We start from the raw sequence: 72,089 nt of genomic DNA on the forward strand, positions 1-72,089 counted from the left end.
TCTCAGTTCTGTCACTTGAAAAACAGAATAGTATTTTTTTCTATCTAAACCATTAGTTTTAGATCTTTTATTGTACAATAGATTACAAAGGACAGAACAAGGTTAACAAGGAAACCAGTGTGATTTTGTATATGGAACACCAGAGCCTAAAGTCAAGATCTATATTGCTTCTGCCGATAAATAGCTGTTGAAACTGTTTCCCCCCTCGTAATTAGTCATAAGGTGAAACTAAAAGAATATTTTTATTTGTTGTAAGTAGAAAAATAGTTTTATGTTCTTTGTTCTTAAAGAGTTGAAAATTTTCTCTCAATACCTCTTTTTCTTCAAATAAATTTTTGGTCTAACTTCTGTTTGAATTCTCAATGTCAATATTCTTGTCAGAAACAAAGGTTCAGAGGGCTTTTCCACTCTTGTTCTAGAAAGAGGTATCTAAATTGAAAAAGGTCCAGAGAAGGCTAACTTAAGTTCATTATGGGAATTGATTTCTTTATAATAAAAATAGTATTAAGCCTTTTCAGTATGGAAAGATGAAGGCTAAGCATGTATTGACAGGTTATAAAATCATTAAATTATGTATGATGAACATGATACACATGAAGTTTCTAACTAGAAAGTACTCCTTTGAGATTAGGAAGAGGTAATTTTAGGGTGCTTGATGTATCTCTAATCTCTGAGGATATGATTGGTGGGGTTGAGGGAAGAGGGAAAACAGAAAGTCCTTTGGAGCTCCTGTCAAAGATCAAATACTGAGATAGATGCAACACTTAAATTTCCAATGGTCAACATAAACCAGATATAACAGATATAACAACATAAACCATAAATCAGATCTGTAATACTAAAGAATGAAGAGAGGCTTAAGCTGGAATCTGAATTGTCAATTGGAATCAAGCTAGTATTAGTACCTTTCTTTTTGACCCTGATATTTGTTAGAATAGTAGCCTGAATGCACATTCAGTGGTTACAGCACTTTTTGGTGGGAGTATTCTTAAGAGCTAAAGATTGCAAGTACTTTTAAAATTACTTATTTTTTCAGTTAACAAAAATTTGCCCAACAAGCCTCCCAGCTTCAGTGAGAACAAAAGAAAAAGAAAACTACTATTGCAAACTTTAATAGTCAAGAAAAATAGTTTTTCATTGGCCATGTCATAAAAAATGCCTAATTCTTCACTCTTGAGCTCTTTACTTCTTTTTCATTAGACCTTTTTAATTGTGGTAGGTCAATCCACTGATTAGACTTCCTAATTCTTTGAAACCCTTATGTCTCTTTTTTTTTAGGTTTTTTTGCAAGGCAATGGGGTTAAGTAGCTTGGTCAAGGCCACACAGCTAGGTAATTATTAAGTGTCTGAGGTCAAATTTGAACTCAGGTCCTCCTGATTCCAGGGCTGGTGCTCTATCCACTGCGCCACCTAGCTACACCTAAACCCATATGTCTTTACCATATAATTGTCATAACTTCATACAAGTCTGTTTCTCTGAAACTGTCTTCATTATTTCTTTTTTTAATTTATTTTTATTCTCATTTTGTACAAATGTTTTTTTACATTAATAAAATATTCTTGTTTACAAGTAAACAAAATACCCCTCCTCCCCCATGAATATAGATAGATTTGCTTGGGTGAAAAAAGTAAAGGGGAGAGAAAAAAAATTAAAATTAAAAAAATAGTAATAATTGTAGGTATGGCCAGGTGGCGCAATGGACAAAGCAACAGCCCTGGAGCCACGAGCACCCGAGCCCATATCCAGCATCATAAACCCAACCATCACCCAGCCTTGTGACATGCAAGCCACCTGATCCCCACTGCCCTGCAAAAACCAAAAAGAAGAAAAAAAAAGACCCAAAATAAAATAAAATAGTAATGATAGTAGGGGTGGCTGGGTGGCAGAAAGAGCACTAGCCCTTGAGCCAGGAGCACCTGGGTCCAAATCCAGCCCCAGACACCCAAAGATAACCCTGCTATGTGGCCCCAGGCAGGACATCCAGCCCCACTTGCCCTGCACCCTCCCCCAAATAATAATAACAAAAAATGTGCTTGAGTCTTTGTTCCAACACCAACAACTCTGTCATGGGTGGATCTAATTCTTTATGATAAGTCCATCACAGAAGTTACTTCCATATTTTTCCACCGTTGCCATTGCTAATCATAACTCCCTCCTTTCTTATTTCTCCACTACCATGTACTCTATTTTCTCTCTCCTTTGACTATGACTCTGCTGTAGGGTCATTGACTGGCTCAGCAGACAGATCCCTAGTCCTGGGGCCAAGAAGCCCTGAGCCCCCATACCACCCCTTAGGCCCAGAATCCACCTGGCCCTATGATCCTGGGCAGGCCTTCCAATCCCAGCCCCTTGCAAGAAGTAAGAAAGAAAATGTGTTATATCTGGCCACTCTCCCCCCATGGTCCATCCTCTCCTCCTTTATTCACATCCCCACCCCTTCCCCCTGCTTCCCCCTCCTTCTTACTCCAGATGTCTATACCCCATTGAATATATATGCTGTTTCCTCTCCTAACCATCTCTGATGAGAGCAAAGGTTCCCTCATTCCCCCTTGCCTCTCCCCTTCCATATCATTGCAATAGCTCATTGTAATAAAAAAAATCTTATGTGAAATATCTTGGACTATTCCCCCCTCTCCTTTTTCTTTCTCCCATTCCATTTCCATTTTTTTCTATTGACTCCATTTTTACACCATATTTTATCTTCAAATTCAGCTTTCTCCTGTGTTTCAACTATAAAAGCTCTCTCTACCTGCTCTATTAACTGAGAAGGTTCATATGAGTATTATCAGTGTCATTTTTCTATGCAGGAATACATGCAGTTCATCCTCATTAAAGCCCTCATATTTCCCCCCTCTCCTCCAATCTCCATGCTTCACCTGAGTCCTGTATCTGAAGATCAAACCTTCTGTTCAGCTCTGGCCATTCCAAAAGGAACATTTGAAATTCCCCTGGTTCATTGAAAGTCCATCTTTTTCCCTGGAAGAGGACATTCAGCCTTGCTGGGTAGTTCATTCTTGGCTGCATTCTAAGCTCTTTTGCCTTCTGGTATATTGCATTCCAAGCCCTACGAGCTTCCAATGTAGTTGCTGCTAAGTCCTGTGTGATTCTGACTTCAGCTCCACGATATTTGAACTGTGTCCTTCTGGCTGCTTGTAATATTTTCTCTTTGACTTGGGAGTTCTGGAACTTGGCTATAATATTCCTAGGGGTTGGTTTTTTTTGGGATCTCTTTCGGGGGGGGGGGGATCGGTGGATTCTCTCCATTTCTATTTTGTCCTCTGCTTCTAGCATATCAGGGCAATTTTCCTGTAGCAATTCTTTGAAAATGATGTCAAGGCTCTTTTTCTGATCATGACTTTCAGGTATTCCAATAATTTATAAATTATCTTTCCTAAGTCTGTTTTCCATATCAGTTGTTTTTTCAATGAGATATTTCACATTTTCTTCTAATTTTCCATTTTTTTGGTTTTGAAGTATTGATTCCTGATTTCTGGTAAATTCATCAATCTCCCTGAATTCTATTCTTTGTCTGAAGGATTTGTTCTCCTCAGAGAGTTTTCTTATCTCTTTTTCCATCTGGCCAATTTTGCTTTTTAAAGCATTCTTCTCCTCAATAACTTTTTGAACTGTTTTATCCATTTGACCTAAGCTGGTTTTTAGCATGCTATTTTCTTCAGCATTTTTTTGGATTTCCTTGACTAAGCTGCTGACTTCATTTTCATGTTTTTCCTGCATCTCTCTCCTTTCTTTTCCCAGTTTTTCTTCCAACTCCATCATTTGATTTTCAAAGTCTTTTTTGAGCTCTGTCATAGCCTGAGCCCAATTTCTGTTTTTCTTGGAGTCTTTAGATGCAGGAGCTTGTGCTTCCTCATCTTCAGACTGAGTATTTTGATCCTTCTTGGGCTCATTTGCAAAATATTTCTCAATAGTCTTCCTTTTGTTTCTCTGCTTGTTCATTTTCCCAGCCTGGTCCTGGTTTGGGGTGCTTCCTGAGCTTTTGGGATGCTCCTACAAGGGTCTCAGTGTGTGAGGCTCTGTCCTCCCTCCTGGTATGTAAATGACCATAAGCAACCCCCTCTGCCACGGGGCTGAGGTGGGGGGGGGCCCCTGCTGTTCTATGGGGGGGCCTAGACTGCGATCAGGATCTGAATGTGGTCAGAGCCCCAGAGTCCTCTTCCAGGGTCAGAGGACTGAGCTCACAGTTTCTCTTCACTCCCCTCTCTCAGCTCAATGGGCTCATGCCCTGGGGGCTCCTGCTTACTGGTTCTGACTGCTTCTGTTTCCAGCTCTGGGCTGCAGAAAGACCAAGCTGCTCCCTGTGTGTCCCGAGGGCTGGGCTCCACGTGCTCGCTCTAGCAGATGTTCCCTGCTGTTCCCCCACTTTGTGCCCAGTGCTCCTCAGCGTGCAGCTCAGGAGACGCCCCCCGCTGCTGTGAGCTGAGACTCCCAGTGCCCTGGGGCTGCCTCCGGGAGGCTGAAGTTCTTTGGCTCTCTTCATTATTTCTTAAAGTTTGATAATATTTCATCACTTTATATTCCATAACACCCCCTCTCTCATATTCCTATTCTTTGCCACTACAATAAGAGCTAAAATATTTTTGTATATCTTTAGGATATTGTTTTGCTAAAGACTAATCTCTCCTTTAATCTATATTCCCTCTAGTTTCCCCTTCTTCCTTCTCCCCATTCCCTACTTCCCCAATGATTGACATGTTTTTGTATCTAACTATTGTAAATGAATTTTCTCCTTCTCTGACCAGTTCAAATAAGGTTCAGTTTCAACTTCTAATTCTTCCTTTTTTTGTATTGTATCTACTTATGCTCCTTGATTATGTGAGATAATTTTTGCTTTTCTTTCCCTCTTTTCATTTTTCTAAGATCAAGACATAACAGAACCATTACTAGGTCTTTTCTAAATAGACTCCCTCCATGACCCATCATGATAGGATTCAGAGAGGATACATCTCCCCATATTTGAATGTAAATTGTTTAATCCTTTTATTTGTTCACATTTGCCTTGTTTCTCTCACTGCCTGTGTTTGATGTTCAAAATTGTAACACAGTTCTAGTCTTTTCACCAGGAATGCTTTGAATCCTCTATTTGACTAAAGTTCTAATTTTCCCCCGTATGTTTACATATGCTGCTGGTAAAATTTTAGTGGCAGGTCTATATATTTTGTCCTCTGGAATACTATATTCCAAACTCTCCACTAATTATGGTGGTGGTTACTAAATCATGTGTACTACTCCTCAGTACTTGAATTCTGACTTCTTACATATTTTTTTTGATGTAGAGATTCTGGATTTTGGCTACGATATTACTAGGAGTTTTAGTTTTGTGTCTCTTTCAAGAGTTGAGCAGTGGATTTTTTCTATTTTTACTTTGTCATCTAGTGCTAAGAGATTGTGGAAGTTTTAAGATGTCTAGGCTTTTTATCATGTTCTAGTATTGACCTTTAATTTTTTTACAAGGTCATTTATTTTTGCTATGAAATGCCTTACATTTTTTGAAAAGACTTTTGTCTTTTTTTTGATAATTTGTTTTTCATAGTCACTGGCTTCAGTTATTTGAGCAAGGTGTTGTAACTCATGCCAAACTAATCAATTTCTTTTACAATTCTTGCATGATTCTCATTTTCCCCCCCCTTTTCCCTCCTCTAGCACTTTTATTCACTGACTTCTGTAAGTTTTTGATCTGGATCTGGGTCTAAGCAGATTAGTAGTCTGCACTGGTTTATTATTCTGTATACTTCAATCTAGGCCAGAAGTTAGAACTAAGACCCTGCTCCAAGTCTCACTCCTTCCAAAGTTGCTCCCTCTCAGTATCTTGCCCAGGATCTTCCTTTTATGTCAGAATGCTGTTCCTGAACATATATTCCCTTCTCAAATCTGTCTGGGACTTGTGATCAGGAAATAAGTAGAGGGTGACACCACAGTTGTTTGCCTACTGTTCTTATTGCACTGCTCTTGTATATATTTGGTACTGTTCTAGTATGAATCTGGGACTTACTCTAGTCTTACTTCACAGCTTCCTCCTAGGAACTGGAATTCTCCAGACAGGGTGCTCCTGGCAAGCCACAGTTCCTAGTGTCCACAGATCTCTGTTCCTGTATTGGAAAACTGACTTTTTCTTGGATTTTCTCTTCAGGATTTTGTTCAAATGTGTTTTGAAGGGAGTACTTCCTTTTACCTCACTCCTCTTGTGAGATCCTTTTTATAACTCCTAAAAGGTTTTATCAGTCACTATAGACTTCTAGCTATTTCAGTGTTTAATGTAGAAGGCTAGCAATAGGATGTCTTAGCAATAGTAGGGTATTCAACATTCCTCTAAGAAAAAGGTAGATAGAAATGTGAAAATATGAGCTTTATGCCAATAAAACCAATGCAACCAAAATTAGAAGTAAAGCAGAAAACTGGGGGAAATTTTTTTGCGACAGTTATCTCTGATAAAGGCCTCATATCTCAAATATATAGACAACGGAATCAAAATTATAAAAATATAAGCCATTCCCTGATAAATGGTTAAAGGATAAAAATGGCCAGTTTTCAAAGAAATTAAAGTTATCTGTAGTTATATGAAAAAATGTTCAACTACTACTGATCAGAGAAATGCAAATTAAAATAACTTTGAGGCTATCACAGTAGATAGACCCCCCATAGTCCTAGAGAAAGGAGAACTTGATTTTAAATGAGCCTCAGACATTTGCTACTTACTGTGTGATCTTGGGCAAGTCACTTAACCCCACTGCCCCACAAATAATGGGAGGGGGGAAATATGAGGTTTGAATTTAATAGGCATTTGAATCTAATGCATATCAGTTGGTTAGATAACCTTCCATTTATACTCTGTAGATCTTCTATGTATAATTTTGCATGTTTTACAGTAATTGAATGTAAAGTATTTAAATAGATGTATCTTAAAGTCTTCTTTTTATATTTCATAATGTTAACATCTACAAAGTCCAGTAGCAAGAGAAAGAAAGAGAAACTCCATTTAAAGTTAACTGTAGATAATTGCTCATGGGTAGGCCCAGCCAATATAAGAAAAATGACCATTCTACTTAGTCTATTTATTCAGTGACATATAAATCAAACTATCTGGAAGAACAGAAGCTCAAATATATCAAGGGAATCAATGAAAAATTCAAAAAGAAGGTAATCTACTTGTATATAATCTCAGACTGTATTATAAAATATAATTATCAAAATAGTCTGATACTGGCTAAGAAATAAGAGTGGTAGATCCAAGTTTTTGGAACAGAAATTCATTATTTGACAAAAACGGCTGGGAAAACTGAAAAACACTATGGGAGAAACTAGGTATAGACCAACATCTCAAACCATATACCAAGATAAGCCCAAAATGGGTATAAAACTTACATATAAAGGATGACACCATAAATAAAGCATGGAATAATTTATCTGTCAGATTTATGGATAAGGGAAGAATTTAGGACTAAAGGAGATAGATACAGAGAGCATTACAAAATGCAAAATAGAAAATTTTGATAAAAAAATAAAAAATTTATGCAAACAAAATCAATACAAACCAAAATTAGAAGCAAAGCAGAAAACTGGGGGAATTTTTTTGCAACAGTTATCTCTGTTAAAGGCCTCATTTCTCAAATATATAGAGAATGGAGTCAAATTTATAAAAATATAAGTCATTCCCTAATTGATAAATGGTCAAAGGATATAAATAGAAATTAAAAGACATTAAAGCTATACATAGTCATATGAAAAAATAGTCTAAACCACTACTAATCAGAGAAATGCAAATGAAAATAACTGAAGTTACCTCACACCCATTAAAGGAAAATATTGGATATTGGAGGGGATGTGGGAATACTGAGATATTAATGCACTGTTGGTGCTGTGAACTATTCTGGAGAGCCATTTGGAATTATGCTCAAAGGGGCTATAAACCTACATATTCTTTGATCTAGCAATACATTGTTAGGACTATATCCCTAAGACATACAAAAACAAAAAAAAAAAAGGAAAAAAAAGACCTATTTGTACAAAAATATTTATAGAGGCTTTTTTTTTGGTGGTTTGAAATTAGAAATTAAGGGGATGCCTTGACCACCAACTGGGGACTGGCTAAACAAGTTGTAGTATATTATTGTAATGGGATTATTGTGCTATGACAAATGATATGCAGAATGATTTCAGAAAAATCTGGAAAGGTTTACATGAACTTATGCATAGTGATGTGAGCAGAACCAGAACACTGTTAATTGTACAAGCAATATTGTTTGATAAAGAACTGTGAATGACTTAGTTATTTTCAATATAGCAATCCAAGACAATCCCAGAGGACCAATGATGAAGCATTCTATCTGCCTCCAGAGAAAGAACTGATATTGATTTAATACAGAATGAAACATATAATTTTTATTTTCTTTCATTTTTCTGTTATTCTAGTCTTCGCATAAAATCACTAATATGGAAATATTTTACAAAATTGCATATATATACATACATATATATATTATATATAGCCTATTATCTGGAAGAGGAAGGTTAGAATTAAAATTTTTAAAAATTGATTCTAGATAAAGTTCTTCCAGTTCAATATTCTATGAATATTTATTAAAGCAGCTAATGTACTTATTACTACTTGAGGCAATTGGGAGAATATTAAAAAGGCAATGAGATTTCTGACCTCAAAGAATTAGCATGATACAAAATTACTACATATAAAACATTAAAGATAGGAGAGAAATGATTATTTTTCTCTTGTATTTAATAACTGTTGAATAAAGACCAAAATTATTTCCCTTTTCTACTTCTTCATCCAGTGATCAACTACTGTGGAAATCTTAGAGAAAGACCTACCCAAGATCTAAACAAAGACAGAAAAAGAATTCTAAGTTTTGGTGACCAGTTGGATTCATGTTCATTTTTACTCAGACAGACTGAGGAAAAGTGGATTCTCCCTTTTGTCTAATGGGTGAAATGGAAATTGTCTTTGATCAAGGTTTGGTTGCTCAGTGTCACATACCATAGGACCCTCACTGATTTTATATAGTTCAGCCCCTTGTTAGCCAATTAGATTACCTGTTTCAGGAACACTCACTCTTCCAAAGACATATAAACTCAAATTTCACTGCCATGATATAGCTTTGATCTAAGACTAGCTAATAATATTACCCAGAAATCATATCTTGTTAATTTTTTAAATATCACAGATATAAGAAACTAAGTCCTTGCTTCCTTGAGATAGCCCATGATTCCTATACCTCCAATGAGTATTTTTTCCTTTAGTAGCTCACTTACAAAAACCTTTTCTTCACAAACCTGTGCAGCATGTATGTAATGAAATTTCATGTCCATCATTTTATAAATGAACATGAGGTATAGCAAGGAAAGGCAATTTGCCTAGGGTCATAGAGCTAAGAAATATCAGTCAGGACTGGAACTTAAATCTTCTAATACAGGGACTATTTCCTCTTTCTCCCATGTAAGTAGTTTAATCTCCCTTGAAGCTGATGGAGAATTTCTTCTTTGTACAATGTATATGTACATGTACACACACACACACACACACACACACACACACACACACTCAAACTAACCTGAAGAATAGAGGTCAAATTCTAAGAAAACAAAAATCTAGATTATGAATGGTTTCCAATGAATGTTCCACTTATTTTAAGTGCTATTTAAAGCAAGAAAATTTCTGATACAAAAAAAAGAACCAGGATATTCCTAGGGAAAGTGTTATGTCAAATACTGTAAAACTCAGATATTTAACTGCTAATTCAAACTGTGGCATTTTAGTCAGACTACCAGCTATCTCAAATAACTTTAGAAATGCTTAGATGTTTCTGAGTGATAATTACTTAGCACCACCTAGTGGTAAAACTATATATTTCCCTTTTCCATCAGATTTTAATGTATTTGGAGTGTCAGACAACACAAAAAACAAGGGACCAGATTAAGGTGAAAAACTGTCAGAATTCTTTATTTTTAAGACCTTTTCTTTGCATATATATTTATAATATATATATAAATAAAATAATGAGTCAATTTATTTCCTGTCAGCAATGCAGTCATCTTATTGTAAAAATAAAAGATAGAAAATTAACATCATTCAACTAAACAGTATAAGCAGGAAAGGCTGCAAGTTTCTGTTTTATAGATAAACATCAGTAATCTAGCTTGGAATGTTTCTATGAATTCTATAAGTTATATAGGAAGAATTATTTTGATATTTCAAGATTCCATCAGCATTGGTACTCTTTCCACCAAAAACTGATTATAATTATCCCTTCCATATTACCCCCCCCCGCCCCCGTAATCTGGAAAATGTGCATGCATTGTTTTGACCCTCCCTTAATACCAGAAAAGTCTGAATTTTCCTTTAAAAATTTTATGGGGTGTTTACAGTATCTTATGTTAAGTATTTGGTCATAGGCTCTGGGTTGACTGCTACCTTTGAGTGTGAGCTGCAGTTTCTGCAAAACTCCTACCAAATTCCCATTTATAGTGATTTCTAATACTGACCTGTGATATATTGAAGCTGCAATGGGGAAAGTTGTGATGTGGAAGAGGTAACTGTATATTAATGGCCTTTCAGGCTATGCCTGAAAATTTCTCCATTCTGATGACTTCTCCAGATTTGCTTTTGTTCTCAGATGTTAGACCTAAAGTTTGTTAACTGTGAAATCTTTTTAACTTGGGAAGTGTTTGGACTCTTGAGTATGGTTTCTAAAAACAAAGGGACTGAAGGACTTCAGTGAAGAATGAGAGAAAATCTTGACATTACACATAATGTAAGATTTACTTGATTCAATAATTTAAAAGAAAACTCACTATGTTAAGAATGTTAAGAACTAATTTTGATACCTGTGATCCCTTCATTCTATGCATTCCATAATTGAGTAAAATGAATTTGAAAAGTAATATGCAGCTGAAAATATTGTTTTTGAAAATATAACTGTTTAAGGATAAGATAATTTCTCACTTCAAATGTTAGTTTACTACTTCTGCAATGATGGCTTTGGGTAGAAAATTTGTAAGTAATTTTTTAAAATGTCAAATTTACATATAAAAGCTTCATTCTGACCAAGTTTAAACAGCTGAATCTTATTAAATATAAAAATTTACAAAAGCTGGTGTTTACAAAAAAACTTAGTAATATGTTTTTTGGAGTAGACAAATATTTTGAAGTGGGAAATTCTAAATGATGCTAAAATAATTAAATCTAATTAAAAACAAATAAGCAAACTGGTTTCTTTTTTTTCCCTAACAGCTTACCTTTTGAAATATCCATGGAGGCAATGCAGTACTGAAAATATGCTATGAAATATAAATACACAGCTAGAAGCATGCTAAGAAATGGTCTATAATCCTCTTATCTTGGAATAATCTGCAACTAAACATAAAATTCAATGTTGTCTTAAAACACCGAATTAAAAACTGCTTTGAATCTTTAAATCAGTAAAATCTGAGCCCAGAAAAATCTTTACTTTTAATCTGAACCAAAAAATCCCCTGAAAATTCTATTTCTATAAGTTCAATGGATTTCAGAAAAAATAACAATTTGAACAAATTTAAATCGTTAGCCAATTTTTTACTCTCATTTTTCTATAGCAATAATCTTGCTATATCTATTTATCAAATACAACTAAAAAATTGCCTAGTAATGGATGCTTACTGTTTGTTCAATAGTTATTCATAAAGTACTCCATTAAAAGGTTGTCGTTTGCACATAATATTTGTTCTAGTAGATGTTGCATATGGATATTGACAACAGTTCCTTTTGAGGACCTATTTTTCTTAGGATTACTTTCTGAAAGGTGTAAACTGATGAATAAATAATAAGGAAAAGCAATTATTCAAGGGTTAATGCATTTAAAGAGACATTTCCTTCACAGTCTTTATTACTCTATTAAAGGTTTACTTCACCACATTAATCCACTGCTGAAGTATCTAATATCAATCAGCAGTTCAATTTTTTTCAATATACTCTATCCATAAAAAATGAAAGGAAGTTACCCAATGGATAGATTCTGGGGTCAGGAAGAACTAAGTTCAAATTTGGATTCAGACTCTTAGTAGCTGTGTGACTCTGGGCAAGTCACTTAACCCTGTTAGCTTCAGTTTCCTCATCTCGTAAAATGAACTGGAGAAGTAAATGGCTTCAATATCTTTCTCAAGAAAACCCTAATGAAGTCATGAAGAGTCAAACACAACTGAAAACAATGAACAATGATAAACACATATCTTGCTTGGGGTGAGACATAGTCAGGTGATAAAGTAGGAAGATGAAAAAATTATGTAAGGGAATACCCTAAAAGTTTTCAGAAACAGTATAATATTGTATAGTCTTTTTGTAAATACTTTTAGAAGTGACTAAAGAAAAACTTTTTTTTTTAGGTTTTTGCAAGGCAAATGGGGTTAAGTGGCTTGCCCAAGGCCACACAGCTAGGTAATAAGTGTCTGAGGTGGCATTTGAACTCAGGTACTCCTGACTCCAGGGCCTGTGCTCTATCCACTGTACCACCTAGCCGCCCCTAAAAACGGTTTTTTTTTCTAAAAACACATCAAGATTTTTAGAAAAGTCATTTTTTTTGTATTGGTGTGGATCTACTCAAGTATATCAGTCTAAAAGACTGCTGCCTTTTTCAATTTCAGGTTTCTTCATGAAGAAATATCTTATAATGACTAAAAGAAAAAAGCAAGTGGTTCTTTTGAACAAATACCTTCTAAGGAAGCTTTCTAAATTCTAAAATAGACCTTTCTAAATAACACAATTATGTATTAATCAACATTTAAATATATATTAAAACATCACACATGAACTTTAATAAAAGCCCAAAGTAGGTAGGCTGTCCTTAAATATTTGAGTATTCGTCAATTTGTAAGAAGATATGGCCTAACTGGAGGGAGCATGGTATGACAAAGAGCCCTTGACTTACAGCCAGAAGACAGGAGTAGTAAAGTGTTCCTAGTTCTTGACACTTACTGTGTAATCACAGGGAAGTCATTTGACTTTCCTGAGCCTTAGTTTTCTGATCTGTGAAAAGGGGGATATTACAACATTTATAACTCATGAAATAAGCAGTCACATAATGGATTACAAGCTAATCTTGGTACAAGTCCCCTTTCTGACTGACACATACTGACTGTCTCATCAATGACTAAATAGTAGTCAATTAGCCTTAGTGGAAAGAATTTCTCACAGGGAAGTTGCCTGTATCAATGAAATCAAAGAACCAAAACCAAAACTAATGCCAGAGTTATGAACAAAATACCTTCTAAACCTTAAAGCACTATATTTATTATATTTTATTCTGTAATATTGAGTTCTCTTAAAAAGTTTATACATCTCTTTACAAAAACTAAATATATGTATATAATAAGGGATGAACAGAGAAAAGTACTGTTGGTATTAAAAGAGTCTATTAAATAATCCTTTTCTGTTTCAGGATTACCTAGTCTTTTTTTTTTTGATTCATTCACAAGGATGACTCTCCATTCTTAGATAGGTGTGGGACCTGAGCAAACTCAGTGTGGGACCACACATAGCCTTTCAAGGATGGTAGAACCTGCCATGGCAAAGCTACCACTCCTGTGAGAAAGCTGAGGAGAACCTTAAAACAGCTATTTTCTTAGGTAAAGCACTGAGACACAGTAAAGATAAGACAAGAACAGGCATGTGTGAAAAATATATATACAAATGGCCTTCCATCTCCTTTGGCTATGTATTCTAATAACCATTATTATTGCAAACCATTTTGGTTCATAATAAAGTATCACATCTATCTGACCAGGTATTGGTTTAGAGAGGGTGAGGCAGATGAGCCTCAAAAGATAATAGCATTTTTTTCTTTAAATAGTCCTAAAACCATATTAAAATAGATTTTTTTCTTCAGATATGAAGTATTCTTTACATTTGTTGATCAAACATTTCACTAATCCTAATTTAATTCAAGACTTTGCAGTGTAATGAGATGACTAAGTGGCATCTATGCCCCTTAATGTATTAGATTCATTTAAAAAAAGTTTAATTCTGAAAAGCTCAGTTCTCAAAAACACTGTTGGTGCAATTAGTGTATAAACAAAATAACTTCATATAAATAGTAAAAAATCCTCTAAAGGTCTTAAAAATTCAGAATAGAGATATTTCTGTTGATTACATATTACATATTTTGGGTTCCTGTTCTCAAAGTCAATTTAAAGTCCTTGAGCAGGCAACTATTTTTCTGTGACCACAGAATCATTATTCTGTTAAACTCTATTGTCTCCTTTATTTTTTTCCATTCATTATAATTTCCACATTAATAAGGCATGATTTAGTGAAACAAAGAAACCTTTATTTCTTCTAAACATAACAAACACATTTCTCTTCAAACAACTACTATATTACTTTTAGCATTAATGGGTGGATTTAAAATACATGTCTGCAAACTCTGCTCCCCCCAACAAGACAATGTACACAAACTAGCAAATTATACAAAAAAGCTGTCAACTGTCCACAGGGAGTGCGTCCAGTCACATTTTTCAGTCAGTCAGCTGAGGGTTATGTCAATATTTAGTATCTGTTCTGTAGAAAGAACACAACACAAGTATGAAAATCATCACCTGAAAGGCAAACAGCTCATTTATTTAGTATTCCTATCATTACCTAAATGTAACTGTATTTTAATGGATCTGTTTATCTGCTTACCTGAAAACTAGATGGAACCCAAACAAGTGAAGCCAAAGTGAGAGGTCAGAAAGGTAATAAACAAGAGCAGGGTACTGAATTTCTGAAGGGAGAAGGCTGTGGATTACTACAGATTCAAAGTTCAGTAATATTTTAGATGGTCAGGTTCAAAAGAAAAATGGATTCTTTCATTGTATTTCAAAACAGACAGAAATCCTGAATGCCCAACAAAAGTTTTACGAACTCTTCATTCAATATGTATAAAGGAAAAATTTAAGAGCAGTTTCGTATTTCCAAGTGAAATGCTCTAAGAAAGTGTTAATTTCTGTTATTTAAGTGCGTAGTCTTAAATATAGACAAGACTTCCATTTTCCTGTAGCAGAGAGAAGTTGACTTTTGTGTTAGGTGTTCTCCTCCCCTTAAAATGATCAACTGCTTTAAAAAAATTAATAAACCAGATGCTGAATTAACATAGGATAATGCTGCTCTTATTTCCTTAGAGTAACTTACTTAATGCTAAAGATGTCCCATTAAAAATGAGCTTATTTATCTCTTATTTATTATTTATGTCTGCCCGTGCCTTCTTTAGATTAAGTAAGGAAATGAAAACACTTTAAGAGAATTGAGAAATGCTTTCATATAGTTTTATTGTACTTCTAATTGGGACAAAATCTTTCATGAGCCCAGAAAGGTTAAGATTTCCTTTGAGATGTCCATGATAAAGGACCCAGCAGTTAAAAGGTTATTTTTAAAAAATCACCTTTTGGCTGATGAAGCTAGGGTACATGCTGCAAAAACAAGAATAAATCCTCACCAAAGTTCTCCCATTCAAATAACTACAATTTCAATCAATCCTATAATGACTATGTCCTTGCCTTAGATGTGTGCAAAACTTCAGTAATGGGGAAAGTAAAAAGCTTGTTTTATGATAGCTCATCTTGAAGAATATAAAATACTTCTAAGGCAAGAAATGAATCTAACTTATTCTTAAGAGCAGAAAATAGCATCAAAACTTATAACTTTAGGCTGAGCTTGGCCACCACAAAAAGGCATGTTATTACATCTTTAGCAACAGTACATCTTAGTAACTGAGTCCTCTGATCACTTGTAACTCCTATCATTTTTACTAAATGGTTTCTGGATGAGAGATGGGAGTTTCAATTGACTCCGTTCTTTTCCATTAGAAACACAATAGGGGAGAAAAAATTGAGCCACAAACAAAATTTAAAAAAAAATTAATTTAAAGCTAAATCAAATTTTTTCTTTTTATAGAGATATTAAAAATATTTGCCTTTTTAAACTGTGAAGTCAGGTTTTTTATATTCTTATTTTTTTAAATGTCAATGGGTCTTAAGTAGAAACCAATTTTAAACATATTAAAATATTTATAACTAAAGGCAATACATTTTACATACCATTACAAAAATAATCTATTATAAAGTCATAACAAACTTAAAAAGAACTGTCCTTGAAATTTTGTTCTTAAAAATAACACTGGCATGGTATTTTGAGAATATTTTTGAAATTAAGGATTAACATCATTTAAACAATTCATTTTTGCCTAACATTTAAGATCTCAAAAGACAAAAATGTTAAAACATTGTTATACCATAGTGTCTCTAATTTCTGTCATTGAGCAAAATGTGAAAATGGCCCTCAAACAAAGGTGATAGGCCATAATTAGCAAAACAGATACTGCTCACTTTGTTAACTGTTCTCATTTTAAAAATAATTACTTGGCTCAAAACAGAATATATTTCAAATCTGGACCTAGCTAGAATAATTCTTGGAATCATGTTTTCCCTTATAATTGATTAAAAATAAAAGGTAGCTTAAAGCACCTAGTCTTAAATTGGTGACTTCGAATTGGATTCAAAGTACTTACTATAATGCTGTTATTGCACCAGCAAACACAGGACATGGCGAGGAATGGAGTAGTGATTTGTAAAATGTCTCCATGTGAGTTATGAGGACAGTGAGTTCTCAATCTACTCTATAGCTAAATAGTTGTAAAGTCCATTGTTTGGGTAAACAAACAAAAAAAAAGAGGCAAAGCTGTCAAAGATCTGTCTTAAAACCAAAAAGCTTTCACACATTCCGGAATGTTAGTGACACACCCATTCACACACAATGAGATTAAAAATTAATCTCCATTATTAATGGCCAAAAATAATAGTTCACTGTGAATAAAACTCAATTTTCCTTTTCTGATACATAGAATATTTAAAGACAAATAACTTTTGTAAGTTGTCAAGGGCAACTTCTGTCTTAAGTATTCATCTAAGAACTCTTTTATACCTATTAGAGTCAGTCAATTGCATTGCAGTTTTTTAATGTACACTTGGTTGCCTTTCACAGGAGCAGGCACATAGGAAGTTTTGAAAGATGAAGGTATAAAGCTAGGACCACATATACACCTATACTCTTTTTGGTACCAGTGTTAAATGAATTATTTCAAAATATTATTATCCAGTCTTATTTTTAGGTATCTTATTAATGAGAAACAAATTGCTTTAACAGTTCTATCTCATTTAATAAGCAAGGACACAAATTCTGTGTATTAAATTTTTTCAGAAACAAAGTTTATGTAAGCACAAAAGAAAAAGGTCAAGTTTTAATCGTAAGTTTTTTATTAAAAATACACACAAATAAAACAATATGCTTAGGTCTAATTTTCTAAATTGAATTTGTTTTTGAGTTACAGAAGGGCAAAAGGTATCAAGCCAGGATACTTTTTTAAAGTTTTTTTACAAAGTTTTTTTTTTTTTTTAAAGAAATGTACTGTCAAGATTATTAGCCAGGACTGTGGCTTTTTCAGCCAAATTTCAGCCTGAAGTGTTTTTTTAAATGCCAACTTCTAAATCCCTAAAAACAAAGTTCATAATTAAAAGTGCTAACACGTATCATTTTTGTTATACTATTTAGTCAGTATTTAGGCACAGAATACAAAGTACATACCTGTATGGTCAATACGTTCTTTGCCTTTTGTTAGATTCTTCTCTGGGTGAATCTGCCAACATAACTTTAAGTCTGACGCCATTCAAAATTTTCCCATGTAAAGTAGTTATGGCATCATTAGCACTTGTTCTATCTGCATACTTGGCATACCCCACATTTTTTCCTGATACAAGGTAGACTTCAATCAGATTCCCAAAACGACTGAAACAAAACAAGCTATTTTAAGTGAAACACATAAATAAAGCTGTTGCAAAAGGAGCCTACAATTACTCTAATTAGTTTAAATGAATGTTAAATACTTATGTTACATTTCAGCAACCTGATCTTTTGTATGGCTCCTTTCTAAACCTTTTATAAATCTTAATTCATTCTTGATGGCAGCTGAAAAGAAAAGAAAGGATTAACACCAAAAGCCCACACAATTAAATCACCAAGGTACCTCAAAAGTGCCCTTGAAAAATTTTCCTAAATATCAAAGGTCAAAACACAGAAATCATTAAAAAATGTCTTCTGTTAGCACCTAATTTAGCAAATCTCATAGAGTTAAGCATGATTTTGTTGGGTTTTCCCACTGAGACTGTAAGCTCCTTCCTTAAGGACAGGGGCGGTTTTACAAGCTTCTTTTGTGTCCTCCAAGTGCCCATCACTGCATTTAGCACAGGAAGTACTCAATAATCACCTGTCAAATTAATTATACATTATAATTATACAATTAATTATACATATAGAATTTAAAAAGTTACAAGAGAAAAAAAGTATAGGTTCACCCAAAGTACTAGTCAATTATTTCTACTCCTAGGGTTTTTAAAGACCACTCTATATACAACTGAGAAACAAAAGAAAAGTTAATTCTGTAAGGAAATGTGATGAAAGAAAATGATCAAAATATAGGAAGGGAATAGACAAAAAGGCAGATGGAAAGGTTTTTAGAAGAAATAGCTGTATTTGATATATTGTTATAAAAATGGGGAATTTTCAAGACTGTGAGCTTACTTAAAATTTTCGTGTTCAACCCTAATTTATTATAGATCATGACCCTGTGGAATTGAAGTCTTACCAGAATATATCTTCCAATATGTCCAAAGGTAAGGGATGAGGATTAAACACAATAAAAAGCCTTTCCTTCACAGCAGTTTCAGGCGGGGCTTTCTTTTTACATGATGGAAGCACAATATCTGTTTGAATTTGAGGCAACTGAGACCCAGAACTTCCTCCAAATTGCTGTTGAGAAGTGCATAATGAGAAAATGACAGTGAACTGGAAGTTTGTGATTTCAGTCAGAGAGGATTTTTAATAAAAAGAGATGCTGCTAAAGATTTACCCATATTTTGTGATGTCTCTACTGCTTTCAGTGTTGTTTGGGTTACAACTCTGCTAACTCTCTTTAAAAGGTAACAATGTAACGCAAGTCAAGTTGACCTGTAAAATAATTTTCTTCTACTTTCTTGATGTGCAAAGAAAGAAACAAAGAACAATGTTGCACAGTTACTTACCAAAGATGCCAGAAATTGTTGTTGCCCAGGGTTATTCCACACCATAGATGCAAGTTGTGCAGCGACCATCTGGGTTGCCATTTTTCTAAGGAGGCTGAAGATATAACAATTGATTCTTGTCAACTACTCATACTATTTAGTCACTCAACATTATTAAAGAAATTGTAATCATATGATTAGTTAGCAGTACCATTTATTTTACTATGAAATAGTTATACCTGAGATATTTATATATGTTAAATTTTTTCCCCTATTTTCTCTTGAATTTTCCCTTTCAAAATTCTGTCTCAGACTTATATTGAATACTACTTACTCTGTTCCATTGCTTCCATCATCAAGGAATGAGACACCTATCCGATTTCCAGGAGGGTACTGAAATCCATGCAGTTTGTATTTAGCATATATAGCTGATGCTACATTAAAATACTGAACCACTCCATGACCTTCAATAAAGTAGAAAATATACAGAAAACTTAAATAAAAAATTTGTTAAAAGATATAGTTGTTAAAAAGTTGTCCTTGCTGAACAGATCCATCATGTTATCTAGAATATCATAGATTAATATTTTTCATTTTATTGATACTTACAAAGGGAAAAGCCTAATTGGTTGCAAATGGCTTCATTCTGTCAGTTTGCTTGCATGAAGTTTACCATGACTTTTCACCAATAAGGTTTAGTATTCTTCCATAATTAAGGATAAAAACTAATTAGGAGGGGGCGCCTAGGTGGTGCAGTGGATAAAGCACCAGCCCTGGAGTCAGGAGTACCTGGGTTCAAATCCGACCTCAGACACTTAATAATTACCTAGCTCTGTGGCCTTGGGCAAGCCGCTTAACCCCATTTGCCTTGCAAAAACTAAAAAAAAACAGCAACTAATTAGGAATAACAAATTTGAAAGAGGCAGTTACCCTCTATTTTGATTGAAAGGGGAAGGAAAGAGCTGTTGGGGGGGGAAGGGTGGGTAGCAAAGTTTATGTTTAAATAAAGAAAAAATCAATGAAACATTTTAGAAAATACAAAGAAGAAAGCTCAGAAAGAGAACTAGACAAGTAACATGATTTTGTTACTATGTTAAATTTAATATACATTTAAAATTATATGGAAGAGCAGTTCACTTTTGCAAATGGTTTTTTGGAGGGAGGGAATGTAAGAATCAGAAATTGCAAATTATGCTTCCTAAGGATTGATCAAAAAAAGGGAGAATGATCAAGAGAGAGAGAGAGCAAGAGCAAGAGAGATGAAAATGTAATATTGGTTATAAAAATAATAAGTTAATAAAACTTAGCTGTGTAAAAACCCCGAATATCGCCACACACACTTTTAGTTTGCCTGTCAATTCAGCCACTTGTATGAAGCCTCACCTAGCCTCTCATCAACTTGAAGGAAAGAAAGTTTCTGATAGGGGTCAAGCAGCAGGTCTAGGGACAAAGGCAACTTTCTACTCTATGAAGCTGGATCTTGGTGGACAAGAAAAGCTCATCTCTAGGTTTGCAAGGATTTAACATGGATATATATGGTTATGGAACCCTCCTCTCTCTTGGGTCCTGCTTTCAAAATGGAGGGCTATGTTTCATATTTAGTATTTGAGAAGTTGAAAGTGTATAGTGCTAGTCCTTCACAAAAATTTTAAACATTTTTTGATACTGTTCTAGTTTTATTTGCTAAGGTCGCAGAACCCTTTCCTCACTTTGTCCTTATAACTTTCCTCACAGCCCACATGCTTTAAAATGGCCACCCAATACCACTGGCTCACTATTTCCCCTGTCTTCATACTAAATTTATACTTGAAGTTTGCTACATAAGGTTGCAGACAGAGTTCTGGACTTTGTGTCATGAAGACTTGAGCTCAAAATCTACTTGATACCTACTAATTGAGTCCAGACAAATCATTTAACATTTATCAGTTTGTTTTCTCATACAGAAAATGAGAGGGCTGGACCTAATAGTTCTCAAGTCCCTTCTCGATCTAAGTAATAGATATAATCTTATGAATCTAATGCATCATATAAGTATCTTATGGGTCCTCATAAAAAACCTTTGGGGTAACTGGTGCTATTCTTATCTCTATTTCACTAATGAGGAAATAGAACCTAAGAGCAGTTAAACAAGATGCCCAGGGTCCCATAACTCTTTAAGCATCTGAGACAGGATTTGAACTCTGGTTTTTCTGACTTAGAAATCCAGCACTGTACCCACCAAATCACCCAATCTTGATTATATAATGTCTATCATTCAACAGAACTAACAGAGGATAGGTATTAGGAATAAAGCAATATAATACACTCTAAGGTATATAGAACTCAAAGAACTTCAAGGTTCCAAGATAGAGATGCATTTCATAAGATTTTACTAGGTCAAATGATCTCCAGGATTATACTTTGGACAACTTGGATGTAGGAAGGATAACTACGTGGGTCCCATTTAGTTTTGGATATTTTTGTATCTTAGAAGTCGCAAAACAGTTTTTTGCACTGGTAAGCTACACTCTATCCCCTAAACCTTTCCCTAATATACTATGATATAGAAATCATAGCCACATCTCAAGGCCTAGCTGTTTCCTCCAAACATAAATGTGGCCTTTTAATTCTTGCTTTTAATTATACTTTTCATCAGTGTAGTTTTCAGCTCTCATTGTAACTGAGACATCTTTGAAACTGGAATGTGAATGGTAGCAATAAGGGCAGAGAAATAAGATATCTACTTGAACTTTCTGCTGACTCTACTGAAGAGTCAATCTTTCCACTATTTTAAAGAAACCATCAGTTTCCTTTAGCTTATAGTACAGGTTCTAGACTTTATGGTTTCTGTAGATTGGTTAAACCAATATTGTAAAAAAGAATCGGGAAAATCAGAGAGAAAAATCAGCTCCTGATTCTGCTAACTCATTTGTTTGTCTTCAAGCAAGTAACAAATATCTGTTTTTCAATTTCTTTATTAAGGAAAAAAAAAGACCAAATCTATCAAAGGTTTCTTTTAGCTCCAATGGTATCAAGCAAATTGGATTGGGATTTCTTCATGCCATCAGTCCAGGGAAATGTGTAGCTCTTCTTTTGAATCTAATCTTGGAAAAGCCCTCTCTGGCCCAACAGTATCCTGAATGAATCCTATCCAGTAAAAAGCATCTGCTTTTGGAAGTTTGGGTTGAAAGCAGAGCTGCTTCCTTCCATAAGCTATCAATTAAACTGTCTATATATGCTCATTCATTCTAGTTTGTTGAACATTTAGCATGGCTTTTTGTTCATGACAAGAATAAACTTAGAGGAAATATTAGTCCTGGTATAAGACAAGTTTACAAAAATAAATGAGAAGCTAAAGTAGTTATAAGTCACTTTGTCTAATGTTAGTAAATAACATTCCTAAAAAATTAACAATAAAATCAGGTTTTGGAGTTTATTCTAAGCATACTTAGAATTAGCTATTTTAAGGATAGTTATATTAAATTATTTTGTTAAAAATAACTATTTAAAATCATATTTTATCTGCATAAGATTAGGTTTTTGCATAATGATTTCTCTTCTTAAAGAGCACTCAATAGTTCACATTTTATAGTATTTTGTTTTACAAAGCATTTTTCTCACAATAACCATCTGAGGTTGATAGTGCATATATTTCCATTTTGCAGATGAAGAAACCAAAGTTCAGCAGGAAAAGAACTTCTTCATAATTGGCTAGTGACAGTGATGGAATTTGAATCTAGGTCTGCCTTCAAGTCCAATGCTCTTTTTACTATACCATATTTACTCATCTACATTTCAAATCAACAAACATTCATGGGCACTTATGTACCACACTATGCATTCACATTCCACTGGAGTGACACAATATGTGTACGAATAAGTAAATACAAAGTGATCTGAGTTAGGAGAAAGTATATCAAGTGGGGAAAGTAGGGGAATTCAGCGAAGAATCAATACCACCAGTAATGAGCCCTAAAGGAAAGTCAGAATTCCACCATGACTGTTTATTTTATAAAATACCACTGTGAGCAGTCACACTGAACTACATATTTATTTATGCTCTATTTTTCCATCTTGTCCACAAGCATATCATAAGATTTGCCAAATATCTTGTTCACATTCAGAAAAATGTCTGTACTATTCTGCTCTGTCAATCTAGTATCCTATAAAAAATGACACTGTTTAGTAAAAGAAAAGAAATTTTTGCTCCCCTAAGATGCTCATAAATTATCTTTCCTGGATGTCAGGAATATTGGCCTGGGGCTTACAAATTCCATTTTCTTCTAATTTTTGAAAATCAAGGCAAATGTCTTCTGGGAAGTTCCCCTTCTTACATAGTTTCTCAGAGGCAATAGCTAGCAGTGTAGTGCTCCCAGCTACAGGTCAAGGTAGCACAATGAAGTACAGTCTCAATTTGAAGGTTTAGGTTCAAGGTCAAAAATGCTTTTTCAGCAACTCATCCTCAAGTTCCACTCTTTTTATTTGCATTGCATACCTTACAACAGGATGTTATGAGAATCAAATAAGACAATACTCATAAAATGATTGATTATTACAAAATACATTAATATTATGGAACAATTTGTCCAGGTTGGAAGATTTGAGTTCAAAATTGCTGTATGCTCTAGTCTCTAGTCTTTCATTCTCTTTTATCTTATTTATCCTACTCTTTCTGGTATAAGGATCATATTTCTCACCCAAGGAAACTGTTCATGAAATGTATTGAATTGCTCACTTTTTATCTAGTGATGGTTGACATCACACAGCATATATCATCTTCCCTTTGTACTGAACATACCTTTTAAAAAAAATCCCTTCTTGTTCTTAACTTTTTCCCCCTTCTCAATTGGTTCACTTTAGCCTTTCTAATACTACTGTCAGAAGTATGTGCTTCTCTTTTGTTATTTTTATTTTTTGGCTATATACCTTTCTCCAGCTTCATCAGAGAGTCCCCTGTAAAACTAAAGTAGTTACTTTAAAGGCTTCTTCTTTTCTTTATCAGGCTCAGCCAGAATCATATTACCAGTTTTTTGTCTTTGTGAGTATTCTATCTCTTGAATAACTTTCCCTTTCACAATCTCTGGTAATGGCATAACATCCATCTTACTCTCTGTTTTGGAAGTCCAGATATAATGACCAACTGTGCTTGGCATTTATTTGTCTCCTCAGCTATGACAAATTCTAGAATGACATGATTGCTTTCACCTAGGTCATCCCCATTTTTATTTTATCAACCGAGTTAGTATTCAATTAGTAGTTACCATTCTCCTTTCTCTTTTTTTGAGAAGACTATGTTCATATATTAGAGGAAGAAACTCCTGTAATATTTTCTTTTCTATCATCTAGGAATAAATCACCATTTCAATGAAATTCAAATTGGAAAGGATGCCAATAATCACCTAGATCAAACATAGCTGAAAAAGAATCCCATCTACAACATACCTAACAAATGGTCATCTAGCCTTTACTTGAAGACCTCCAATGAGGAAACCTACCACCTCCTGAAGCAGCCTATTCCATTTTTGGATAGTTCTAATTGTTAAGAAGTTTTTCCTTACATTTAGCCTAAAACAGAAATTTTGATGTTCTGTTAAGATAGTTATAACAGAATTCTAAATATATTGCAATAACTGTTAATGAAAAGGCTATATTTCAGTGGTAAATTTTGTCAGAAACACAGGAGGTAAAGGGATTCATATGGGATAAAGCAGTAATGTAGCACAGTGGAAAAGAGCTGGACTTGATATGAGTTCAAATGTAACTGTTGATACATATTAGTATGGGAAAGCCACTTATTATCTCTGAGTGTTAGTTTCCTCATCTGTAAAGTGGGAACAGAACCATTTACAGTACCTGCTTATGGGACTGTTAAGAGAATCAAGTAAGACATATGTTAAGTACTCTGCAAACCATAATATAGTAATATTATTACTAGTTATTATCATTATTATTATTGTTGCTCTATTGTGATGAAGGGGAAAAAACATGATTTCCTTATTAAAAACATCAAATGTCAGAAAACTTAAATTAGAAATTGTGGGGGAAAGGGAAAAGAGAATGGAAATTGTGCTAAGGTTTAAATATGTGATCTAATTTGTAGTCAGTCAGAGCAGAGAAGGTTTCTATACCTACAAGCTTACTTTTCTTCTTTTATGGTAGGGATATTAGGCCCTGGAAAAAAAAATCAATGAAAAAGGAATACAAATTCAAACTCTAGCAATTCTTTGTACACCTCTAGCAGACTTAGATCAAAGATAGCTTGTATATGGAAAGAAGGTAGTGGTAGGCAGGGTAAACATGGGCCATGCCTATCTGATCTGTCACCATAAAAGCACAAGATCAGTGTTACCTCAGAACTGAAAGAATATTCAATATTCTTTTCCCCTTGTTTAAGGAAATCATTCTACAATCAGATAATCACTGGCAAATATCTAAAAGGCAAATGCCTGCTAAAGTAAAAATCCAGTATGATTTAATTCCAATCAGACTATAAAGAGAGATTCAAAAAGTCCAAAAAACTTCCAAGATCTCTTCCTGTTTTGATTCAGCAAGAGAATAAAGAGACTAGGGAGACAATAGGATCTGAAATAATCCACAAGAAGAAAAATGGGAGAAATAGGGAGAAGAAGCTGGCAAGGGTTAGAAGCTAGGAACTAAGACAAACTTTTCAGACACTACAATTTGGCCCAGGGTTCACCTGACTACCTTCAATTAGGAAGGAATATATAGAAATTAGGCATTAAGATATTTTTATTCCATAGTTACAAATAAAGCAAGTTCTGTTTAATAACATTTATGTAATTCTTTTTAAACTTACTATATGGAATAAGATTTATAATTCTTGGTTTTTTTTACTTTTTTTTTTAGCTTTTTGCAAGGCAAATGGGGTTAAGTGGCTTGCCCAAGGCCACACAGCTAGGTAATTATTAAGTGTCTGAGGCTGGATTTGAACTCAAGTACTCCTGACTCCAGGGCCAGTGCTCTATCCACTGCACCACCTAGCCACCCCTTATATAGTTCTTGTTTGCTAAGGATGACAACATAAAGAAGCTTCTTTTACAGGGAATTAAGATCAAAGATCAAAAATTACAAAATCAAGATCAAATAAGAGAAGTGAACATCTGAGAAACTCTCAATCCTGTCATGTGGTCATTGAAAAAAATTAATCATGAAAGGAACAATTATATAAAGTTATTTTTAAAAAGAATAAGAGCTCCATTTAGAAAGAAAATTAGAAGTTATTTTTACCATAGTTAGAGTAAGGATCTCGTTGAACTTCACAATATTCCAGGCCTGGGACTATATCAAAAATGCTGTAGAGCTGCTCTTGTGTGAAAGGAACTCGTGATACCACTGACAAACGTTTGGAGATGGTCTCCTGGCCTCGGATATCATTCTTTTCAAAAGAGGGAAGTTCTGGCTGCTCTTCTCCAACAAAATAACAAATTAAGTCATCAAATTTCTGTGTACTTATTAAATTAAAACATACTTAAAGTTTTAGGTACAAGTGATTAAAAGTGGAATGATAGACCTTTTAAATAAAGGTAGTGACTGCTCACATGGAATTTACATGAGCCTTAAAAGCCATTGAAAGAATTTAAAATATGAAAATATAAAAATGATTTCAATTGTTTGGAACACCTCTAGGTTTGTTCTCTTGTTTCAGTAAGAAGAGCAATAAAAGACAGAAAGTTCCTCACTACACAGAGAAATATAAGCAGAAATTATGTTTACTTTATTCAGTAAGACCTAAGTTTAGCTTAGAAAACCTCATATTCTGCCATGAATTTCAGTTGGGAAAATATATTCCTCAAACTTCTGGGGATTCAGAATTCTTACTCTCACTAGCCACTCTTCCACCTATCCTCCAATTAGCTTTTTCTGATTCAAATTCAAAGACAGTATATTCATGAAGCAAATGTTCAAGACAGTCAGATTTCCTCCATTATGTTGAGGGTATCAAGGAGCAGGTAAGTGTGGTTATGATGTTGCCCGAGCCAGCAAGGTAGAAGCAGAAGTCGTTAGCCCAAAAGCATAGCAGAAAAATGATTGTGTAGCAATCAAATAACTCATGTATGGTTAAGAGAATGACTTTATCATAGTTTGAAAATAAGTTCTATAATATAAAAATTACCTTAATCATCTATAAGAGCTGTTTCTAAAACTTTCCTTTTTAATAAATTTTTTAATAAAAATTTTAATAAATTTTAATAAATTTTTAAATAAAAATTGCAATTATTGGAGAATTAGAATACTGAATTTGTCCAACTACTGTGAAACCATGTCCAAAGAGTAACTAAACTGTGGAGTGGAAATTCTTATATATATATATATGGGAATAGACTCACAGACACAAAGATATTTTGCAACAGCATTTTTTGGGTTGTCATAGCAAGGATTTGTATTAGCTAATGCAGGCAGAAATAAAACAATTTATATGAACGACCACAGAAAATGTAAAGAAAATGTAAAGGAAAAACAACTTTAAAGATGATGCATGTCTCTTGATGCACTATAGGTACAGAATGAGACATACATTTTCAGATATGGTCAGCGTATTGCTGATGTGTTCTAACTATATTGGTTATATGGGAGGGTGATTTAGTGGATAATGATATCAAAAAAGAAAATAAGGAAATAGTAAAATAGTTTTAAAATACACTAAAGAAATAAATTTAGAACGGAACACAAAGAAGGCAATTTTGTCATTACTTTGTTAAATTTAAAGAATACTTAAAAATCATAGTTTCATATACAATTGCCTGTTTTGGTTCCTGTGGTTTGAAATGTTTGACAATCGCTAGGTTCATAATAAATTTTTAAAAAAACTTTACTTTTAACTTCTATTCACCACTCAGATTGAGAGATTATTTACACATTCAAAAATTCCAAAGAATTTATGATTTCATCATAATGTGGGTATTACATCCTAGGATGGAGATCACAACTACTTGCCCATCCTATACCATTTTTATTTGTTGAATAATTGTTCATAAAATTTTTTTAAAGGTGAGATCACACACATATTATCATAAAAAAAGAGTTCTACTTACCATAAGGAAACATATTTACTCTATGCTCATGTGACAATGCTTCCTGCCTCATACTACTATAATAATCTTGTTCAGAAGATTCAGATGCTTTGTTTTTAGGTTCAGCCAAGATTGCTCTAAAACCTGAAAGAGATAGCTCACACATTTTCAGTTTCACATAAATGGTATCTGTTCTGTGTGTGTGTGTGTGTGTGTGTGTGTGTGTGTGTGTGTGTGTGTGTGTGTGTGTTTTTCTCTTGTTGGTCTCAAGTTCTGATATTAGGGAACTCCTGACATGAAAATTCTCTTCACTGATGCAAACTGACAAATCATTGCCAACTTTATTTGTTGTAACAGTATTATTTGAGTTACCAGTAGCACTCAAAGGAAAGTGGGCATATATTAGAGTCAGGATCAAAATCAGATTTAACTGACCATAAGATTCCATCAACCATTAGCTTATGTTAATATCAGGAATAGAATTAAAGGTTATATACCTGCCACCTCTCACTACATTATCTAATTATTTAATAACTAGAAACAACTACCTCACATTTTCACAGAACTTTACTGTTTGTGTAGTAATTTTTCCTTACAAGACTCCTAATTTGTGCTTGATTATGCATACTTAGCTATGCTTTGGGTGGTGGTGGTGGTATTCTTTTACTTAAATGCTGAGCTAGTTTGGAACTAGACACTAGCAAATACAATTTACTTATGAACACTATGTTCAAAGACATAGGTCTTTAATACAAAGAAATAAAATAGCCTGATTCTTCCAAGTCCACAAAACCCTGACTTGTTTATCTATATAAATAAATACTTTGTAAAATGAGTAAATGCTTTTATCATCTTATCTATCACAATGGTTATTCTGACAGTTTTACTTTTAAAACACTGTTGTCAAACAAAAGTGTTATTAGATTGGCCTGAAAAAAGTCCATCTTGGGGCTCTACATATCTAAAACTCAATGGCTTAGATTAAGGTCAAATTAGAAATGAAACTAGAATTGAGAATTGTTTTTCAACATACATGATAGATCTTCAAAATAACTTTAAAAATCAAATACATTCTTACTTCGGTCACAATTTTCTATGGCCTGGGCAGCTTGTGATGGTTTTAAATATCTTACATAGCCCAAACCTTTACTTTCTCCAGTGGTTTTATTCTTAATAATGCTGCAATATTCAATGTCTCCATAGACCTAAAAGATAAAAAAAAAACAGTACATACAAAGTGCAAACTACAACTTTATCAACAATGGCTTAGGCCTTCGGAAAAATTAAGACTGAAATGTAATCATGCCAGTTGCTTGGTCAGATATGGAAATTAAAGAGTTCATAACTATATTATTATAGCCATGATGCACTAGGAAAGACTGGGAAATAATACAAATTATATTATTCTAACTATTAGTAATATTATTACCACTAATAACATGTTATATGAAGACTATAAAAAGATTTAGAATATTTCCTACAATATTTTTAACAACATCTATTCTGGAATATTAATATAATAAGCAAATTTTAGAAAATGATTTTATTAAAGACGCCTTCTGACTAAAAATATCAGTACCTTAAATTTATCCCTTAAATCTTCTTCTGTGTAAGATTTTGGTATCATAACAAAGATTCTTGTAAGTTCTTCATCTTCAACATCTCGGTGGCTCCCAGATGATCTTGCCTGGGCAATGAAAACCTAAGAGATAGATTGAATTAAATATTAAAAACTAGTCCATGGCCTTTTCTAAATCCCTAGTGCTTTTATGATTATTATTTCTTCTACTAAAGTTCTACAGTTCAAAATATATACTAAAGTAGTACATCATCCACCAGTGTACTAATTTGATGCTTCCTTATGGTGTGGAGGCAACCTTTCTTAAAGGTAAGACCACTAGAATGTATGTTCTGATGGATATTAAAAAGGACTGTTCTAGAAATACTATAAAGGCTATTTGCTTTTTTAGGACAATCTCAGTTTAATTCAGACTGACTGACTGATAAATAGTCTGGACACAGGGTGATGAATTTTGTATAGTAGACAGGGAAAACAGTAGACTTAAGAGTCAAGGAGACTTGGGTTCAAATTCTGCCTAAAACATCCTTCTAGATATATATGACCCTAAGCCAGTCACTTACCTTCTCTCACCCAGTTTCCTCATATATAAAATGAAAATAATATTTAAAATGATCTACTTGATAGGACTGCTGAGAGGATCAATTGAGATATCATATGTAAAACATTTTGCAAACCTTAAAGCATTATATAAACTATTAGTATTATCATATACGAAGTCAAAAAGGGATTATGCTTTTATATTAATGAAAGGAATATACATATCAGTGAAAACACAAATCTCTGAAGTACTGACATGATTTGATTAATGAGATGAAATTTAGTAGGTTCTCATAATCAATTAGAAACTAATAAAATCATCATTGGAAACAGCATTTATAGATTTTTATTTTCTGTTGCCACTCTTTCTAGGTATTTTCATCAACTAAATAAGTGACAGTCAGACACAATATATATATGCATATATACTCATCAGATTGTAGTGGTGTTCAGTAAGACAGCTAGTTTTAAAGTTTTATAAAATTTAAACTTATTATCAACAATGCTCTTAAGCTCCTAATTTTTAATTTGACAGATGTCTAGAACAACCAGTAATACCAATACATGCTAAGTTTTTTAATAGAATTCCATGTCTAATAATGCAAGATAAGCATAAGCAAATTACAACACTATTATCACAAATAAGTAATTAAAGAGAAGTAAAAAGATATCATCAAGGAAACATGTATGATCATCCTAGAAAATGCAGCTTAGTGTCTATTGTAGAAAGAGCACTGAACTTAAGTCTAGGTATTACCCTAGGTTTTAGCTTCTGTAATTGTAAAGAAGAAATTCAAAGGCACCTATGTGGTTTGGGTTGTTTGGGGAACAAATGAAAAATATATGCTACAAAGCACTATATGTTTCAAGTGAACAGAACTGCTGTTAATTGTAAACTCCAATGACATGGAAAGTTCTAATTTTCTTTGTACCTTCTTCAGAATTTAACATAGTACTTTGCACATAGTTTATGTCCAAGAAATACTTTACTGAGTTCCTGTTTTCCAAATATTAGTCCTAGGTTGATAATTTCATCTGGTGACCTAAGCACATCAAAAACTGGACCTCATGTCCAGCATCTCTTAACTCACTAGTCTCCTTGCTTCTCCTTAAGGACAAACTTAGAGAGGCTAGAGTGTTCCAGCTTCCTTCACAACTGGCTTTTATTTCTACTCTAAAGGTCTAACTTTTGTTTCCCCAAGTGACATAGAGATAATTCAGTCTGGAACTCTACAATCCATTGTTTGAACCTCTAATGGACTGATCCTAAATTTGTTTTTTCTACCCTAGAACTGACCTGCTTACTTCTACTCACCTAGTCCAATGGGATTTCAGGCTCCTGTTTTTGGGAGAGAGGAATAGGTATGTGAAGGACACCAAAGGTCAGGCTAGGGGTTCTTAAAGATTTTACATTTAATGCATTTAAAAGCATTATTTTGAGAAAGGGCAAATAGGTTTTACCAGAATGCCAAATGTTCTGATGGATATTAAAAAGGACTATTCTAGAAATACTATAAAAACTCTCTATTTGCTTTTTTAGGACAATCTTAGTTTAATTCAGACTGACTGATAGTCTGATACACATTTTTATTACTATATGTAAGATTCAAAATGAAAATGTCAAAAATAGAGGATCCTGTCAATGTTGGAAGGGATGTGGGAAATTTGGGACACTAATACATTGTTGGTGGAGCTGTGAACTCATCCAACCTTTCTGGAGAGCAATATGGAATTATGCCCAAAGGGCAACAAAAATGTGCATACCCTTTGATCCAGCAATGCCACTACTGGGTCTATACCCTGAAGAGATGAGGAACAAGGGTAAAAACATCACTTGTACAAAAATATTCATAGCAGCTCTGTTTGTGATGGCAAAGAATTGGAAATTAAATGAATGTCCTTCAATTGAGGAAATGGCTTAAAAACTCTGGTATATGTGTGTCATGGAACACTATTATTCTATTAGAAACCAGGAGGGATGGGAAGTCAGGGAAGCATGGAAGGATTTGCATGAACTGATGCTGAGTGAGATGAGCAGAATTAGAAAAACACTGTACACTCTAACAGCAACATGGGGGTGATGTTCAACCTTGATGGACTTGCTCGTTCCATCAGTGCAACAACCAGGGACAATTTTGGGCTAACTGATATGGAGAATATCATCTGTATCCAGATGAAGAATTGGGGAGGAGTTTGAACAAAGACCAAAAACTATTACCTTCAATTTAGAAAAAAAAACCTGTTATCTTATTATGTAATTTTGCTATCTCTTATACTTTATTATTTTTCTTCCTTAAGGATATGATTTCTCTCTCATCACATTCAACTGAGATCAATGTATACCATGGAAACAATGTAAAGACTAACAGAATGTTTTTCTGTGGGGGGTGGGAGGCAAGAATGGGGGGGGGACTGTATAACTTAAATGAAATCTTTCTTAAAAAAAATAAAGGGGCGGCTAAGTGGCATAGTGGATAAAGTGCCGGCCCTGGAGTCAGGAGTACCTGAGTTCAAATCCAGCCTCAGACACTTAATAATGCCACTTAACCCCATTGCCTTGCAAAAACTAAAAAAAAAAATAGAGGATCCTGGAGAGTAGGAAAAGAAAATATATTTAATTTGGAAAACTTTTGATTTAATACAAATATATTGTATATATAAATCTTTCCCATTTTAGATCACACACACACACATAAAAACATTTCAACATTTGTGTTTTTCTCTTTTATTAGAATGAATAATACCTCTAGATGCAAATTATTATCTTTCTTTGTATCTACAGCATTTAGCACAATGCTTGCTTGCTACTAGGTGTAGAAGTTTCTGCAAAATTGGTAAAGGTTGGATTTCAGCATTTTCAATTTTTCAAAAGGTGAATTTATGAGAAGAGCACTGGAAACTGGGAAAGTTTGGCCTGGACAAAGTCGCGGCTGTCAGAATTGATGAAACCAAAGTTAATACCGTATCTATCTGACGATAATTCGGAGCCATTCTGTTATAAAGTAAGCTTTCTATAGAGCTGCCATGTTTCCCTGACTGACTCCCCTTTTTTTTTCAGAGGAGTTAAGTAAACAACTCAAGATTCCAGAACCATGGAAATCAGGACGATCGCTTTGGAATTCTCCCTCCCCCCTCCAAAATAGGGGGGGAAGAGCTCAGGTACCAAGAAGTTGTCTAACCTTAGGGCTAAAAAAATGAATCATGATTTGACTGTTATTTCCATAATACACTATGTGTTAAATTTGCAATTTATGGAAAAAATTATAGCAGCAGGCCATCATTTCCATGCACAAAACTGTCAAGAGGCAGGGGACTGAGAAAGAGGGGTGTGTGTGTGTGTGTGTGTGTGTGTGTGTCACAATTAATTAGATTTACTCGTGAATGAGAGTGTCACCGAAGTGCTGCTGGGCTCGGGGCCCCCGGGGAGGCAGAGCCGGGCCCGGGTCACCTGCGGGAGCGCGGCGGGGCAGCCCCCCCAGCGGACCCCGGCCCGGCCGTGCCCCCTCCCCCTCCCCGCTCCCCGGGGCGCGCACCTTGATGGGCTTGGAGTCGCTGGGGCTGAGGCACTGGCCGTGCATCTCCTCCATGGCCCGGCAGGCCTGCGAGCTGCGGGCGAACTTGACGAAGGCGATGCCCTTGGACTCCTTGGTGTGCTTGTCGCGCACCACCCAGATGTCCTGGATCTCCCCGAAGGGCGCGAAGCGCTCCCGCAGCACCGACTCGGGCGTGTACTTGCTGATCACCAGGAAGATGCGGCTGTTGGGCGGCTCGTCCAGGCTGTCCACCCCGGGGCGGAAGCCGCCTCCGCTGCCGCAGCTGCCGGCCTCGTCCATGGCGCCCCACAGGCCCCCCGGGCACCAGTCCCTTTCGGGCTCCGTGGTCCCCGCCGTGGCCGTTGCTCTCCGCCCCGCCGGGTGGCCGCCGTCCTGGGCTCGCCTCGGCCCGGGGCCTCCGGAAAGACCAGGCTCCGGGGCCGGCCGTTGTGGCCGCAGCCGCGGCTCTCCGGAGCGGCTTCCGGGAGCGGCCCGGGCAGCGCCCCCTGGAGGCCGGGAGGAGGAGTGTGCGGACGGCGCGGGAGGAGCGGGGAGACCCTCGGGCTGGGGCGGCCTCTCCCCTCCCCTCCCCTCCCCTCCCCTCCCCTCCCCTCCCCTCCCCTCCCCTCCCCTCTCCTCCCCTCTCCTCTCCTCTGTTCAAATCCCACACTTAATAATTACCTACCTTTGTGGCCTTCCCAATCCACTTAACCCCATTTGCCTTTGAAAAAACCTAAAAAAACAAACCCTAAAGTATAGGTACTGAATAAACACTTATTTCCTTTCTTCTTTTTCATTATCTCTCTAGCTAATGTTTCAGTCCTAGTATACTCTTCAAATTCATGACCATTTACCACCTGGCTATACTCCTTGGCCTAATCACACTCTATAGAAACTCATCATTCTGCATGATCATATTAATAATTCTTGCCTTTGGGAGGCCCCTACCTACCTCTGATTGAATAGCATAGAGTTTACTCTTAAACAAGAATATTTTATTAATATATAAAAAAAACATTACTTGTACAAAAAGAGAATAAATAAATATTAAAAAAATAAAAGAAGAGCATAGAGGGTGGATGTTAAAGACTGCTTCTCAGATCCTTCATTTTAAGGAGGGGATCCATCTCCTAATTTCCTACCTATAGTTCGTGATGCCCTCACCCTGGGCACTCCTATTCAATTTCTTTTTATTTATTGTCTCCCCTCATTAGAGAATCTAGGGCAGGGATTCTCTTTTGCCATTCTTTGTAATCCCAACATTTACCACAGTGGTTGGCACATTATGAAAAGATCTTAATATAAAATTCAGTTTTAGGTATTGATCAACTTTTTTTCCCCTGGAGAAACCCCTTTTCCCTCAAGAATTCAAGAGTTTACTCCCCTCAAGGCACACCTTAACTCTGAATACAAAGAGAGGCCAGGTGGAAGGGGTTGTGGGGGAATGATCTCATTTAGACCAGAGTTAAATTTGGTTATCATTCAATTCATTTCCCTAAGAAAAGCCTTAGCTTTTGTTTTAACCCTTCTCCTAAAAGGAAAATCTCAAAAGCATTCCTTTTCTTTCTTAGAAAATTATTATTTCTTAAGGTTTCTAGTTGAACTTAAATTTTTAAAAATATACTAATATACCTCGATCCCCAGGAACTAGAATAGTGTCTCAAATTTAATACTTAAAAAATGATCACCTGATTGACAGTTTGAGCAGCCACAAATGAGTTCACATGAATGAGATCATGAATGTATTGAAGCATATCTATACATGAATAAACCAAACAAACTTTTGCTTATGGAGATTTCCATGCATCTGAAGAGTGATAGATTATTTAACTAACCACAGTAAGTATTTGTCATTATTAATGCAAGTCAATTCAATTACAGAGCAGACTTGTTCTGCCTTATATTGTCACTAAATAATTTCAGAATTCTCTCTCTCTCTCTCTCTCTCTCTCTCTATATATATATATATATATATATAATTGCTAGTTACCTGTTACCCTCTCTTCTTACCAGTCTCACACTAGAGAAGGCCAACTTCTGACATAGATAAATATTTATAGATAAATATGTAAAATTATACAATTCATAGTTCCATATATCATATTTTTGGGAAAATAAGGGGGAACCAGGTAGGTTCCTGCCTTATTTTGCCATTTTCCCACCCACAATTCTTTTTTTTTCTTTTTCTTTTTTTGCTAGGCAATGGGGCTAAGTGACTTGCCTAAGATCACACAGCTAAGTATTAAGTGTCTGAGGCTGGATTTGAACTCAGGTCCAACTGACTCTAGGAGTGGTGTTCTATCTGCTGTGTCACCTAGCTGCCCCAGAATCTTTATTTCTAATGAAGTCTGCAATATATAAACACCCACTGAATATATAAGGCTTTCAAAACATGTAACAAAACTGGGAGACTATTAAAAATGTGTAATGGCCCAGATGTGTCAATACTCTTGAGTGGGATAAAGTCTGAGATTTCTTCTGTAGAATAGTATAGATTTGAACTGTATCTCTTCTACCCCTCTTCAAATCCAGAATGTAAAGAGCAAACTGACTTTTGTTCCTTATCTACAGAGTCTTCTGGAAGGAGACTGATATCTCTGATTGGGTTATTTAAATTAGCTTAGGGGTTTAGATTGTAAAGGCCACATTCTTAACTAAAGAGAATGGGTCAGTGGGGGGGCGGGGGTTCTGTTAGGATAAAAATAATTCTTGGATCTTCTTCCTTTGCCTCAGTCTCTAATTGACTGGGCCAGTTCCTCAAGAAATGAATAAAGCTTTCTCTTCATACCTTGAGAGATCTCTGAAATTCAGTGAAGTGGCATTTGTCCCACACACTCTCAATTTGCTAAGGTCCTATCATCCATGTGAAAGTTATTGGACCTGCATTGGGAGCCTAGAGAACTAGAAAATGCATAAACATTCTGTATTGGTCTTCAGATTGTTAGGGGTCAAGCCCCCCCCCCCCCCCCCCCCCCATGGCCAGAACTGTTGGTATCTTTTAAATACCTTACTCTATACTTGGGTGATTATTGCTGCATTTGTCTCTGAAGATAAATTCTTCACTCATGGTCAATGAGATCATACAGTAATAGGGATGGATCCTTGAGCCTCCTTCCTTTCTACTTCTTCTCACCTCCGGGCTATGTAACCAATGAGCTCATCTTTTGATTTTTCATTTAATTTTTTTTTCTGTTCTAGGTTCAGGGAGTGGAATCCTGGACTTGGAGCTTGAGATATCTAGATCTAGGATTATAGGAACTCAGGACTGGTTACTGAGCAGCCCAGAAGTGATGCCCTGGGGAGCAAGGGTTGGAAACTCCAGTCCAGAACAAGCAGAACAGAAGACTTTGGGCTTGTTGTTTGGTGGGACTAATGCTATAGAAGAACTGAAGTAATTTAGGAACTGTGAGTCTAATTTCCCTTCCTCTAGATTGAGGTGGTATAGGAGGATTGTGCTACCAGGTGTTGGATTGGAATGTTTGTATGTTTGTTCTTGCTATATTTTTGAAATAAATATTCATTTGTAAAAGCTAATTCAATGTTGAGTGAATAAATGAAATTTGAGTGCTAGTAATTAGACCCCCTAAAACCCAGAGAACACAACTGATGGTTAAAGAGAAATCTCCTCAATCCCTTGGTGTCTGACTAGGAATGTTAAATGCTAAAATGTAGCCAATTTAAGAGAGTTAATCCAGAGCTAATGTATTGCATGTCAGTAATTAGAGACTAAGGACATTGTTCCACTAGCCCCCTCCAAGTTGTGTGTAGGACTAATGGAAAATAATTGAGAGGGAAGATTTTAGTTGAGACTTAAAGGAAAGCATAGAAAGAAGTGGGTGGAAATGAGGAGGAAGAGTGTTTCAATCTTGGGAGATAGACAAAGAGATGGAATGTCTTGTTTGCAGAATAGCAAAGAAGTTGATGCCAAATGGATCAAAGAATTCCATACTTGACAGGAGTAAGTAGTGAGAAGAGTGGAAGGAGGAGTGGAGGAGGCTAGCTATGAAGAGTTGTGAAAGAACTTAATGAAAGAAAATAGACACACAGAAGTCTTTCCCCTAATCCTTGATACAAATGCAAAGAAATACTGAAAAACTTGACAGGTATGCCAGTGACCTCTGCTGGAGAATGTGTGTAATTTTAAAAGGCTTTTATTTCTGCATTTTCTTTTTACATATCATTCACTAACATATTGAGAGGGTTTTAGATAGGCTGTGCATTAATTTTTTTTTGAGCTAAGTGAAAGACTGCTTTAAAAAAATCTGGAACTGCAATTCAACACAGAAAATGTATTAAGTGTTTTATTCAAGAGGATATTAAACTAATTTGAATGGGATATTTGGGGGTTTAAATATATAAGGAAAATCTGCAACAAAAGATTTGATCTCTAAGTTTTCCTCCAATTATAAAATACTAAGAAATCAAGTCTATTTCCATACCAAACAAAAAGTCTCAATTATACCAGAAACACCTATCAACAGAAATGTGTGGTCTGAGAGTTGAGTCAGTCACATATCAAGAGGAAGAGATAATTAATTGCTGCTCCAACTCATATCCATGTACAATTGCACAATATAAGCAGTGATGGATGAAAGTTAACTTGCATCTTTTATGAGAGAATTTGTATAAGTGGGAGATAGTCATTGAAAGCACAGGGAATAATCATAGAAAGGGAACCTGCTAACCATAAAAGGTATAGGCTATGCCATTGGAATGATAAAGATGATCCCTTTTTGAAGCATAAATTAGTCCTTTTTGTGATTTTTTAGAAAGGATACTATGAGAAAGGATGAAAATGCCTCAAGGTAACCTATAAAAGTCATTTCAGTGAGTCCAGTTGGCAAACTATAAATGGCTATTACCATTTATAAATAAGATCATCTTAATCATCACAGAATTAGACTTAAGAAACTCAATTCCTAATGAGACAAGTTGAAGATGAATGGATATCCTCAGAGATCTCATTTTCCATCCTGCTGCACTCATTTTAGACTTCTTTGAGTTTCCAATATGACCCATGTCCACCCACTTTTCAGAGGTGTGTGTGTGTGTGTGTGTGTGTGTGTGTGTGTGTGTGTGTGTTGTCTTCACTCATTAGATCATAAGTTCTTTGTGGGCAGGGTCTGTCTTTTTCTTATTAATTAATTATTTGCTTGGTTGGTTGGTTTTTACAAGGCAATGGGGCTAAGTGACTTGCCTAAGACCAAACAGCTAGCTAATTATAAAGTGTCTGAGGTTGGATTTGAATTGAGGTCCTCCTGACTCCAGGGCTGGTGCTATATCCACTGCACCACCTAGATGCCTCCTCTTTTTTATATTTTTTTATTTCTTCAGAGCTTAACTTGATAGGCATTTATAAATGTTTGTTGACAATTTACTATACATAAGGTAATATGGGAATAAATCTATATTCCAAAGAGATCAAACAAAGTGGAAAAGAATTCATATGTACCAAAATATTGATGGCATTCCTTTTTTGTGGTAGTAAAGAATTAGAAATAGTATGTAACCATTAACTGAGGAATGGCTAACCAGTATAGTTTATCAATGTGATACAACACTTTAACAAATGATGTTCTGTAAGAAGCATAAAGTGTTATAAGAAATGATGAAGGCAAGAGTTTCAAAAGAATGTGGGAAGATTTGTATGAACTGATACAAAGTGAAGTGAACAGAAGTAGGGAAACAATTTATACGATAACAACAATATTGATAAGATAATCAACTTTGAAAAATTTAAGTACTCTGATCAATACAATAAACAACTACAATTTCAAAGAATTCATTAAAAAAACAATGCTTCCCATGTTCAGAGAGAGAGAAAGGTAGACATTCAGACAAATACAGAGAGACTCAGATGGGCTCAGAGTGTAGATTGAAATACTTTCCCTTTCCTTTCCTTCTCTCCCCCACTTTTAGTTTTGTTTTGGGGGGGGGAAGAAAAGGAGAAAGGGAGAGAATTAAGAAAAAATAAAATTTATTTTTAAAAATAGGTACAAAGAGCAGGAGGAAGCTATCTGAAACCATGTGGAGCTGATAGAATGGAAACCTAGGCAGAGGCAATCATCACAAAGAAAGACAAGGATTCTGGGAGTGAAGATTCTGTAGAATGTCAGAATAGGGAAGCTAGGTGGCACATTGGATAGAGCTACTTCACAGGAGTTTGAAAGTACTTGAGCATGGGGAATTATATTTACTTTTCTTGAATTAAATATTTATTTTGTTTTTATAAGCAGTGTTAACTTGTGAATTTGCTGATTGAGATGTATATATTGAGGATGCAACTAAAAAGGGAACAAAGTGTGCTGGAGCCAGAAAGTCAATTGCTAAATTTTCAGTGTGAGCATATACACTTCAGAGGTTGGCAAATATACACTAGGGCTTGATTTATTGCTTTGTCGATTATCTAGACTTAAACAAGTGGTGGAGAAAATATTATCAATATCAACCATATTAGCAATGTATCAAGCATACATTTTCTCAGAAAGCAATTAAACATTTATCAGTATACATTTGGGGCAGATCCATGGAGAAGAGGGGGAAATAAATTGAACATTCAGATGTTTTGCCAAAAGTCACTGTCTTTGGCCGAGGTCTGAGTGCAAGGAAAAAGACAAAGAGAATTCACAAATTCTTCAATATAACATTACTACTCAGAACAGAGGAGGTTTATCCCTGGAAATGCCTCTTGAACATAAGTCAGTAGCAGCTTGAAGAACAAATAGAAGTGGTAGAACAACTCTGATCATCATATCCTACATACTCTTAACACCACTATACACATTCCTAGGTGAGAGCGCAGAGGCAATCAAATACTATAATATTATCTCCTTCTTAATAATCTAGATCAAAAATGCTGCTAACACAAAATTCCTTACTGATAGCACAAGAAAACCAGGATGCTATAGAAAAGAATTTAGAAAAAAAATGCCCTACACAAATATTGTGTCCCTATTAGGCTGCTATCAGTTATGGTTATCACTCTTAGTGCAGTTTTATGTTTTAATGGCTTAATAACTTAAAACTGCACTAAATATTTTGAGACATCTGGTATAGGAATAGAGTAATTTCTTTTGTCCAGGGTCGCATGATACATGAATGACAGAACTCAAACTGAAAAACAGATTGCTAGAGTTCTTGGTTCTAATCATACCTACTGTCAGTGACTTCATTTGGATCACATCTGGGGAAAAAAATTAAGAATAAAAGTAGAAAAATAATAAAATTGTATATTGATACTTACTGTATATATTGAGGATTACTGTAGTTAGTGATGCAAATAGGGCATATGGTTTTCAGTAAAGGAAAAGGTAACAAAATTTTCATTTGCTTTGGGTGTGAGTGTAGGTTAGCCCAGAACCATCTTTTCATTTCCTGAGAAATTAGTTGAGGAAGTAGTGATGCTGATGAAGACAGTAAAGACTCAGGTCAGAGTAGGGGCTGTTGAAAACCTAGAAAACTTTAGAGGAGCTTGAGAGAAGGAGATGGCAACAATAACTGTTAATCAATCAACCAAAGAACACATTAATTAATCATAGGCCTATGTTAGGCACTGAGGATACAAAGAGAAAGAAGATAAAATCTTCCCTGCTCTCAAAATTGATTACTGTGTGTGTGTGTGTGTGTGTGTGTGTGTGTGTGTGGGCACATTCCTGAGTTTAAATTTGGTATCAGATACTTACCACTTGTGTGACCCTAGGCAAATCATTTAATGCTGTTTGGTTCAGATTCTTTATCCGTAAAATAAACTTGAGAAGGAAATGATAAACTTCTCCAGTATCTTTGCCAAGAAAAACCCAAATGGGGTTGCAAAGAGTTGGACACAACTGAACAACAATACATATGTATGTGTATATGTGTTTAGAATAATTACAAAATAAGTGAAAAGTAGTTTTGGAGGGAGAATAGTGGTTTTGGGAAAGGTTTAAGTGGAAAGTAGTTTCAGTTGACTTTTAAAGGAAGTGAAGGATTCTATGATGATAATGATCATGTTTGTCCTTCATTTTCTTTTTTTAGAAAGATTTTGAGTTTTACAATTTTTCCTCCATTCTTGCTTCCCTACCCCTACCCTGCACAGAAGGCATTCTGTTAGTCTTTACATTGATTCCATTTTATACACTGATCTCAGTTGAATGTGATGACAGAGAAATCATATCCTTAAGGAAGAAAAATAAAGTATGTGATAGTAAAATTACATAATAAGACAACAGTTTTTTTTTTCTAATTTGAAAGTAATAGTCTTTGGTCTTGTTCAAAGTCCATAATTCTTTCTCTGGATACAGATGATATTTTCCATTGCAGACAGTCCAAAATTGTCCCTGGTTGTTGCACTGATGGAATGAGCAAGTCCATCAAGGTTGATCATCACCCCCATGTTGCTGTTAGGGTATACAATGTTTGTCTGGTTCTGCTCATCTCACTCATAATCAGTTCATGCCAATCCTTCCATGCCTACCTGAATTCCCATCCCTCCTGGTTTCTAACAGAATAGTATGTTCCATGACATATGTATATCACAGTTTGTTAAGCCATTCCCCAATTGAATGTTCTTCATTTTCAAAAAAGACCATGACATCACATGGAAGTGATGCCATGACAAGCTTGTGAATTGGATTTGAGTGAGGAGATGCTGTGCCAAATCACCAGCCTCACTATCTCTTCCAGAGTAATCTAGGTCCAGTGGCTACATATGAGTCAGAATGACTGGACACAGCCCTGAATGTAGAGCAATCAGGATAGAGTGATTGCCCAGGGTCACACAGTTAGTAGGTGGCAAGGGGTGGGGCAGTTAGGTTGCACAGTGAATAGAGCACCAGCCCTGGACTCAGGAGTAAGTGGAAAGTGTCTAAGGCTGAATTCAAGCTCCATCCTCCTAAATCCAAGGCCAGTGCTTTATCTACTAAGCCACCTAACTGTCCTTGGGATTCTGTGAAGTAACAATATGGATGGGGTAAAAGGAACATTTGAAATACTTTCCAAAAAAATGCATGGGAGAGAATAGAAGGGAGTACAGAAGGAAGAACAAATTAGATAGTTTTGAAAGTAATATGTGAAATTTACTGTATACTTTTTAAAAAAGTTAATAGTATGAAATGGAGATACATGATTCCATGCACAATTCTCTTTTTTTGGGGGGGGGTCTCAGTTTATAGAAATGTTCTTTTGTTTTGGTTTTAAAATTCAGAATAAAAAAAATTAAATAAACTTTCAAAAAAATCAGACTAAAAGAGTTCCCAAATTGTATTATGAAAGTAAGCAACATGGTACATTAAAAAAAATAACAATTATGAATTAGTCATTTAATGACTCTGGGCCTACAAACAACAATGATTGAAAATATTTTACTTTTGGAAGAACCAGTTCTAGATTGTAATTAAATAAAGAAATTTAAACTGTCTTTGAGACAAGAATAATTTCAAGTCTTCCTTGTAACACTAAAGGGCTTTTTAATCAAGTTACCCTGTATGATTTATACAGTAGTCTGTTCTCAAGTTGTAATTTGAACAGGCTATCAAGAATGCCTATGTAACCAGTATAGGGAAATTCTATCTGTTAATGATCTAATGCCAGAGATAAGTTGATGCCAATCTCTGATTAAATTTTTTTCCTAATTTCCTAAGTTTTCTTTGAAACTCAGTTTTCAAGATCTTGATTTCCAAGGGAGAAAAAATTCATGAAAGTGAAAAATTTTAAAGTGACAGGAAAAAAATTGTAGATTTCAGTTTTTGTTTTTACAAATATCTCAAACAGGAAAGTAAAGATAAAACTCAGATTTTTTTTTTATTAAGTTGTGTTGCAAGATCATTTTGTTTCTTTTATATAGAGGAGAGCTTATCTTATTTTTAACTTGGTTATTGTTTTTAAACTATCAGTATTTGCTGTTCTCAGAACAATATGTGCCTTTTTATAATGCTGCTCAGGATGCTTTGGTTCAATCTGAGGTTACATGCTGCTTTTGGAGATTGTCTGTTCCTTTGAATCAATTCCAGGATGAATTCTACTTTAATGTTCTTAGTAGATTTAATTCCAAAGGTCTTTTTGCCTTCCTTTGATTTAGCTTGGGTCTCTTTTTTTTTTGTTTTTTTGTTTTGCAAGGCAATGGGGTTGTGACTTACCCAAGGTCACACAGCTAGATAATTTTTAAGTGTTTGAAGTCAAATTTGAACTCAGTTCCTCCTGACTCCAGGGTCAGTGCTCTATCCACTGTGCCACCTAGCTGCCCCTATATATGTCTTCTTAACTAAGATAAAATGTTTAGGATTGAGCACTCTGGCATATATTGTAGTATCATGGATTCATGCAAATTTTTAATAACTAATGTCTATGTTAATATTAATTGATTGGTTTTTTGAAGTATCTTTTTGAGGGAGTCTTCTATTGTCATTGTTCAAGTTTTTTACATTTGTAACTGCAACTACTCAATCAGTTGATAAATCTCATATTTTTGGAAGATATTCCCTTGTCTCTAACTCACTGCCTCAGTTTAGACTCTCAATACTTTTGCATTAACCTCCTAATTAGTTCCCTGCCTCAAGTTTCTCCCTATTCCAATAGTACTACACAAAACTGCTAAAGCAATTTTCTTTAGAGCAGGCCATTCTATCACTCAATAAACCCCAGTGGTTTCATTGTTCTTCTAACATAGCATACAAATTATCTTGAAAACCTTTCCCTCCTTTCCTCTACCTCTTGATATATTTGGCGTCTTTTAAAAGTTAGTTCAAAATGTAACTTTTCCAGGAAGCCTTTTTGTTTCCTCTAGTCACTTGAGAAATAGTTACCTTTCTTTTACTTTGTGACATTCATATATATGTGTATATAATTATGTATACACACTTAGCTATTGAGTTGCAAATACTCTGCCCCAGAAAAATGTAAGCTCTTTAATTATTTAATTATTTTTTGCTTCTTTGTATCATCAGTATTTGGCACAATATCTGGCACGTAATTAAGTGCTTAATGAATTGTTTTTAATTGATTCCATAAGCTTCATAACTTGTCTCCAATTTCTTCGGATTTTGCATAGGATATTTTTTATGACATTGGCAAGTACCTTAGATAAGCATATGTCTTTTGTACATTTCATTAAATGTCAATACTCAGTGGATCATGGATCACTAAAATAATTATGTCTGTATTTACAGTTTTCATAGAGTTCCTTGTATTTTTAACTTATTATTTTTAATTTAACACTTTCAAGGAGTCTACAATATTGAATTTTGTTATAGATCAAAATTCTGTAAAAATTCAACACATTTGTAGATGATATTTACCAGTTTCTTTGAGCCCCAAAATGCTTCAAAACTTCAGAACAATCCGTGGTATTGTGGGAGATATCTTTCTAAACATCCACAATGGAAAAATAAAGCTGAAGGAAAGTTCCCATTGCTCAGACAATTACACACTAGTAGATGAGAAACTCATTGAGCTAGGTATTGAAATTATAGCCAGAGAGCCTGGGTCATATTCTATCCAATACCACTTACTTGTGTGACCTTTTCTGGACTTCATTTTCCTCATTTGTAAAAAGACAGGTTAGGAGATGGTTTTCAAATTCCCTTCAGACTTTAAATCATTGACTATCTATCTATCTATCTATCTATCTATCTATCTATCTATCTGTCTGTCTGTCTGTCTGTCTGTCTGTCTATCTGTCTGTCTGTCTATCTATAATCTGTCTGTCTCTTGAACAATTATTTCAGATACTCAATAAGCTGTGTACAGAATTGAGGAAGAGAAGTTTGGACTGGACTGTATCTGGAAAAACTGGTTCTTTCACTGATCCCAAACTTTTGTTAAATCTCATTGCCTTAATAGTATTGATAAAAGACTTCACATCTTGTAACACCATGAGTTTGGAAACATTAAAAATCCAAACAGGATAAAGAGTAATGAAAAGACACATGAAATACATGAATATTCTTCATTACATTAACAAGATGAGATGATGAGAACAAGAGAAATGGTATAAAAGACATCACCAAGGACATGCATGATTGGAAAAGAAGGTATGTGTGTGTGTGTGTGTGTGTGTGTGTGTGTGTGTGTGTGTGTGTGGTGTATGTTGTGGCAGGGGTAGTCATTTTGTGACAATGAGAAACAAAACACAATTGACCTGAGAACAGTAAACTAGTACTAGATGATATTAAAAGAACTTTATGGGGCAGCTAGGTGGCCCAGCAAATAGAGCACCGGCCTGCAGTCAGGAGCACTTGAGTTCAAATCTGGCTTCAGACACTTAATAATTACCTGGCTGTGTGGTCTTGGGCAAGCCACTTAACCCCATTGCCTTGCAAAAAAAACTAAAAAAAAAAGAACTTTAAGATGACTTGCAGTATGCTAGGAGGCAACTAGATTGTGCAATGGAGAGATAGTCTAGGACTTGGAGTGAGGAAGATCTGAGTTCAAATCCATCAGATACTTGTTAGCGATATGATCTGGGCAGATCATTTAATCTTTCAGTGCCTTAATTTTTTTCTTCTGTAAAATGTGCATGATAGCATCTAATTCATGGAGTTTTGAGAATCTAATGTGTTAAGATAAGGAAGGAACTTTGCAAACCTCAAAATACTATATAAATGCTAGCTAGATTAACTAATATTATTTTGGGGGCAGATTTACAGGGGAAAAAGCATTATCAAATATATTCCAGGATCAAAAGAGTTAGAAGTTTTGAAATCTACTTTGGTGCAATTATATATTTGATCCTTCAAAATATGTACTCTTTTTGAAATCAAGAACACTAATCCCAATCCAAAATTTTTGCTGCTTCATTCTATGAGTATCCTGTACAGAACAGAAGTTAGCAAAACATTCATTCAAAGATATGGATTTTACAAAAGTGTTTTCTTCAAAAAACCCTTTCCTTGCTAGTTATCTGTTTTGAGTATAACTTTTTTCTTTCAAATTTTGATTAACTGCCACTCTTTTACATAAACCTTTCTACTCAGCATCTACCAAACTTAAATTTTATTTTCCTTTCTATCTGATTTTCCTAAAACTTCCACTTTTTCCTCCTAGGCAATGGTTCAAAATTTATAATTAAATACTCTTTCCTCATCTCTATGAAACTCTTTTATCAATACTATTAAGGCAATGAGATTTAACAAAAGTTTGGGATCAGTTGTTCATTCAGTAGAGGTTGTTTCCCTCTGAACTCATATTATTCCTTGTCTACTACTATGTTGTATTATCTCTTATAGTGTTGCTTTTATTTTTAATTAAATTCTTCATGTTTCTATACTCTTTGTCTCTTTAACTTTCACTTCTTTGAGAGTAGTCCTTGTGTATTGTGCATATTTGAATGCTCTGAATGTTAGCTTCAGTGACAAAGTCACTACATAAATGTGTGTGTGTGTGTGTGTGTGTGTGTGTGTGTGTGTGTGTGTGTGAGAGAGAGAGAGAGAGAGAGAGAGAGAGAGAGAGAGAGAGAACATTCTAGTTGTAAGGGACATTCAATGAAAATGGGAAATAGAGTATCTTTTTTCTGAAAATAGCAAAGAAGTCATGGGTCACTACTTCACAGAGTATGTAGAGGAGACTAAGGTATAAGAAGAATGAAAATATAGAAAGAGTCCAAAGTTATGAGAACTTAAAAAGTCAAACAGAGGATTTTTATATTTGATCCTGAATGTAATTGGAAGACAATGGAATTTATTGAATGGGGGACAACACAGTCAGACCATACTGTAGAACTTTGGGAACATTACTTCCATAATTGAGTGGAAAATAGATTAGAGTGAGAATAGTCAGGGAATCCAATAAGCAAGCGATTGCAATAGTTCAGGTAAGAGGTAGTGAGGATGCTGCAAAGTGTTGGGGAAAAAGGAAATATATTCAAGAGATCATACAAAGCTAGAATATGAAGGTAGAATTCCTAACTCAGGATTTGAAGATGATTTGAAATTTAGCATTTCCTTCAATTATTTAAAAACATCATTCTGAGAAGGGGTCCATAAGCTTCACCATTCTGTCAAAGGGATCTATGACACAAAAATGGTTAAGAACTTCTGTTCTAAAGGGCCACTAAATTTCCTTCCAGCTTTAATTCAATTATTTTAAGATTCATTAGATTATTTAGTTTCTCTACACCTTATCTGTAAAACGAAGAAACTGTACTAAATAACATTTAAGATCTCTTCCACTTCCAAGTTGAAAATACTAATTTGATTTACAAGAGCCATTGATGCTGCTAACTTAATTGAATTGAATATATTTCCTTTTTTCCAAAATGCAACTATTCAGAATAAGTGAAATGAGTTCATTTCTGGTACACCATATTTGGATCTATGCTCAGCTAAAGTTGTACCTAATACATTTCACAGAAACAGAGTTAGAAAAGGACATCCAAGGGGCGGTTAGGTGGCGCAGTGGATAGAGTACCGGCCCTGGAGTCAGGAGTACCTGAGTTCAAATCCGACCTCAGACACTTAATAATTACCTAGCTGTGTGACCTTGGGCAAGCCACTTAACCCCATTTGCCTTGCAAAAAAAAAATCTAAAAAAAGAAAAGGACATCAAAAGGTCTAACCTTTCATTTGGAAACCAAAGCCTTAGTTTCCTCATCCATCTGTAAAATAAGAGATTGGATCAAGTAGTCTTTAAATGGCTCTTCTAGCCTCAAATTGGCATCCCCTGAAATTCACCCATTCAAATTTAGGGAACAGCTAGGAGAGCGGAAGGTTAGTGCTGGCATTGGTGTCAGAGGTACCTTGGACAGATCCCTTCACGTCTCTGCAGAAGTGAAGGGACCTGTAAGGTTTTTATAGTTCTAGGTCTAGGGTCCTATGACTCAGTGATCATCTATGACCCCCATCCCTGATCCGGTGGGAAGGTCACAGGAACCAGTGGCCTCGCGGTGCGGTGAAGCTTCCATTCCGTTCACGTGAACGCCGCGGTACTGTGGCCGCTCGGAATGTCTGGGCTGACCAGGCGGGTCATTCCCGGAGGCAAGACAACTGGCAACGCTGGCTCAGGCCTCTCTCAAACCCTGAGTGGCTGCGGAGTCACGTCCTCCTCTAAACTAGGGTAGAAGTCAAGGTAGAGGCGGTAAAAGGGGACCTAGAATTTCCTCTGAAAAAATAGGTGAGGGGCACGGTGAAGCGTCTGACCAAGTTGGGAAGGTCCGAGCAGGTTGGGCTGATGGCCAACCCTTCGTGGGCCCGGAATGTAGAAGGTGGCTTAGGATCCTCTATCTAGGGCTGGAAGGTATCTCAGAGAGTATTTAGTTCAATTCCAGAAAACTGAAATTCAAAGAGAAAAAGTAATTGGCCCGAGTTCATACATGCATGAATGTTTGCAGAGGCAATATTTGAACTTAGGTCACCTGCTCCACTTCAACAGTCTTTCCACTGCATTGCTTTCCACTTGCTCTCATGACAGTTGTGAAGTTTCAAAGTCAACTTTCATTTCCTTAGTCTTTGTTTCTCTCTTTGACAGTACCATTCATTACCCCTCTTTTTTTCCTTAAAAAAATTAAAGACAGTCTGCTGTAGTGGATCATAAGTTGGCTTTGGCGTCTGTAAGACCTGGATTCAAGACTTTCTTCTAGGACCCCATTGCTCTAGCCAAAGCACCATTTAAGGTGCATAGAAAGTGTCCTTGCATTGGTAGAGGCAATTTCTCTATTCTCACCCTTTTTGTTTGTTGCTTGTTTGTCGTTTTGTTTGCATTTTAAAAGACAAAATCAACCAACACATTAAACAGTTCGACAGTATTACTCTTTGTCTTCTGGCAAAGTAAACTTTTGTCCACCACCAGGGCAGCATGGTTCCTAAGTTATTTCCAAATCATAAATCTAATATTACAGGCTTCATACCATAAAGTACATTGAACTGATGTTGAGATTATGCTGCCCTGGAAAACTGGAAGAAACAGATTCTTTGGCCATTTGGTATTTTAAATTAAATTAGAAAATTAACATTTTTTGTTAGATTTAAATAACTATAAGAACAAATATTAAATAAATGTTAAATATAACAAAGTAGCAATAAAGCTGCCTTTTTGTTTGCAATGTTCTTTTGACTTTTTTTGTTTTCTTGTATATATGAATACACATTCTCTTGATAGTTGATCCTCTCATATTGAGAGAATTTTGTGAGCTTTAGTGTCCTGTTGTTTGAGAAGTACTTAAGAGAAGCCCTGCTGGGTTCTGTAGCAAAAATGGCAACAGTAGAGTTTAAATGTAGTTTGTAAAGTAATTTAAAGAATTGCGAGTTGAGTCAGTGGAAATTGTGTATATTCTTGGGGATTTACAAGTGTAATTATCAGTGTATGAGCGAACTCCCCTCATCTTCACCTTCCTTTTTAAATCATCTGTAAGCATTATAAATGCCATCAAGAATCTAAAAATTTCAGCATGTCTAATTCTACCTTTTACATTGTCACTGGAAGTAGGGATTGTGCAATTTTTACTTAAATTGTTAGCTTAATTGTTTTATTAGGATAATGGTTGTAGTGCTGGATTAATTTTGCTAATAATAATAATAATAATAACTTGTTTATTATTGAAATCATCTAAAAATCAAAAGAACTCAAATCAAAAAGAAAAAGTACAAATGTTAATTTTTTCAAGAAAAAACTTTTTTTCCTTTTAGCAAATTGGACTCAGCTCTTTGGTTTGTAAGAACTTCTCAACATAAAAATTGTTGGGTTAAATGCTACACAGAGGCCTATGAGCACATAGATCTGGTTTATGTCTTTTAGAAAACAGCAGTGGCTTAAAGAAAGAAGTCCTGGATCTGAGTAGGGTCAGAGTATTATGGGTGTAAATGCTAGTTCTGCCTTTTATTTATGTGACTTTTCTTTACAATGTTAAGTGGGAGGGAGAAGCAGGCTTGCCCTACTTTCTTTAACTCTAAAACAAAAGAGTTGGACTAGATAATTTCCAAAGTCCCTTTAAACTTTTTAAAGTTCTATAAACTTAGAAGTCTAATTAAAATTATTGAAATTGTTAAGAGTAGGGGGTGGCTAGGTGGCACAGTGGACAAAGCACCGGTCCCGGAGTCAGGGGTACCTGGGTTCAAATCCGATCTCAGACACTTAATAATTACCTAGCTGTGTGGCCTTGGGCAAACCACTTAACCCCATTTGCCTTGCAAAAAAAAAAATTAAAAAAAAAGAAATTGTTAAGAGTTGGTACAAAACTGAAAGGAATTTGGAAAAATTAATAAATTTTAGATAACTGTGTAGTAAAGTGTAAAACTTTATCTTAATATTAAATTGAGTTAAAACTATACTATATTTTTTACTAGAATATACTTTTCTATGTAACATATGGTTAAATATGGTTTTTCGTTAGAATGGAATAACTTAGATTTTTTCCCTTTTTTTTAGAAATGTAAATAGTATTTAATTTTTCCAGTTATGTGTAAAGACAATTTTCAACATTCATTTTTTTTAGGTTTTTAGGTTTTTTAGGCCACACAGCTAGGCAATTATTAAGTGTCTGAGAATGGATTTGAACCCAGGTACTCCTGACTCCAAGGCCGGTGCTCTATCCACTATGCCACCTAGCCACCCCAACATTCATTTTTTTAATAAAATTTTGAGTTTCAAATTTTTCTCCCTTCTCTCCCCTCCTCCCCTTTCCAAGACAGCAAGCAATTTGATAAAGGTCATGTATGTATAAACATGTAAAACATATTTCCATATTAGTCATATTGTGAAAGAAGAAATAGAACAAAAGGGGAAAACCATACAAAATTAAAGAAAGTGGAAAACAGTATACTTCTGTTTGCATCCAATCTCCATGACTTCTTTCTCTGGAAGTATATAGCATTTTCCATTATGAGTCTTTTGGAATTATCTTGGATCATTTACTTACTGAGAAGATTTAAGTCACTCATAATTGATCATCACATAATATTGCTGCTGCTGTCTTACATTTATTTCTATAGAACTTGGAAATTTAAATTTTACTCTTGCAATGTAGCCACATGAAAAGTTTTCTTCTAATTATTTCTTAAATATTTTTACATTTCAGTAGTATAAAAATTACATATTGAGTTTATTACTTTCCAGGTACTCAAAAGGCTCTTTAGTAAGAAATAAGTAGCAACATTATTGCCATCAGCAGATAACATTATCTTTGCATTGTTAAAATCACTATAATTTTCATATAATTTGAATATAGGAGAGAATCAATTTTTGTGATATAATAGAATTTATGGAAAGTTTGACCAAAATAAATCTCTTAGGCAAATTTTATTTGATATCCGTATCTCTACATAAATATGGTCACAGAAGCAAGCAAGGTTTTAATTTGTAAAATCATATGTTAGGGCTTTATACCATTTTATCGGATTCTGATAGCACTATCTGACTTTAAATCATTCCTTTATATTTTATTTTTATTTTTATGTTAAAGTAATACTCATTTTTGTTAATGATTTCATATCTAATTTAGTGAAGTGTTATTGACATCTATTGTAGCTTTCTTCAGAGACAAAATTGCAAAGGAAAAGTGAAATAATGTGTACAATCTGCTTTAGATCTTCTTTATATTTTGTAAAATTTAAAATTGTCCCAGATATTCAAATTATCAGTATTGTAGACATTATACTAAATAATGTATAATGCATAATGTCTTCAATGAATAGGTATTTAATCACTTCCAAAATTATTTTAGCTTCTTGGTTTTAAATAATTTAATAAAAATAGAAAATTTTGAATTTGGAAAATTTATATTCTATTAAATAGACTACTTGTTAGTTTATTTTATTTTTTCTATATGCAATTTTGGAAGTATAGAAATTGTAGAATGTTGCTGCTATTCATAGTTGAAACGACATTTAGTTTACTTCTAGGGCATTTACTGCAATAGTTTTAAGATCACAAGGCCTTGAAAGTACTTCCGTAGAAATAAACCTGATAACTGACATTTGATTATTTTTCTAACATGGAACTTTAAAAAAATGTTTGTATGCTTTATGAGCAGATTTTTTTTTTGTGAGGACTTGTGATTTCATCTCAGAGGAAACTCCTGGTGAAGAACTTCCTCTAATAATGTAGATGGCCATCTTTATTGCAACTCTCATTGCCTGGGACATGGATAACTTGTTATTTTTTCAGGTTCCCACAATTTTCCTATTTGTCAGAAGCAAGACATAAAGTATGAAAACTCATACCCTTTAAATGAAAAGTTTTGTTGGGAAATGAAGAAGGTAGCATATTAATTTAGTGGTAATAGAAATTAAAATTGTGCTTAGAAATGGAAAAAAACAATTCATATTAGTGAGAAAAAGATATTCTTTCCTTCTTTTCCTAATTTTCTACTTTCTCTTTGGCCTTGTTTGACTTTTCTTTCCTTTCTTCCTCATTAGTCATGACTAGATTTGCATATTTTCCCAGATCTGTAAATGAGTTTTCTAGTCTCTTCTAAAATGTGCTTTTCTTTTTAGTCTATGTTTCAATCTTTTTCATTTCAGAACAAAATGGCGGATTTTGAAGCAGGCAGGAAAATTTTTGTTCAGAAATGTTCTCAGTGTCACACAGTGGAAAAAGATGGAAAGCATAAGACTGGCCCAAATCTCTGGGGTCTGATTGGTCGAAAAACAGGGCAAGCACCTGGATATTCTTATTCTGAAGCAAACCAAACAAAAGGTAAAAATTAAGAAGTGGCAAGGAATCCAAATATTTTGAAGTACTAAGAACATGTTTTGATTTATTTCTGTTCTTTCAATTGGGTTACACATAGCATGTACTCAGTAAATATTTGTTAAATTAATTTAAAATTTATTCTAAAACAAGAGTCATTCAAATATTGACTTAATGTTTAGAATAAACTTACATCAGGACAACAATTCATTGTTTGGATAAAAGGAATTAGTGAGGCCAAGCAAAAAGTGATGTTTTTCTAGATGTATCATTGATATCTTATTTAATGCACACTATTCCTAGAAAAAGCATGTAAATTAATTTTTTTATAAGTCACAATTAATTTCAAGTGCACTGAGGAAACTATTTAAAAATTTAGAAATTCCTAACATGGTGTCTGTGAGGCTTTTTTTTAAAGTTATTTTTTTATACCTGTAATTCAATATATTTGTTTTCCTTTGTGTCTCATGTGTTTTATGCACTCATGATGTTATTCTGAGAAGGGGGCCCTAAGCAATACCAAGCTCCCAGAGGGGTCTTTGTTCCAAAAGGTTAAGAATCTTAAATTAAAAGGAATGCTATGGTAAATATTTGTAAATCAAATGTTGTTGTTTAGTTGTTTTCAGTTGTGTCCAACTTTATGACCTCTTTGGGATTTTCTTGATGAAGATACTAGTGTGATTTGCCATTTCTTTGTCTAGCTCATCATACAGATAGAGAAGCTAAGGAAAACAGGACTAAGTGAATTGCCCAAATCCACACAACTATTAAGTGTCTGATACTGAATTTTAACTCAGGTCATCCTGACTCCAGGATTGGTGATTTACTCTCTACGTCACCTTGCTACACATAAAAATCAAATAATAATTTTATAATTCGTCTTTTTTATAGAAAACTGGATTTTTATACATGAGATTTGCTTAAAGCAGGATGCATCAGTATTTTGAAGCTATGGCATGAACTAGTTCTAAGGTTTCCTTGTTTTTGGAGACCTGAATGTCTTACTAATGATATGGAATTTGCTTTAGTTCTGAATATAGAATGCTATTGTATGTGGCTGCTTTGGGTCAACTGGACAGGAACCTGTGAATATCTGGAACTGAACAAACCAGACAGGTGTGTCAGGAATCAAGAAGTGGTTTAATTAATTTCAAAGTGAAGAAAATGTTTGCAAACAGAACCTCTACTTCCCACCCCAAGAAAAAAAGGCTTAACATGCTGAGGTAAAGGCAGGGCTAATATATACATAAAAAAATCAAACCAAACTTAACCAAAATAAAACAAACAAACAAAAAACCTACAAAGGGGCTGAACTACAATGCAATCATTCTTAGGTTTTGAGTAGCAGTTCCCATGGTTAATATTTCTTGGGACAATTCAGGTATTCTTGGGTCTTGTGAGAACAATCTTTAAGTTGCATAAGTTGCATTGTGATCATTCAGTGGGTATAGAAGGAGAGTGAGTATGGTAGGATCAGGAGTACAGTACCAGGTTTGGTTCATTTGGCAGTTACATAAGCATAGGGATTGTGAGCATGTCCAGAGATATGATGGACGGCTTTAAGCTGCAGCATGTTGGTTCTCAGGTCCCTGGAAAATGGGAGGTGGGGAACACTAACAAATCTTCACAGATAGTGATTAAAATGAAAATTATAAATCCCTCATTGAACATTTGGTCCTTGTCAAAGCAATACTTTGCCAGAGGATGAGATCATTCAGTGTACAAAGGGTTGTTATGCCAAGCTCAAGACACAGCCTGCTTGTTGGGTCTTAGCTCTGGGGTCTCCAAATATCTTTACATTTTTGTTCCTTTCAAATGACTCAATTATCTCAAGATGTTTATACTATATAGAACATAGTATGTTTTATTTTGGAGGTCATTAGGAACTCTTCAGTCCATGTTATGGTAAAAGGAGCTTAAAAGTTACATTGTCTCTTCTATGCATTTCTTTTTGTCACTCAAATTTTCTTTGCCTACTCGCTCAGCAAGGAATAAATATAGATATTTATAATTTCTTTTGAAAAACAATGGGGGTTACATTAGCTAGGTAATTATTAAGTATCTAATGTTGAATTTGAACACAGGCCCTCCTGTCTCCAGGGTGCTCTATTCACAGGCCACTAGCTGCCACAATATTTATAAATTTTAATTATGAATATTGCAACATCAACTCTAATATCTAATAGATAACTAATAATATTTCAAATTCTCCATTATCTGCCATGGTTGGGGAAAGGGGGGGGGTTAGGTTAAACATTCTATATATTTGCCAGATTTTCTGCAAATTCTTGATATCACTGAGTGGGGTGCAGTTAGTTCCTGAACACTGTAGGTAGATAGGGTGAATGGAATAGCATCATTGCTAACTATACTCCTATCTCATTGGAAATTTCAGAAAAACTGGAGACAGTGGCATAACAGTTGCACAAAAGTAGCAGATTTAGAAGACAATAGGATCTATATATGGATAGATGATATTGGAAGAGAAAGATCACCAGACTACATGGATTAGCAGTTTTAAAATATTAGGATATCATAAACTATATAATTCTAATGCTATAGGAACATACTTTATCTTATTTGTAATTCAGAAGGCATGCAAGCATGAGTGAATTTTGAAGTCTTAACTCTGGACCAGTATTAATGAAAGGTTGATGTTCAAGTTAATAAAAATTACTAGTTGCTAAAATCAATCACTCTACATCACATATTAAGTGTATATTTTGTGAAAAAGCATGAAGACAAAGAAAAAACAGTTCCTTTTCTCAAGAAGTTGGCATTCTATAGAGGGAGACAACATAAAACATACAACTATATATCAAAACATATAAGATAAATATAGAGTAGAAGAAAGTAATCTTAGAGGAGATGGCATTAAATTTTCCAAAACCACTTTTCATTTTTAACTTCATAAAACTGTAGTGAGTTCAATTTTTTGATTGCCCAGCTTGTGAATATTCATAATTTAGTTCATTTTTTATCTTATTGCCAACATTTTGAGCATTCCTCAGAAGGGTGAATTAAAAGGGAGAGAGAAATAGTAATAAATTTCAAATCAGCTCAATTTGATGTTATTAAAAGTACCACAAAAGTTTGGAGGAAGAAAATGAAATTAGAGATCAACATTTGTTGTTAATGTTGTTAATCTATAATATAGATCACCATAAATAAAGTATAGTTTAAATATTGAGTCAAATATTTACAATATCAAAACATTTTCTGATGCTGGAGGGTTTATAGATAGGCCCAGGCTTTTGTATCTATCTATTAGTCAGTTGTCTCTGTGACTTCTTTTAAGAAATGCTATTGTCTCTTGATCAAAAACATTTTCTACAGTTCTGCCATATTATCTAAAATTTCTAGCCTTCATGTCATTCCTTAAAAAATCTTAACAATATTTTTAAAAATGTATCAAGGACTTTATATTATTTGAGGAAGTAAGACATTCTTGGCACCATTTTAGCTAGAAATTGCCTTTCTGTTTTCTGTCTACTGTTATGTCTATCATTTCATGCCTTATGTCCTTAAGTGACAAGAGCACCAAATGCTATAAATTTCAGTGAAGGGAATGCTACTTAAGACCAATTGGTCCAGGCACATTACTTAGTAGTCAGAACTCAATGGACAATCAGGGTAATCAGAGTATTGAGTGACCTTTAGAGGGAGCCCATAATGGCATAACCAAAGATAAATTTCTCCTACATTTCTTTTAGCTTTTGACTGATGTTGTTTATAAATATTCTCAATGTCTGTTTCAATTTTGAATTCATGATTAAGTCTTGTATTTGTAATGTGTAAGTGGAATACAACATGTAAAATTTATTTTCAACTTCCTAGGTATTATCTGGAATGAAACTAATCTAATGGAATATTTGGAGAACCCTAAAAAATTTATCCCTGGGACAAAAATGATTTTTCCTGGCATCCGAAAGAAGAGTGAGAGAAAAGTTCTTATTGAATATTTGAAAAAAGCAACTAAATGACATATTATTTTAGGTATCTAAATACCAATTATAAACTAATTTTTCAATTTTTCAATTTTTTGTTTTGAAAAGTCACATTTTTTCAGCAGTCTATTTAACAATTTCAAATAAAGGTTGACCTTTGTCAGTATTTATAATCTATTGAAAAAACTATCCCTCAGGGTCTGATTTTATCCTTTTTTTTCTCCAGCCCTTTAGGATGATAAGAGAAAACCAAAAATTTACCTATTGAGCTAATTAACATGCACAAAATATCATATGACCTCAGCAGTAGTGCTATGATGGATGCAACTTTAATACATGTACTTTTTCTAAAATTTAAATAGGAACAATATTGATCTTCAAAAAAATTTATTTGCTATGCAGAATTTTTATTTGCCTTGTAACATAATACAGCAACCATATTAAATAGAAAATGAAGGGCAAACATTTGCTCTAAACTTTTGAATCTGTGAGAAGGTACAGAAATTATTGTTCTTTTCTAATAAAAACCTAGGAATAGAGAAAGCATGCCTCTAATGCTTTTATTTTATTTTTAATTTTTTTTACTCCAGCTACATGCAAAACAAAATTTCAACATTTATTTCCAAGACTTTGGATTTCAAATTCTCTCTCTTCTTCCCATTCCACTCCACTCCCCTCATTGGGAAAGTAAATTACTTAGTGTAGGTTAGAAATGTGTCATCATGAAACACATTTCTATAATAGTCATGTTGTAAAAGTAAATATAATCCATTCCACTAAGAAAGAGAAACCTCAAGAAAAATAAAATGAGAAAAAAAGTGTGCTTCAGTCTGTATTCAGATACCATTCTCCTTCTTTGAGATGTATACCATTCTTTCCCCACAGCTAGCTGAATTTCCTTTCATCCTATTTCCTCTCCACTCCTATTTACTCTATTCTCTCTCTCTCCTTTCATCCTGTCCCTCCTCAAAAATGTGTTGTATCTGATTACCCTCTCCCATAATCTTCCATCTCTTCTATCATCTACACCTCACACCTATCCCCCTGCTCCCTTTCTGCTATCCCTTTCCTATCCTGTTTCCTCTAGGGTAAGATAGATTTCTATTCTCAATTTAATGTATATGTTATTTCCTCCCTGAGCCACTTCCAATGAAAATGAAGGCTCATTTGCTTCTTCTCAACTTTCCCCTCTTCCACACCATTACAAAAAATGGGGTAAGTTATTTCATGTAGAAGAGACATTGTAAAAGCTTTTCCTTGTCTCTTCTATGTGAAATAACTTACCCCATTCTACAGCACCCTTCCCTACCTCCCAGTACATTCCTTTTTCACCCATTAATTCCACCTTTTTGTTATATCAATTCAAATTCAACTCCCTCCTATGCCTTATCTATATTTGCTCCTTCTAACTGCCCTAATAAATGAAAATTTTCATGAGGTATCAGTATTATTTTTCCCCATGCAGGAATACATACAGTTCAACATCATTAAATCCCTCATAATTTGCTCTTCCTTTCTATCCTCTCTATGCTTTGGCAGAGTCCTGTACTTGAAGATATGATTTTCTGTTTAGTTTTGGTTGTTTCATTAGGAAAGTTTGAAAGTTCCCTATTTCACTGAAAAGTCATCTTTTCCCCTGAAAGAGTTTGCTTAGTTTTGCTGGGTAGCTTTTGCCTTCCAGAATATCATATTCCAAACCCTATGAGCCCTTAATGTAGAAGTTACTAAATATTGTGTTAACTTGACTGTAGCTCCATATTTGAATTGTTTCTTTCTGGCTGCTTATAATATTTTCTCCTTGATTTGGGAGCTCTGAAATTTGGCTCTAATATTCTTGGCAGTTTTCTCTTTCAGGAGGTGATTGGTGGATTCTTTCAATTCCTATTTTATCCTCTACATCTAGGATATCAGGGTAAAAGTTCTTGGAGAATTTTTTTTCAATTGATATTTATTTTATTTTTTTTAATTAGATGTTATGAAAGTGTCTTAACATTCATCTACATGCATATGTATATGTTAAAGTTACATAGTTTCCTTTCACCCTCTCTTTCCACTCCCCTCCACTCAACAATAAACAGTCAGGTGATACTGTACATACACATTTGTGTTTAACATGCTTACAGATTAGTCATTTTTGGTATTAGGAATTAGGATTAAGCAAAAAAGAAAGAAAACCATTAGATAGGAAAGAAATACATAAAAGAAAATTTTGAAAAGTGAATTGTTCTTTCAGATTATGTAGAATTCTTTTTTGGTTTTGTTTTGTTTTTCTTCCTCTATCTGGAGAATTTCTTGAAAAATGAAGTCTAGGATTTTTTGGGTCATGACTTTTAGGTAGTTTAATAATTTTTAAATTATCTCTCCTGAATCTGTTTTCCAGGTTAGTTGTTTTTCCAGTGAGTTATTTCACATTTTCTTTTAGTTTTTCACTCTTTTGATTGTGTTTTGATTTCTTACAAAGTCATCAGCTTCCCTTAGCCTCATTCTACATTTGAAGGAATTATTTTCTTCAGAGGAAGCTTTTGTGTCTCCTTTTCTATCTGGTCAATTCTGGTTTTTTAAGGCATTCTTCTCCTCATTGACCTTGTGGATTGCTTTTTCCATTTGACCCAAACTAATTTTTAAGATGTTATTTTCTTTAGTATTTTTTGGTAATTCCTTCACCAAACTTCTGACTTGGTTTTCATGATTTTCCTTCATTGCCCTCATTTCTTTTAATCAACTTTTCCTCTACCTCTCTTACTTGATTTTCAAAATCTTTTTTTGAGCTCTTTCATAGCCTGAGACCAATTCTTAGTTTTCTTGGAGGCTTTGGATATATAAATTTTGACCTTATTCTCTTTGAGTGTGTAATCTGATCCTCCATAGGAACAAAGTAATTGTCTATGGTTGGATTTTTTTCTTCTGTTGTTTGTGCATTTCCCCAGCTACCCTGTAGCTATGAGGAGATTCCCTGTGCCACTATGGCTCCCTTTTTCCCAAGTCTCAGACCCTAGACTGTGATCTGGACCCAAGTATGGGGAAGCAACAGAGTCTTGCCTTAGGGATAGCAAAGAGACCTCTGCAATCTCCCCTGATCTCCTTACTATTTGTGGGATGAATGCTCTGGAAGTAGCTGCTGGGTGGTTCCCTGTCAGTGACTCCCCAAGCCTGCTTCTGGTTCTTGGGACTAGTCTGTGGTTAGGCCTGTTCTGTCCTGGGTTCTGCTCTCACTTTAGTGAAGCAGAGTTTTCCTGCTGATCTTCTTAATTGACCTTGGCAAGAGGTCTGGAAACTGCTGCTGCTACCATGAACCCAGACACCCCTCAGTCTGTTCCTGGATGGCTGGAACTGTTTTGGTGCACTGTGAGCCCTTTCTAATCCCAGTGTAAGAGACTTTTCCCATTGATCTTCCAAGTTGTCTTGGTCTGGAAAATTGTTTCTGGAAAATTGTTAGTCTTTTTTTATGAGTTCTGCCCCTCTAGAATTTTGTTAGACTCATCATTTTAAAGGTATTTGGAGTGGTCTGGGGAAGAGCTTGTGGGAATCCTACCTTTACCCCAGCATTTGGCTCTGCCCCACATGTCTTTGTTAAGAACTGTTGATTTCTTTAATATTTGAAGTATACATCATTTCATTAAAAGTCTACTTTTTCTTCATATATAAATTGCATCTTCCTATGCTTTAGTAGATCAATTTTGTGAACTGCTTTAGCTAACTTTGCAGTGATGAGTCTCTGCAGTTCCCCAGGTTAGTGCTCAAATGACAGGCAAACATTTTTTCCTTGGACCATTACTAGAAAGCCTTGCAGTTTCATATGATCTGCTGCATGATATGATTTCACTTGTCCAGTCTTCAAGAATCCAAGATGACCTCTGTACTCCAATGACTTATTGGAATAGGACTTTAGTGAAGGAATATGTACTTATAATAGATAATCAAATAAAATAATTTATATTAATCTTTACATAAAAAGCTTATTGATATGCTTGGAAAATCCTAAAGACTCAACTTAAAAGTGAATTAAATAATTAGTAATTTCACCAAAGTAGCAGAATATAAAGAAAGCCTATGTAAACTATAAACATTCCTAGATATCACCAATAGGACCCTGTAGGGAGAAATAGCTGCATATACTGCATTTAAGATAACTGTAGGAAGTATAAAATACCTGGGAAGATGTCCATCAAAACAAAATGAACAAAATGAACAAAATCATGAAAATGTTTATACACACACACATATGTGTATATATATATATATATATATATATATATATATATAAAATCACATTTCAATAAATGGAAAAATATTAATTGTTCAGGAGTAGGCAGAATCAAGATAATAATAAAATGGCAATTTCACCAAAATTAATGCCATCCAATGAGCTTGCCAAAATTATTTTATTGAGCTAGAAAAAAAATAAGAAAATTTGTTTGAAAGAATATCAAAGGAACTAATACAAAAAATGTAAAATAAGGAAATTTAGTAGTACCAGCTATTAAACTTTATGATAAAGAAAGAATAATAAAAAATGTCTAAGGAATAGAAAGATAGATCAGTGGAATAGAGTAGACGTACAATTTATAACAACAAATGAATATAGCAACCTAATATTAGACAAGTGTAAAGATTTCAGTTTTGAAGCTAAGAATTCATTATTTGTTAAAAAATTATTGGGAAAGTTGGAAAGCAATTAAAAAATCAAGCATTTACCATATACCAAGATCAGGTAAAAATGGATATATGATCTAGATAGAAAAGGAGATATTATAAGAAAATTTGGAGGACATAGAACATTACCTATCACTTGAATGGATGAACAACTTATGAACAAACAAGAGATAGAGAGCATTGTTTAATATAAAATGGATAATTTTGATTACATTAAAAAGTTTATGCACAAATAAAACAAATATAATCAAAATCAAAAGGAAAGTAGAAAATTGGAGGGGGGAATTTTATAGAAAATTCTTCAATTATATCTCAATTATATAAAGAACTTTGTCAAATCTATAAGAATACAAGCCATTTCCCAAATGATACTCAATGGCTATGAATAAGCAATTTCCTGATGAAGAAATGAAAATTAAAACAACTCTGAGATATCATCTTATACTATCAGACTGGCTAAACTGATTGAAGGGGAAAGTGACAAATGTTGGAGGGGATGTGAAAAAATGAGACTTCCATTGTTTTTGGATCTGTGAGCTGATCAAACTGTTGTGGAGAGAGATTTGGAATTATACCCAGTATTTTTAAACTGTCTATATTTTTTAACCCAGCAATACTACTATTAGGTCTGTTTTCCAAGATTATTAGGAAAAAAGAGATCTATATGTTTTAAAATATTTATAGCAGCTTTTTTTGTGGTGACAAAATTGAAAACTGGGGAATAATTAACCAAGTAGTATTATATATGTTCATGATGAATATTACCATACTATATGAAATGATGAGCTCAATGATTTTAGGAAAGCCTGGAGAGATCTCCATGAAATAATGAAAAGCAAAATGAACAGAACCAAGAGAGCATTGTATACAAGTAACAGCAATATTGTTTTAAGAACAACTTTGAGTGATCCAGTCATTCTGGCTTCTATAAATACCCAAATTAACTACAAAGATTCTATGAAAGAAGATGCTGTCTACATTCAGAGAAAGAACTGATAATAATTGTGCCTAATGGTAGGCATCTAGAAGTTTAGGGTGGGGAAAGAAAGTTATATGATAATCTTGTATATTTGAAAAGAATATTAAGTTGTACATAATGGACCTGCAATTTCAACTGTGGTCCTTTGTTTTTCTATTCCAGTTTGTTATGGGAATGGTTGTTTAATTTCTTAAATTCAGAACTAAATTAATTTAAAAAAGCAAAACAAAACAAAAAACTCACTTATTATCTTGAGGTAACTAGGTGGCACAGTGAATAGAACACTGATCCTAGGTCAGGAGAACTCCAGTTCAAACCTAGTTTCAGACACTTACTAGCTGTGTGACCTTGGGCAAGTCACTTAATTCCAATGGCTTCAAAACCATAACAAATACAACAAACCTTATTCTCTTGAATGAGAGTCAGTGTCCTGTAGTGTGGAGTAAATGTTTATATCCTGTGTCTAGCCCATGAAAGTTGGGAAACCATTGGTAAGTCATTAACTCTTGGTTTCCTAGACAGTTCTCTAAGACTAAAAGTTGCAGATAAGTTACTAATCTACCCTGGAGGAAGGAATTTTGACAAAAGCAGTGTCTTGAACAGATAAAATCATATAATTCTTGGGACTTTTTGTTTTTGTTTTTGTTAGGCAATGGGGTTAAGTGACTTGCCCAGGGTCACACAGTTAAGTAAGCATTTGGTGTCTGAGACTGGATTTGAGCCCAGGTCTTCCTGATTTCTATCCACTGCACCACCTAGTTGCCCCAAAATCATCATTTTATTTTTAAAAATTTTTTTATTTATTTAAGGCAATGGGTTAAGTGACTTGCCTAAGGTCACACAGCTAGGTAATTATTAAGTGTCTGAGGCTGGATTTGAATCCAGGCCCTCCTGACTCCAGAGCTAGTGCTGTATCCAGTGCACCACCTAGCTGCCCCTAAAATCATAGTTGTGAAAAATATTAATAATATATTAAAACTATAGTGATCTATATGATAAATTTTCCATACTACTCACATAGACACTCTTAGTTATTGATATGGATAATCATAAACCTTTAAAACTAAATGAAAAAATTGACTCTTTATTCAGGTAGGCATTGGGCTAAGTATTTTCAACTGAGAAATACTGAGTGAGATGTAAATGTACCTGAGTATATTTATATAATGTAGTGGTAAATGTTATCAATTGACTCTGTAGGGGAAAAAATGTCTTCTAGTACACCTTTTTCCGGGGCTGGGGGTGGGGTCTTCAAGGCAATGTGGTTAATTTGCCCATGGTTACATAGCTAGATAATTATTTGGTGTCTAAGACTGGATTTGAACTCAGGTCCTCCTGACTCCAGCGCTGGTACTCTATCCACTGTACCACCTATCTACCCCCTGACCTAACATATTTTTAAACTTAATCAGCATTATTAACATTTTCTGCATAATAATTTATTTCACTTAGATTTATCCAATTTATTGGCATACAGCTGGACAAAGTAGTTCCAAATTATTAATTTAATTTCCTCTTCATTGGTGGTGAGTTCACTTTTTTCATTTTTTATACTATTAATTTGGTTTTCTTTCTTTTTTTTAGATCAAATTAACCAAAAGGTTTATCTATTTTATTTTTTTTATAAAACCAACTCAGTTTTTTTTTATTTCTTCAGTAGTTTTTATGCTTTCAATTTTTATTAATTTCTCCTTTAATTTTTAGGATTTCTAATTAGGTATTTAATTGGGGGGGTATAATTTGTTTTTCTATAACTTTTTTAGTTGCATGCTCAGTTCATTGATTTCTTCTTTCTCTATTTTATTCGTGTAAGCATGTAAAGATATAATATATCCCCTATTAACTGCTCTGGTTGTATCCCATAATTATGTTGTCTTGTTATTGTCATTGTCTTGCATGAAATCATTAATTATTTCTATGATTTGCTGTTTGATCCACTCATTCTTTAAAATGAGGCTATTTAGTTTCCAATTAGTTTTAGGTCAACCCTCCATGGTCCATTATTATATATGATTTTTATTGCATTATGGCTTGAAAAGGATGTATTCATTATTTCTGCCTTTTTGCATTTGATTATGAGGTTTTTATGCCCTAGTATTGCAAAAAAAGGTATATTCCTTTCTATCCTCATTCAATTTTCTCCAAAGGTCTATAATGTCTAAGTTTTCTGATATTCTGTTTACCTCCTTAAATTCCTTCTTGCTTATTTTATAGTTAGATTTATCTAATTCTGCAACAGGGAGCTTGAAGTCTTCCACCAGCATGTCTTCTTTAACTTGTACAGCTTCTTCTCTAAGAATCTGGATGCTATACCACTTTATGCATACATATTTAGCATGGAAATTCCTTCATTGTCCATGATACTTTTTAGGAGGATATAGTTTCCTTCCATATCTCTTTTAATGAGCTCTATTTTTGTAGCTGCTTTATCTGAGATAAGGATTGCTATCCTTGCCTTTTTTTAATGTTTTTTTAAGATTTTTTTTTCAAGGCAATGGGGTTAAGTGGCTTGCCCAAGGCCACACAGCTAGGTCATTATTAAGTGTCTGAGGCCAGATTTGAACCCAGGTATTTCTGACTCCAAGGCTGGTGCTCTATTCACTGCGCCACCTAGCTGCCCCTATCCTTGCCTTTTTAACTTCAGCTGAAGCATAATAAAGTCTGCTCCAGTCTTTCACCTTTACTCTGTCTATATCTCTCTGCTTCAAATGGGTTTCTTGTACACAGTATATTGTGGGATTCTGGTTTTTAATCCTTTCTGCTATCTGTTTATGTTTTATAGGAGAGTTCATCCCATTCACATTCAAAGTTATAATGACTAACTCTTTATTGTCTTCCATGCTATCTTCATTTTGTATTTTCCCCTTTTTTTTCACCTTATCCCTATTCCCCAATATTTTGCTTCTGAATGCCACCTCCTTCAGTATGTTGGTTCCTTCCATAATCCCCCCTTCTCCTTCTTTCCCCTTCTTTGCCCCTTCTTCCTTCCCATCCTTCTGTCATTTCTTCTTTTCCTCCCCCTCCCTCTTTACCCTCTTAATACTTGAAATGTAAGATAAGTTTCTAAATTCAACTGAGTGTGTGTGTGTTAACACCTCTTTGAGTCAAATTTGATGAGTCAGATTCAAGTGATTCTCATCTCCTCCCTTCTTTCCCTCTATTGTAATAGGTCCTTTGCACCTCTTCGTATGATGTAATTTACCCCATTCATTCTCCTTCTTTTTCCAGTCTCTTTACTGTTCCCCATTTTTAAGGAGATAATATTTTTAAATCATTTCATCAGAGTCACAGACAAGTCATGAGTGTTCATTACTTCTGCCTAAGTATCTTTTTCTCAGGTGGGAATATATCTAGTTTCATCTTATTGGAAAATGTTTTTTTCTTTTCCCATTTTCACTTTTTTATGTATCTCTTGAGTTTTCTGTTTGAAGTCCACATTTTCTGTTTAGCTCTGGTCTTTTCCTCTGGAAAAGTTGAAAGTCTCCTCTTTTCTTAAATGTCTATCTTTTACCCTGGAAGAGAAAGCTCAGTTTTGCTGGATAGTGAATTCTTAACTGCATTTCAAGCTCCCCTGCTCTCCAGAATATCATATTCTAGGCTCTTCAATCCCTTAATGTTCTGATGAAGCCAGGTCTTGTGTAATCATAGCTGTGGCTTCTTGATATTTGAATTCTTTCTGGTGGCTTGCAGGATTTTCTCCTTGAGAAGATAGCATGGAAGACAATAAAGAGTTAGTCATTATAACTTTGAATGTGAATGGGATGAACTCTCCTATAAAACAGGAATTGATCTGCTAGATCTGGAATTTTTGCACAATATTCCAGGGGTTTTCATTTTGGAATCCCTTTCAGGAAGGGATAGATATATTCTTTCAATGACTATTTTTCCCTCTAGTTTCAGGATTTGGGACAATTCTCCTTCACTATGTCCTGAAGTAGGGAGTCCAGGCTTTTTTCCTCTTCCAGGTTTTCAGGAAGTCCTATGATTCTTAAACTGGCTCTCCTGCATCTATTTTCCAGGTCTGTTGTTTTGCTGATGAAGTATTTTATCTTTTTTTTCTATTTTTTTCATTTTTTGATTTTGTTTATCTTATGAAGTCATTAGTTTCCACAGACTTCAGTCTTTAATTTTAGAGAACTTCCCTGATTCCACAGGAATGGGGGGGCATTTTTCTCAGATTAGTTCCCTGGCCTCACTCCACTGCCCCTGTACTGGGTCTCTGCTCTCTATCCCCAGCTTGCTCATGCTCCCAAGACAGACTTTGTTGGTAGATGTTTTGTTTTGTTCTCTGTGTTCTGTGTATCCAAAATCTATTAAAAGGCTTGATTCATGTGGGAAAGTCAGGAGAGCTTAAAACAGTGCCTGGCTTTTCTCTGCCATCTTGGCCAGAAATCTGTACAATTTTCTTATATTACTTCATGCTCATATTTAGTTTTTTTTAAACTTTATTCTTTTTATTCTGAAATTAAGAAATAAGTATTTCCATAACAAAGTAGAAAAGAAAAAAGATAATTGTACAAGAAACTGTAAATCTATTATATACAACTTGCTATTCCTTTGAAATATATAATAAAGTTCTCGAAAAAAGTTTCCCCCTTTGTTATTGGCTACTTCTGAAATTGTAGTCAAGTCATATAGTCTTTCTAAATCAGCTGTACATTTATAATTCTATGATCACTACCCATTGGTATGGTGGGAAGTAACCAAAACTATTTAATAATTATATGGGAAATATTCTAACTAAAGATGAAAATGTATCATGTGACTTGCATGTAAATTGTTCAAATTCAAAATCAAAGAAATTTTTTGAGAAGGCATATGGACCTTTACATCTCTCTTGGTCTCCACATATATACTTCTCATATGCTGGGAAAATGATGAGATCTTTATTTGTACTCAAGTCTTTTGGAATGATATACATTGTAGAAGGTAGATTATACCTTGTCAGGGCAACTAGGTGACTCAATGGATAGAGCACTGATCTTGGAATCAGGAGGACTTGGGTTTGAATCCAGCCTCAGACACTTGATTCTTCCTATCTGTGTGACCTTGAGCAAGTCATTTAACACTTACTGCCTCACATCCAGGACCATCTCCAGTCATCCTGATTCATATCTAGCCTCTGGACCCAGATGACTCTGGAGGAGAAAGTGAGGCAGGAAACTTAGCACAGCACCCCTTCACTCCAATCCAGTGCATGTCCTTGTCTTGGCATCACCTTCCTGATACTGTGGTCTTCTTCAAAAATGAAGGACAAAAACATTATTATACCATGGCAATAGAAATTTTGAGTCTGAATTTTATTTACTGTGTGTGTGTGTGTGTGTGTGTGTGTGTGTGTGTGTGTGTATGTGTGTGTATGTATATGTGTGTCTATGCTCCATGACTGCACATCTTCTAATTTTTTATGCCCTTTCTTCTTCATTCTTACTTCCTCTTTTTTTTCCTTCACATATTTGTGATAAGAGGGTTATCCCTATCACAAAAAAATGATGACACTAAAATGTTTTCATAGATTGAAATCACTAGATAAATCATTCAAAGCAACTTGTAGAATTCTTTATTTCATTCTTTAGGGAGAAAAATATTAATTTATTCAATTTCACAAAACCGAATATAACAATTACAATTTTGGAGAGAGATTTGGAATTATGTCCAGAAATACTAAACTGTCTTTACCCTTTAACCCAGCATTATCAACCTATATGTTCTCAAATTTTTTTTTTGCAAGGCAATGGGGTTAAGTGACTTGCCCAAGATCACACAATTAGTTGGTCTGAGGCTGGATTTTAACTGGCGTCTTCCTGACTCCAGGGCTTGCCCCGACCCGCGGGACAGAAAAGTGGGGTGTCGAGGAGGACCCAGCCTGAAAAGGAATGGGTGAGAATAAGGAGAGTGAGACCCAAGGATGGTGGATAAGGTCTGAGTTTATTTGAGAAAGTACATGCTTATGTAGAGAAGGAACAAGGGGATTAGCTTAGGGGTGGAGTTGGTATGCCTTGGCCTGAGAGAAGGGATAGTCTGTGGTCTGTTTGTTCTTGATAATGGAGGGTGAGGCCTCTTTCCTTTATCTTGGCCCTTGGTATGCCTGGAATTTTGTTTGCTCCTTTTATCTTATCTGACAGGGGGCTTCTTGGCTCCTGGTATGTCTGGAATTTGTTTTGCTCCTTTTATTTTATCTTATGGGGCTTCTTGGCCCCTGGCATGTCCCCCTTTTTTATTTTAAATTTATGGGCAGGATCCCTGTCTTAGGCTGTGCAACTTGTTTTTCATGCTTGGTATCCGTGACCAGGAGGGGACCTTAGCGAGGTCCTTGTTATCTCCTGTAGGATCTGATGTTCCCAAGTCATGGAGTCGCACTAAATCCCGTCATTGGGTATCACTGCAGCCCTTAGGGGGTGCCTTTCCTTGAGCAGATGCACGCATACCAAGGTGGGCGAGGTGTAAGAGCAGCGAACCTCAAGGGTTCCATTTGGGGGTCCTCACAGGACCCTTGGCTTTTCAATTGGTGATATAAGACCGAAACTGGTTTTCCAAGGGCTGAGTCAATCTGGGATTTGATAAAGTTGGTCAGTCTCCTGAAGGCCCATGGTCCAAAAGAAATTAGAATTAGGAAGCCAATTAACGGGCCTAGAAGGCTTGAGAGCAGAGTAGAGAGCCAGGGGGATGTGGAAAACCAATTTTTATACCATGCCTCACCTTTCTCTCTCTCCCTTTTTCTTTTTTCCAGGCTATCCTTAACCCTTTGCAGACTGTCTTCTACCAGGCCAAGTTTATCCTTAAAAAAAACAGCATTCTTCCTTTAGTGCCGCACAGAGTCCCCCCTGTTGTAAAAATAACAAATCAAGACCGCGTCTATTTTGTAATGCTACTTCAGCTAGAGAGGCAACAGAATCTTTTAGGTGTTCTAACACTGCTTGAAGTTCTGAGAGATCCTTATCAATAGCGGAGCTAAGCTGGGTGTACTGTGCATTGGAGGAGACTAAGGAGGCAATACCTGTACCAGAACCAACAAACCCAAGTCCAATCAGGACCGCGAGTGTAACTGCTGTCAGGGGTTCTCTTTTGTCTCTGATAAGGGTACCCCCTTCCATGTTCCCAAAATTGGAGGAATTCCTCCGGGTAGTGGATAGTTAGGTGAGGAAAAAGGGAGACAAGGACACAATAGTCCTTTTTCTCAAGGAATTGTTTGGTGTCCACAAAGGTGGTTAGTCCTGACGAGCAGGCAAGATAGGTATTAGGAGGGGCTACAGCATATCTATAGGAAGTATTAATAAGGGTACTTTGGTTACATACTGTGTCTAGCTGAAGAGGGGGGAGCATTTGTGGGCCAAGGAGACAATTTCCCTGACCGGAGATTTTTGCAAGAGTGAGGCCTTGGGATTCCCCAGTGCCCCATCTGAGGTCATCTGTTCTGTTGGAGTGTATGATGTTCCCGAATTGAGCAATACCTTCATAGAAGGGCGGGGAAGAGGAATAGCAGATCCAGCATTCTTCCAATGAAGAATTCTGTATCTGGGTCAAAGCTTGTACAGAGACATTAATGAGAATAAATGTGATATGGGCAGTAGAGGGATCGCTAGCAGGGAGGGTGGGTCTATAAGGACTGGTCATGTTGGGGGATACAGGGGTGCTGGGAGTAGTTTGGTCCAAGGGTCTGGTATTATAGATGTTAGCATTAGGCCCAATGGCCACCGGTTGGGGGGGGGTATGGGGATGGTTTGAGTGAGCTTTATGGTAAATATTAAACCCTCATCGTTCCCATCCTTGTACAATCTGAGTCCCCAGGTGTATCCTTTTCCCCATCCAGATGCCCTTTTACCTTCTGTCGTGAACTGGATTTTTAGGGGGTTACACCAAGGATGATCTTTACAGGAGGAGATGAAAGGACAGGAGAAGGAGGGGGCATGGTTAAGGGAAAGGGGGGCATGGTTAACCACAGGGCTCCCCAGGGTTTCCCTTATGCATTCCTTGGTGGAATAATTGGTAGAGACGGTAATGAAATCCGAGCCTGAGTGTCTGATCCAGTCCCCAGTTCCTGTTGTTTCACAGCCCCATTGTTTACAAAAAAGTCTACGGCTCTGCATTGAGGCTTCGAGGCATGGGGTCTGGGACAAACATAAAAGGTGAGGAACCCAAGCGTTCCTCTCTGGTCCGGGGTAAGGCATAGAGTGTCCCATCCTTCGTATGGTCCTGCTAATCGGCAGAGGAGGCCAGGGTGTCGCGGAGTCAATTTTGGAGGTACTCCAGATGCGGAATCCTTGAGCATCTTCGACTGACCAGGTGTAGTTAAGCAGTTGATATGAGCAGGACAGCGGAAGGAGCAGGCACAGGAGAGTGCCTTCATGCTGGATCTTTTATCTACAAGAGAGCACAGAGGGAAATTCCTCAGGGGGTTCCCTGGGTGGATTATGTAATTTTACTAGACGCTCGGGTAGCCATCTAGCATTTTGAGCTGATGAATCATAAATACAGGCATGTCTTTTACCCCAGATAAGGACTGGGTCAGGTCCTTGCCATTTGTTGGAGATGGGATCTCTCCACATAGCCTGTGCATAATTGTGTTCAGTAGTGGGATGCCAAAGGCGATCTGCTGCAGATTTGGCATTAGCATCAAGGGAGAGGAAATTGAGGACAAAGAGGGCATGGTTAAGAATAGTTTTAGCATTGTTAATCTTGGGGTAGAGTGTCTCTGACCCTTTCTGTAATTTAGTAATCATGTTTTTGAGTGTTTGGTGGGCTCTTTCTACAATTCCCTGTCCTTGAGGGTATTTCATAAGCTCCCTTAGAAGTTTTATAGGTAGTTGAAGCAATGGTTTGACAACGATCAAAAAAATCAGCCTTCCAGGTGAGGAACTGTCCTCGTGTAAGTACTGCCTGGACGACCCTGAGCCACTCGGAGGGGAGAAGATATCCCCCATGGGAGATGGCTTCTAGTGCGGAGAGAGTAAAGGGGGCATTAGGCCCATAGGTCTTAACAGCTGTGTGTAAGTCTTTCAAACTTTTGAAGTGGATTTTTCTATAATTTAGTGATTTTTGTTCCCCTAGACTATCTGCCACTTCCCTTTCATCTTCCCTGTTCCTATTCTCCTCTTCCTCTTCTCCTTCACTATGGGAAGACTCGGGGGGCTCAGCCTCTCCTGCATCGGGGTCACTATCAT

The 72,089-nt window shown here is 35.2% G+C and overlaps 2 protein-coding genes across 4 annotated transcripts; one reads left to right on the forward strand and one right to left on the reverse strand.

Moving 5' to 3' along the window:
* Window positions 1-14,306: 14,306 nt before the first annotated feature.
* Window positions 14,307-34,228, reverse strand: RBM45 (RNA binding motif protein 45). Of its 2 annotated transcripts, none has more exons than XM_074215626.1 (10): window positions 33,754-34,228; window positions 29,681-29,803; window positions 29,180-29,306; window positions 28,123-28,245; window positions 26,318-26,497; window positions 19,425-19,554; window positions 19,112-19,205; window positions 18,676-18,839; window positions 17,619-17,819; window positions 14,307-14,558 (listed from the first exon to the last, which is right to left on the reverse strand). In XM_074215626.1, the coding sequence occupies exons 1-9, from the start codon at window positions 34,051-34,053 to the stop codon at window positions 17,627-17,629; spliced, it is 1,434 nt and encodes a 477-aa protein (XP_074071727.1). In that variant the 5' UTR covers window positions 34,054-34,228; the 3' UTR covers window positions 14,307-14,558; window positions 17,619-17,626. The 2 variants fall into 2 exon arrangements, with proteins under 2 accessions (XP_074071727.1, XP_074071728.1); XM_074215627.1 differs by having other exon boundaries at window positions 26,318-26,494; window positions 33,754-34,227.
* Window positions 34,229-48,642: 14,414 nt separating this feature from the next.
* On the forward strand, window positions 48,643-57,822 carry LOC141507706 (cytochrome c 2-like). Of its 2 annotated transcripts, none has more exons than XM_074215629.1 (3): window positions 48,643-48,837; window positions 53,181-53,355; window positions 57,187-57,822. In XM_074215629.1, the coding sequence occupies exons 2-3, from the start codon at window positions 53,187-53,189 to the stop codon at window positions 57,330-57,332; spliced, it is 315 nt and encodes a 104-aa protein (XP_074071730.1). In that variant the 5' UTR covers window positions 48,643-48,837; window positions 53,181-53,186; the 3' UTR covers window positions 57,333-57,822. The 2 variants fall into 2 exon arrangements, with proteins under 2 accessions (XP_074071730.1, XP_074071731.1); XM_074215630.1 differs by lacking the exon at window positions 48,643-48,837 and adding an exon at window positions 48,894-49,015.
* The last annotated feature ends 14,267 nt before the right edge of the window (window positions 57,823-72,089 follow it).

Source organism: Macrotis lagotis, chromosome 1 (assembly GCF_037893015.1).
Source record: "Macrotis lagotis isolate mMagLag1 chromosome 1, bilby.v1.9.chrom.fasta, whole genome shotgun sequence".
Lineage (NCBI taxonomy): Eukaryota > Metazoa > Chordata > Mammalia > Peramelemorphia > Peramelidae > Macrotis > Macrotis lagotis.

What these genes read in the sequence shown, in the direction of transcription:
- LOC141507706 (XM_074215629.1), top strand. Translation starts at nt 53,187, where the DNA reads ATGGCGGATTTTGAAGCAGGCAGGAAAATTTTTGTTCAGAAATGTTCT. An exon ending in TGAAGCAAACCAAACAAAAG is followed by an intron (nt 53,356 to 57,186) that starts GTAAAAATTAAG and finishes TCAACTTCCTAG; the next exon opens with GTATTATCTGGAATGAAACT.
- RBM45 (XM_074215626.1), bottom strand. Translation starts at nt 34,053, where the DNA reads ATGGACGAGGCCGGCAGCTGCGGCAGCGGAGGCGGCTTCCGCCCCGGG. An exon ending in ATTTAAGGGATAAATTTAAG is followed by an intron (nt 29,307 to 29,680) that starts GTACTGATATTT and finishes TTTATCTTTTAG; the next exon opens with GTCTATGGAGACATTGAATA. An exon ending in AGTAAATATGTTTCCTTATG is followed by an intron (nt 26,498 to 28,122) that starts GTAAGTAGAACT and finishes ATTTTGTTGGAG; the next exon opens with AAGAGCAGCCAGAACTTCCC.